The 70,975-nt window shown below is 44.3% G+C and overlaps 5 protein-coding genes across 8 annotated transcripts; 1 reads left to right on the forward strand and 4 right to left on the reverse strand.

Moving 5' to 3' along the window:
• Positions 1-8,223: 8,223 nt before the first annotated feature.
• LOC105565290 lies at positions 8,224-12,312 on the reverse strand. Its single transcript, XM_012018368.1, has 3 exons — positions 11,892-12,312; positions 10,836-11,132; positions 8,224-10,413 (listed from the first exon to the last, which is right to left on the reverse strand). Exons 1-3 carry the CDS (start codon positions 12,310-12,312, stop codon positions 10,334-10,336), a joined length of 798 nt encoding a protein of 265 aa, XP_011873758.1. The 3' UTR covers positions 8,224-10,333.
• A 15,290-nt stretch (positions 12,313-27,602) lies between these two features.
• On the reverse strand, positions 27,603-32,335 carry LOC105565313. The gene is made up of 4 exons (XM_012018398.1): positions 32,114-32,335; positions 31,876-32,014; positions 31,093-31,354; positions 27,603-28,129 (listed from the first exon to the last, which is right to left on the reverse strand). The coding sequence occupies exons 1-4, from the start codon at positions 32,333-32,335 to the stop codon at positions 27,673-27,675; spliced, it is 1,080 nt and encodes a 359-aa protein (XP_011873788.1). The 3' UTR covers positions 27,603-27,672.
• A 4,991-nt stretch (positions 32,336-37,326) lies between these two features.
• LOC105565291 (urea transporter 1-like) lies at positions 37,327-46,073 on the reverse strand. Of its 3 annotated transcripts, XR_001009186.1 has the most exons (11): positions 45,962-46,073; positions 45,371-45,493; positions 44,680-44,799; positions 44,195-44,346; positions 43,371-43,533; positions 41,596-41,682; positions 40,966-41,113; positions 40,029-40,213; positions 39,795-39,956; positions 39,527-39,695; positions 37,327-39,265 (listed from the first exon to the last, which is right to left on the reverse strand). XR_001009186.1 is itself a non-coding variant. In XM_012018370.1 (10 exons), exons 1-10 carry the CDS (start codon positions 45,998-46,000, stop codon positions 39,206-39,208), a joined length of 1,224 nt encoding a protein of 407 aa, XP_011873760.1. In that variant the 5' UTR covers positions 46,001-46,073; the 3' UTR covers positions 37,327-39,205. The 3 variants fall into 3 exon arrangements, 2 of the variants coding, with proteins under 2 accessions (XP_011873760.1, XP_011873759.1); XM_012018370.1 differs by lacking the exon at positions 39,527-39,695 and having other exon boundaries at positions 43,386-43,533; XM_012018369.1 differs by lacking the exon at positions 39,527-39,695.
• Positions 46,074-48,398: 2,325 nt separating this feature from the next.
• LOC105565292 (DNA replication licensing factor Mcm6) lies at positions 48,399-52,406 on the reverse strand. 2 transcript variants are annotated; one of them, XM_012018372.1, is made up of 12 exons: positions 52,172-52,406; positions 51,917-52,077; positions 51,525-51,668; positions 51,186-51,450; positions 50,913-51,115; positions 50,641-50,839; positions 50,019-50,546; positions 49,649-49,954; positions 49,240-49,573; positions 49,031-49,156; positions 48,814-48,953; positions 48,399-48,732 (listed from the first exon to the last, which is right to left on the reverse strand). In XM_012018372.1, exons 2-12 carry the CDS (start codon positions 52,006-52,008, stop codon positions 48,619-48,621), a joined length of 2,451 nt encoding a protein of 816 aa, XP_011873762.1. In that variant the 5' UTR covers positions 52,009-52,077; positions 52,172-52,406; the 3' UTR covers positions 48,399-48,618. The 2 variants fall into 2 exon arrangements, with proteins under 2 accessions (XP_011873762.1, XP_011873761.1); XM_012018371.1 differs by having other exon boundaries at positions 51,917-52,406.
• A 2,630-nt stretch (positions 52,407-55,036) lies between these two features.
• Positions 55,037-57,315, forward strand: LOC105565293. Its single transcript, XM_012018373.1, has 2 exons — positions 55,037-55,480; positions 56,660-57,315. The coding sequence occupies exons 1-2, from the start codon at positions 55,209-55,211 to the stop codon at positions 57,177-57,179; spliced, it is 792 nt and encodes a 263-aa protein (XP_011873763.1). The 5' UTR covers positions 55,037-55,208; the 3' UTR covers positions 57,180-57,315.
• Positions 57,316-70,975: the final 13,660 nt, after the last annotated feature.

A 70,975-nucleotide genomic window follows, 5' to 3' on the forward strand; every position in this document is an offset into this window, starting at 1 on the left:
GGATTTTAGCGTGTAAAACAGATGCGGAACCGGCAACAGTTGTCTGTTATCGCAGCACATTTTTTTATGTGTCAAAACAAATGTTTTCTTCAAGAGCCGGATCGGCCGTGTTCGCCGAGGCGCTTTCTGCTTTTGTAGCGATTGCGCGGAGGCGACTTTGCTGTAGCCTCGCAACGTCAACTCGATCGGCAAAAGTCTCGATACGGCGGAGAAATCTCTGGCCGAGAATAATGCGAATTTACAGTGTGTCCGGTGGTTTCCGAAGCATCGTTTCGGAGGAACCGCTTCTTCGGAAGCCACCGTGCATCCAACGTGCGTTAGCTAGGGCCCCCCAATACGGTAAGAGCAATCTTGCATGACCACCTTCTTATTCCCTTTTAGGCAGGGTTAAACTGAAGCTTGTGAGACTGATAGTTTTTAATTAATCGTAAAGTATTTATTTGTGCGCCCTGGCCGAGCACCGAACAGACAAAAGGTTTTCGCGGAGAATTTTGCGCGGGGAGAGTCGCATTTAATTCCCGCATGATGCATGCACCCAGAAAAAAGATTTAGATTAAACAAGTGAGATACGTTGAAATCAAGATACGTTGTTTCTTCGAATCTACTAAATTTTTATTTACTTCTACTGAAACATTTGCTAGATTTGAAGAAATAGATATGAATTCTCTAAAGCTAACCCTACCCTAGTAGCACAGTGCATTGAACAAGCATTGGTTAAACATTGGCCCAATATTTGGTTGTGTTGGGCCAACGTTTAGCCAATGCACTGTGCTACTAGGGTAGTAGCACAATATATTGGTGCAATATTGGGAAATAATGTAAATATAGTATTCCCAATATTGGTCCAATATTGTAAGATGGACGCCTTCTCTTGATTAGCCAATATGTCTATTGAGCAACATTGGTTTAATATTATATCAGTATTAGACCAGTATTCTTATTACATTGTTAAATATTGGCCAATGCATTTCCAATATAATTCTAATATTATATAATTATTATCGTGCAATATTTACATTTATTCCATGGCCAATATTGGCTTTACGTTAAACAATATCGACTAATGTATTTCCAGGGTTGGGAAGTAATTCGTTATCTGTAACGAAGTTACAGTTACAGTTACTTTTTTTTTGGTAACTCTAACTGTAACTTCGTTACTTTCTCCACATCTGTAACTGCTTACAGCAACTTAACTCAGTTACATTTTTTCGTTAACTAGTAACTAATTTAATAGTTACATTAATACTTTATATATATTTTTTAACTTCCACAGATCGCATTAGGCCTTGCATTTGCGCATAAACGCCTTTATCGACACTTTACAATTCAAATGCAGATTTGATATTTTTATTTTTATTGCAAGAAAGTGACTGTAAAGTAACGATTCGTTACTTTTTGAGTAACTGTAACGCGTTACTTTTCAGAATTGGTAACTAGCGAAAAAATTGTAACTGTAACTACATACTTTTACAAAGTAACTTTCCCAACCCTGTGCATTTCTAATATAACCAACATTGGACCAATGTTTAGCCAATGCACTGTGCTACTAGGGAAAATTCCATAGACGCGTTGAGCTGCGGCAACGCGTGCAGCAATGCGGGTCGACCAATCAAAAGCTTGCCGCAAGCTTCCTGCATTGAAATTGAAAGCTTTTGCTTTGTTGACGTGCGCGCTGTCGCAGCTTTAGAAATTCCAGTCCCAATCGAATAAAATGTTGGTTGAGGTAAAGAAATCGTTTCTTTAAAATTAAATAAAAGTCTATCAAGTTGGAAATTCAAACAAATTTGTTTGATTTCAAACTTTTCTCTGGGTGTATCTTCCGTGATAAGATACCCTTGGACAGTTTTGCACTTGAAGAATCTCCGGTAGAGAGCAAGAGGAATAATGAAGATACAGTAAAAAAAATGAAATAACGAAGCAAGTGCATAAAGAATCTCTAAAAAAGCAAAAGAAAGAGGAAGGAATCAGCAAAACTCTGTTTGGTGGGACACCAGGGCGATTAGGAACATCTTTTTTATCCCTTTAAGGCAGGGTGCAATACGACACATGATATAACGCTTACGATTAAACGTTATTGAAGAATAGCGCGTGTGAGCCGCGCGTATCTCGCAGCAGGTGCGCGCGCACGCCTATGGCCCTGATGCAAGGAGGATTTAGACGAGCACTGTGGCATGACTACTAACTTATATTTCCCTTTCAGGCAGGGTGAGAGACAATACGTACGTTATAAAAATTGCTGCGGCGTAGAATATAACTGGCCCGTTATTAGAGTTAAAGAAAACACGCGCGTCCCCGGCGTCGCGTTATAAGCCTGCCCGGAGTACCCGGGTGTTGCGTGCGCCCGCGCGTAAATGGTCGTCGACAACAGGCGGACGTCTGGCAGACGTGGAAAATCCCGAATTGCTCTCGTAATCGGCCTAACGGCACCCCCGCTCGCGGGAAGGGAGGAAAGGGAAAGGTTTAGCCTTGCTCCCTGCCGACGCGATCCACCTGTTACGTGGACCGAAGGACATAGAACCGTTTGTTTGACTAGCAAACAGTCGAAAGCTGGCGCGAATGGACATCGCGTTTGGTTTACAGAAATAATTCGCGGACAGTTCGAGGCCCACGGCTCGCCCCTTATCGTCGCCGGCCACGTTGCGCCGCGCGGCGCACGTTGTATTTGATATAAGCTACACCTTAACTCGAGTGTCAAGTATGTTCGCGCTATTGCACGACTCTCTACACGTCCCTTTTAAGCAGGGTTCAAACGCCGTTCGAACTTCACCTCGACCCCACAGATTTCTACAATGTAGAAGTTTGCAATACACGTTGACAAATAAAGAAACTCACCGTTTTGATCCGAGCAGCTGCGTCGAGTGTCAGCCCTCTCTTTCTCCCTCGCCGTCTCCGCGGCGGTCCTCGCGATTCCTCTCCTCTCAGACTGACTTTCAGGAGGCGGCACGCGCGACACGGTGAGAGGTCAGTAAAGAGACGCTCGCAAACCGGACAACTAGTATGTATATTTTTGCATTATAATAATCTCGTTATACATAAACGTTATTACAATATAGAAACATAAACTTCTTTTTTTTTATAATATCTCATCCATTGTAACATCTCACAACGCTTTGCTATGATACACACCTCGTGGTCGAGATTATTATATTACTGCTACAATCCCTGGCGTAAAATCTCGTCAGCGTGCCCGGAATACACCACTCGCGTGACTCTTTTCCTTGAATAAAACACGCGTGCCTCGCGTACGAGAGCGACAAGATGAAACTTGCACACACAGCTTTTTATCCCGCTTATTATTTAACGTTACGCACGTCGCCCAATTTTACCGAAAAGGGGGAAGACCGCGGATTCACCCGCGTGCATATTTAAAAGTTGTATGTTCAAACCGCAAAATCGTTTCTCTTCATTTAATATGCATTGTTTCATAGAGATTAATCGCTCGTGGTAAACAGAGAAAAATTAGAAAAATGATCGTTTCGAGACCTGTCTGGCGCATTTCCAGTGTTATATTTAATAACCGAAGGGTTTCGCCGTGATAGAGGGATAAAAAGTAAAGGCAGGTTCCTTGCTTCTCATTGTATGGAAAAGAATTACACGAATGCTTCTCGCATTCTGAACTTAGGCATCATACTCTACGCGAAGTTACATAGAAACATTTGGAAAAGATCCGCTCGAAGTAGACAGTCCGTTGAAATCTCGTTCTCGAAATTCGATAATATTGAGCTGTGTGCCTCTCTTAAGGCCTGCGTCCGCGATGCTAGAACTTGGCCCACGTTCTAGTTTCGAGAAATGTGTAGCCAATCAACTAGCAGCTGTTCCATAAACTCTCGGTCCAAGTTCTAGCATCGCGGACGCAGGCCTTTACAATCGCGAATCTCTTGTTTGCAGTACCGGTGGTACTTGTAACTGTAGACGAAGTTTGCAAGTTAAAATTTTGTACGTTTTATCGGTGCCTCATCGTTTTTTTTTATTGCGAACACATTTTTCCGTCGACGGACGCGCGCGGCTGCCGGCGCGATGTCGAAGCTACGAAGTAAGAAGCAATGTGAGAAGCATGAGAGTCATTTCTGCCTGGCGATCCCGAGCGATCAACCATAGGGTGTGTTCCCACTTCCTCTCGGTGCTACCGCCGGTACTGGACGCTATTACTGAATTCAGCTTCTGAGAAAGTCGTTTCCAAATGAAACTTCAGTATCCTTCGTAATAACATAGCAGTTATTCTTTTCGAAATGCGCACCAGTCACACCTTTTCTTTGATACCGAATGCCCGAGACTGTTAGGAGCACTGTCAGTAGAACTGATCGTGGGAGGGAATGGGAACACACCCATAGTATAACTAGCAGGTCCACTCTCTGTCGGCCCTTTGATTCTTTCGTCCCGATCACGTGGTATTCCGTTATTGCTTGGCTCAGCAATCCAACGATATGTGCGTACGTACCACGGTCGTATACACAGGTCTGGAAACGACATCGAACTGTCGGATGTCACCGTTAGCGAGTTAGGTTTTCGTTCGCGCTATCGTCACTGTGCGTTGCTGCTGTTGAGGAGTACCCAAGGAGAACAAAAAGTCGGGATGATGTCAATTTGGTCAATATGACATCAAATTGACATCATCCTGCTGACTTTTTGTTCTCCTTGGGTACGTGCAAGAAAAAAAGATGTACACTACTTCTGTCATTGTCTCGCACATGACATCCATTTACCACAGCGTACCTTGCGGCTGAGAATCGAAGTAAAAACAAGAATGTTGAGAGATACAACCACCGTCGTTTCCAGACCTGTATGACTACGTTTCCACCGAGGGTCAGAGTCGGGCCAGAGTCGGGTCAGAATCGGGTTGGGGTGAGCGCTCTTGCGGTGGAAACACCAAAACACCAAACCCCAACCCGATTCTGACCCGACTCTAGCCCGACTCTGACCCTCGGTGGAAACGTAGTCTACTGTAAGACCGTGGTGCGTACTTATCAAAGCTACACGTACAACTTTTCTCTTATTGGCTCGACCAAGATAATGGCGGATGCGCAGAAGGTATCGACGCAAAACCAAACAAACGACGGAGTGGACTAGTTATACTATGAATCAACGATCGGAGAACAATCCGCTCATTGCACTGCCGAGTGGAGCTTGTCGCTCGTGTAACGAGCCACGCCGCGCGTCGCCGCGACGCAGGAAATGCCCTCTTCTTCTCTCTCGTAAAAAGCGATCGTACTCGCATCGGCACTATGATTGTCAAAGGGAACTGGAGCGCGTGCCGTGCACGCACGCACTTGGTTTGGCACACGCGTCTCGTGCCTCGGGGACCTTAAATTTTAAGTACGGTGCGACCCCGACAAAGGGAGCGTTCGTCGTTAATCGTCACGCGCGACGCCAAGTCGACGCGATCGTATCGAATTCTCGGTGGTATCATAGTGTCGTAAGAAATAAAAACGCGACCAGCGCAAATATTTCTCTTTCTCTCCTTTTTATCTCTCCGTTTATCCTCGAGTTACTAACGTCCACTATATTGCGCGAACACCCGTCGCACTCGATTCGCCCTCGTGGGATCTCTTCGAGACTACCCGGGTAAAGCCACGAGCGCGCGAGTACTAAGCTATTTATTAGCTCGCTTATTAAATGGATCTCTCGCGTTTAGGCCAAGTGATCTCCAAGCGTAATGCAAAAAAGAAGACGGGAGCGAAGGCTCGTCGCGAGAGACAGGCTTAGCGAAAGGAGATCCTCGTACGCTATGTAACGTCTACCAAGTGGCCCTAGAAATCGGTAATTAATAGGTAAAAAAGGGAAAAATCTTTATAGAAAAGATTTTTACGCAACGTGTACGCGAATTATTGTGTCTCTCCGTGTCGCCGAGTCGATCGGTGATTCGAGAGCTATGGCCGAGGTACTTCCGGCCGTGAGCTGCTTTAAAAGACTACTTTTGACAAGCCTATCGGCGTAATCGGCGTAATCGGCTGCGCCGTCTCCGAACGTAGCGATCCCCGAACGCCGATCTTATCTAGAAAAAAAAAGAAGCCCGACGCGTATACGCCCGAAAAACCGATTATCGATTAACTTCTAGCTTATGCGATACACATCGCGAAAGATCGGCGGCTACGTTTGCCGACTGATTGTGCGACGCGAACGGTCAGCCCCGATCTCGTTTTCCTTCCGCAGCGATAAGTCGATCGTCCGATTGTGTGCGATCAGCGGACCGATCAAACCCGCATCGGCCCCGTGAATTCGTGCACGGAGGGAATTTTCTTTCAAAATTTACCCTGAAAATCATGTAATCGTGGGACAATATGGCATTTCCAACAACTTTGTGAGTCTTCTGAAAATTGCCCATACATTTCACTAGTAATTGTACTTGGCATACATTTTACTAATCAAATTCTTCGAAATACCGCGTTGTCCCACGATTACATTATTTTCAGGATAAATTTTAAAAGAACATTCTCCCCGTGTTGACAGAGCAAAGGATATCAAACGTGATCGCAGCAAAGTACAGTACAGTGTTTTTCTTTGCGGTGAAACATAATTCCTCAGGACGGTTATCCTTAGAATACACTGTAAAAAAGTTATATGTAAAATTACAATTATTATATGGGCAATATTGAGACCATCTATTAAAGGTGTATATTTACATACGTCAGTAAATTTACACCTTGTAGGTAAAATTATTACCTTGCGTAATAAGTAAACTGCTTGCGTTTAATTGTGTAAAATTGATAATTTTTTTTGTAAATTTCCATCAAGTATAAACAAGCAGTTACACAACAAAGAGTAAAAAAAGTTTTCGCGAAAGTACGTAAATTTATATATTTCCGTTATTAACAGTGTAATCGCTGCGCTTGTTATGAATGTAATTTTACACACTTTTCTCACAGTGTAGAGAGCGAAACGGAGCAAAGCGCGGACGCGTTAATTCGGCACGCGGGACAGAGAAATTTACGAGATGTAGAAAAGATTGGTCGAAGGACAAAGAAGATTCTTTTTGCCGCTCCTCATCGCGATCGATCTGTCGCGCGATCGTGACACTTGGAAGCTGTACGCGGATCCTACGTACGTCCGACGTATACGTGTGAGCCCGATAACAAGTAATCGTGAAAATTCTAAAATTCCCCCATGTTTTTCCTCCTTCTCCCCTTAACCGCGTCGCGTTAATTTTATTATTACTGCGCGGAAACAGCATCAGGGACTATAATATGTCATTATACGTATATGCGCGTGTAAACTCCGCGCATTTATAGACGTTATCGTACATTACCTCATTGTCAAATAGAAAAAGTCCTCCCGCGCTAGCGAACTCGCAGAAATTCGAAGCTGTGGCGGAGCCTCTTCTCGAAAAAACGATGCGCTTTAATTAAAATTAGCTCACGGGAAATATCACATTCGTTACTACATTTATGCGGAAAGACAAATAAAAATGGCGAGAACTGCGTTTACGTTTTAGTGCGCTTTGCGTTCGCAGAAAAAAAAACGTGATAAATGTCACGGCTCTAAAAAAAAAAATAATATCCGTATATCAATCTGAACGGTTCAATTTAGCCCGTATTCAACGCGCGAAAGGCTTTCATGAACGAGAGAGATTTTCACGAAATTCCTATAAATTTCTCTCAACCTTAGCAATATTGAGGTTCGACCCTGTTGTGTCACAGAGAACTTTTGTTGCCAAATATGACGGTTATTTTTCATATAAACCAGATCGTATCCATCGATACGTAAACGGCATCCATATGCACGGAGAGCTGACGTTTCACCCTATCGATATATCACCGATCCTGTCACGAGACCGCCATCTGTGTTTCAGCGACATCAGATTTGACCTGGCGTTTCAAATTAAAATAATTTCAATCACGAACGGAACGATAAAATTCAGCGATAAAAATTCAAAATGTTTTCATTGCGAGCAACGATAACGTATATGACTGTAATAGATGTTTCCCGTACCAAAATTGGAGTAAATTTATGAAGACGCGGAATATACATTTCGCGTATTTATATAAATTACGGATATCGTTTAGCTGCGAAGTAACGAGATTTGCAGAATCGAATTATGCTCGGCAAATATTTTCCATGCTCGTGGAGAATAGGATCGCGGAATAAACGTATCGGGAAAAGTTTCTGCTGAATCGCCATCGCCATAGCGAAAAATATCCGATAAAACTTTAAGCAATTAAGTCACAAAGCGCGATGGGGAAATTGCGGCGGAGCAGAGAGAAAATAAAAATATGTAAAATACTCGTGTTTCGTGCGAGGCGTCAATTGTATCCTTACTCGTGGAATAACGTACAGGTATACGTGCACATACATACGCGCGCGTACACGCAGGTACGTTTTAATAACCGTACGCCAATAGCGCTCCGTTTCTTCACCTCGCCTCTGTTTCGCGTGATCTCGGTGGGCTATTTTTCCCTTATGACAAGTTATCTTACAATTGACAACAACAAAATTTGGCCCTTATCTCGACTATCCTCGCGGTGTGCGTAACTACAAACGATTGTTAATAACGAACGTTCTTATGTACAGCTTTTCTACACGCGCGAAAACGTCCAAGGCCGTCGCCGGCGCGAGGAATCGGCGAGCCCCGAGAGCCCCCGTTCGTTGAGCTCGTGTCCTCTGTCGTCCTGGAAGACATGTAAAAAAGCACCGAGGAATCTACGCCCTACTTATGTCGGTTGTGTCTGAACGATTTCTCGCTTGGATCCGCTTGGAAAAGCCCGCGAAGGACTCGCGTATCCGCGCGACGACACTCACGCGGATCGATTCCTCGCGCGTGCCTAATTCCGTCCACGTACACTGGGAATCACCGATGCCTTCCCACATGAATTTGTGCACATATCAACATATTAATTATACATTTTGCATATACATACATGGAAAATGTATACGTGTTCTATCTGTGGCTAAATTCATGTGGGAAGGCATGAGTGATTACAAGTGTACGTCCTCTCACGTCCGAGAAAGCGAATAGACGAGAGGTCTCATGCACCCGCCGATTCTTCGCTGACGAACGGTCAGACGCCACACGTCTATGGGCACCGCGTCCTCTCGCGTGGCTTCTAAAGACCCGAACACACGAAAAATCTTAAGCAGTAAAATTTAAGACCTGGGCTGATGATAGAGAACGATTCATAAACGCTCAAGACCGTCTTAAGTTTTATGTCCACCATCCAAGAACTGTGTTCAAGTTCTAGTCCCAAGAAATGTATAGTCAATCAACTTGCAGCTATTCTATAAAAGCTGCAAGTTGATTGGCTACACAATTCTCGAAACTAGAACTTGGACCAAGGGCCTTAAGGTCGAAAAGAATACTCGACGTGATTGGCTAATTTCAATAGCCTTTCACGACTTCTCTGCCTTGCCTTACGACTAAGACAGTGTTAAAGCGATTTACTGATCGTTCTCTGCCATCGGTCTTCAGGGAAATGACTTGTCGAGAACGTAAACAGCCATTTTGAAACTTAAGCAATGCTGAAAATACCGATTGGTTGAAATTCTCAAGTTTTACTGCTCAAGTTTCTTCACGTGTTTCCAGCTTAACTCGTTCCTTCGTTGTTGACATTCGGTGTGCGACGTATCGTCGGAATAAACCTCGCAACAAAACTGCGCGAACTCTCGTCGAAGATCGTAATCGCGCTTCTGAAAAATTGCAGCTCGCCTCCACGCGGACCAGGCGCTCTTAATCGCTTCGCATTGTGACAACTGGCGAGCGAGATAAACGATGATTAATTACCGCGTTAGAATCGTCGAACTCGTTGTGAAATTTGCGTTTGTTCAACCCAATAAAAATTTCGCTATCAAGTTCAAGTGTTGAGCTTCAACGGTCAACTTGACTGAGCTTCGCGAATAATTCAGATTGTATTCTGCGTCTCTGATCGGAGCGAGCCCTTCTACTGAGGCAAAGTTCGCCGGAATTGAGGGCACCTAGTCTGCATCGATGCGAGTGTACATGTATACCAACGCGACGATTTCGAAGTCGCGCCGACAATACAATCGTCGATCGCGACTTCTCGCGAGCTCGTCGCAGCGTCACCCGCGACGTACACGTATGCAGGGACGCGTCTCTGGAGCATCGCGTTAAAATGCGTTAAAATTACATCTAAGTCAGCGTGCCGCTGATCCGAGACCTGTCGATCTTTTCCTCTCACCATCGTCTCGGAATTTCTCCCCTGAATCACCCGGGCGTCTCCGTAAAACGAAACGCATGGGCGACGCTGATTCCCGACTCGAGCGGCGTTGCCCGTCGTCGTGAAAAGTGTCCGCGCGGGGCGAGGACCTCGCGTCCGACGTGGCTGGAGCGAAACGAGATCGACGGACGAACGGTGCATTTCCGTCCGGAAGAATTCACCCCGTCTTAGGGAGGCGCCGTGACATTCTCGGGCACGGAAATGTCTCGGTTCAGGGAGTTGTACAGCTCCTCGTTCTCCTTCCGCACTGAAACGATAAGAATGCCGGTAAATCAAGTGATAAACTTATCTCCTCGGAGATATATGACGTAACACTAGCGTCAACGCGAGCGAGCGACGATCTATACGATTTATGTCGCCCTCTTCCCGCGTCGGGGTAGATCTCCCTCGACTTCGATGGCGAATTAGATCGCTTAATCGCTCGTGAATCAGAAGTGGCGCAAAACTTAAATTAGCCTTATCGAGCGTTGCTGCGAAACTACATTACAGAAGTTAAATCCACGAGCAAAGTAAATTCACCGGGAAGAAACGCCATTTGGCTGAAAACGACGGAGGAGGGTCGCAGTTAGTGACTTTGGATGGCGCTTGAGTTTCAATGATCGCGCTATTCTAGCGAAAAGGCTCGATCATTTGGAGTTAGTGTCCAGACTTGCAAATTTCATCATTTACGATTGCGCTCGGTCTGCTCTCTCAGGATGGATGCGGGACTCAGGTGGCTGCTTTGCGTCAAGGTGATCACCACCACCAGCACCGAGGCCGCCAGAAGGAAGATGAAGGTGCCGAGGACGATCATGGCGATCCGCCGATGACGCCTCGCTTGCTCGAGTTGCTGAGCGTCCTCCAGTGTCTTCGGCGTCTGCCTAACGTCCGTCTTCATTGGACGGACGGAATCCTTCCGAGGGAGAGTCGCGGTGCTTGCCCTTCGTGGCCTGCTTTTCCTGCTAACGCTGGCTCTTCTATCATCCCCTGAAGTTTCACGTCGTCGTCACGTATCAATGTTAAAGCGTTTTCCGTACGCCCACAGAAGTTGATCGATAGAAGCGATAATCCCTTTTGTGGACGCTTCGGAACAAAACGCGATGTGAGTCATATATCTATAATGTATTCGAGCTACGGCGTCACGCCAGGTTGAGAGAGTCAAGTGCTTTATCCGATTATATATCGATGTCCGAAAGGAGACGTGAAACGTCAACTGTGAGATATACACAGAAACAAATAAGTGTCAGATCAACTTTTACATACTCAAACTAACGCGTTTATTTCTTTTGTGTATACGCAACAATCTATAATCTTCTTGGAAGCATTTAATAATCTCCAAATACAATAGTACAAGAATATTCTTCAAGAGTACGCATAGTTATTTTGACAATACAATCATTGTAATAATTACAAGCTTCGATTTGAAAATGCGTTATTTTCTATCCAATATGGTTTTCTTTCCATTAAAGAAAATTATTCTTCAATAATAAGCATATATTTTTCTCGATTGAATTATACAAAATTGCTTCACTCAAGTTTTCTTCCTTTAACGCAATACAATCTCTTTTCAAGATTTTCGCGTTGAAACTAAACGTATTTTCAAAAGAAGAACATTCTTTTTCTCTATGTAAGCTCTACAACGGTAATATCCGAGTTTCCTCAAATTAATTAGATACATAGTTCATTATTTCTTCTTATTAAGTAGGCAAGGAATTTTCCCTCGGACGTCTTTTAATTATCCCCTACCTAGAGGAGTCGGTCTGCCGCAGCTGTTCGTCCTCGAGCGACTCGACTGCATGCTGGAGCGTCTGCTCGAACGCTGATCGACGTCTAAATTGCATCTCGAGCGTCTCGGGGTGCTCGTCTGAGAGCACAGATTAGGGGAGGGTGATCTATCGCCGGCGTCGAGGAGATAAAGGCCTGAACGATCGTCCAGCTGCAGGCCCAGACTGTCGAGAGCGGGTGGATACAGACTAGAGCGACGACTCATTCGCGCGCCATCCGGTTCGCCGGGCATCAACGCGTAAATATCCTTGTCACACTTGTAGAATCCCAACGACAGGTCCTGGCCGGTTGCCGCCGCGAAATCGTCCACGTAGAGAATTATCCTTTCGCACGACGCGCCGCTCAGCCGACGATTACGATCGTTCCGATTGTCAATGTCCATGGCGAGCAAATTTTAACGGCCTCGTGAAACTCAGAGCATTGTCTCTCATCGTCAAATCCTCGCCATCGATTGCTCCATGTCTATTTGACCGAGGGGCTTAGCTAAGGGATGAATTTTTCCGCGAGGGAATTGTAAGTCTGACACTTATAAAATGACCGATCCACAACCCGTCGTATTATCGATGATGCATATCGCGCCTTCGAGGGTCGCGTTATCCATCACCGCGTCCCCGTAGAATCGAACGCCCCGAGTAAGCGCCTGGTGTCGAGGAATAATTGTTTCTCAAAACAACGAACTGATCTCGCGCGGAAACTTTCGTCGCATCCTCGCCGTAGGGAGAGATTTTTATGGAGAGTAGGTGATAAATAACTAGAAAGCTATTTATATCGCGTCGTAAAGGGTGATTAAAGTGGATCGACCGCGCGGTTTTCACGGGTTTCCCATCTCCGCAGGATAGAACACTCTCCCTCTTGCGCGCACTTTCGCGTTTAATCGCCAACCGCGAGACGCCGCAAGCTTGAAGGGGGGGGGGGGGGGAAGGGGGCACATCGTCTTCCATGAACGTCAGCAGCGTGCGAATATTCTTGCAAGAATGCCGCATAAGTGCTTCCCGTGCACGAGACGTTTACAGAATGCCGCGCATAATTTGCCGGCGAATTGTTCGGCCTTATCTACGATCTTATCGGAGATCTAAAAGTACTCGACTGTCCGTACTCTCTAAAAGTCAATCCGTGCGTTATTACTGAAGACAGTTATAAGTATAGCAATGAATTATTCAGAGGAAGTCCCCTATTACGAGACAGACTTATAATGCGAGATAGGTTTTTAACGTCCAAATTCAATTACAAATCTTTTTTCGCACCGATTACACGATCTAACAACGAATTTTCCACTAAACGGATTTCACTTCAAGAGCAATAACTAACTTCATGGTGGAATCAATAGATAGTGTTTGTTAATTTAACAGAAATTCTGCTATCTCATATTAGGAACTTGTCTCATAATAGGGGATTTTCCTTTGTAACCGTGAAGCAGTGAATATTCACTGTCTTCAGTAATAATCCACTGATTGACTTTTAGAGAGTGGATTCGTCTACGATCGATTCTTCTGTGAAGTATTTCTTTACATCTCGCTTCGAAAGCATTTTCTGTTACGATTAATGATGCTTGTTACCGAGGCCGATGAAATTCGATACGGATATTAAAATTATAATTGTAAAACAACTCCAAGTTGGAAAATATCGAGAGTACTTGGAAATGTTTTCTAATGAGATGATTAAACTTTATATTGCGGATAACTGGAATAATGTTCTTGGCCTTGATACTCAAGGACTTTGAACCCGAGGACGCAATGCTACTAGCAATTATCTTCGACGTAGAGTCGTAGAGGAAAGTCCTCTATTATGAAATTGGACTCTAATATGAGACATTAGGTTTTTAACGTTCAAATTCAATCACAAATCTTTTCACGCAACGATTACACGGTCTGACGATCAATTTTCCACTAAACAGATTTCACTCCAAGGGCAATAAATTCATGGTGGAAGCAACAGATGATGCCTATTAATTGAGCAGAAACTCCGCTATCTCGTATTAGGGGACTTTCCTCTAATGTTACGTTGTGCAGGGTGGGTGTTGCGTCTTATTAGAATAAATCTGCCGGGAAGACAAACGTCGACTCAACGAATACGACTAACAATAAGGTTCGGTTTCACTAACGTTGTTTAACCTTAAACTTAGTTAATTCGTTCTTTATCTCTTTTCAGTTGTTACTTTTGGAAGAGATAAACATGAATTAAACTAAGATTAAAGTTAATCGACGTTAGATAAAACCAGGCCTAGGTCCAAATTATTATCGCTCCGATTAAACGTCCCAAGGATCTCGGACGGGGGAGAAATAAAGTCGGGAAAAAACTACTGAAGTAACTTACGAGCAAGCAAATATAACGTTATCGAAAACTTTTATTCCTCTCGTGCTTATTTTTACGCTCCGAGAGTATGGGCGTCGTTGATGAAATTATCTCGAGTTTACGACGGCGAGTAGTAACGTAAACACCGCGAAACGATAATCTAGAGAACGATAATTATAGAGGGGAAACAAAAGTTGTGAAAGAAGAGGAAGTATACGTAGAAGAAGAAGAAGAAGAAGAAGAAGCGGGACAGCTAAAAACGTCGTCGCCCCGCGTGGTGGACGTCACCCTTGAGTTTATTGCGACGCGTATTTTTAGCGACGCAGATTCAGCGGGCCGATCCGCTCGCGCTGCGTGTCTCTTTCCCCGCGGCCCCCGAAAATCCGCGTACGCAAGTCCCGCGTGTGCGACGCGCACGCACACGTATTTTCGCGTGCGCGCCGATAAATATACTCGGCCAAATATTTAGAGAACTCACCACCCACGGGTGGCGGCCGAAATTATTTCAATATCGTCGCGCTGGCGTGTAGAATGAAGATGACGATCGATTTCTTGCCCGTCCCTTGACAAAGGTCCCCCTTGGCAAGGTGAATTCGACGGACCCTCGAAGGGTTCGCCGCGCGAGATGGACGGGGCGTGAACGACGCCTCGATGGCCAGGCCGTCGATTTTTCTCCATCGCGGAGCGGAGAAGCCGCCGAGCGAGGCGCGCGCGTTCTCCACCCGGCCAAGCATGGTATTATATATAACCATAGTATAACTAGTAGGTTCACTCCGTCATTTGTTTCGTTTTGCGTCGATCCCTTCTGCGCATCCGACATTTTGTTGGTGCAGCCAACGAGAGAAAAGTTGTATGTGTGGTAGTATAGTTTTATGAGTACACACACATGCGTGTGTGTGTGCACCGCAGACTTCTACGGGGTGTTACGGATAAGGTATTCATCCGCTCGTGTACATGTAGAGCGGATTAAACTAAAAAGAAAAGTTATGTACCATTTTGCAAAATTCCCAATAGTTATCGAGTAATTAATTAAAATGTCTCAGCGAATGAGCGCAAGGAAAACGGTAGGTCGGACTGGGCAGACATTGAACGGCTTATTTTAGTCTCATAGCGGTGAGGAACGAGCAGTGAGCATCATCTGAAGCTCGCCGCTCGCTGCGTAACAACGTTTTTTTCCGGTGCGTCGCTCCACCTCCCGCTATCGGACGCCCACCGTTGCTACGAGACCAAGTAAATAAGGCTTTTAACTTGCTTGCCGAGTCCGGCCTACTGCTACTCGTTCGTTCATTCGCCCAGACGTTTTTATTTATCACTCGAAAACTATTGCGAATTTTACAAAATGGTACGAAACTTTCTTCTTCAGCTTAACCCGCCCTATCTGTATATGAGCGGAGGAACACCTTATCTGTAACACCCTGTATACTACTAGACTGCTACCTTCGAGCTGAAAAGTGAGGCAAGAGTTCCGCCATGTCTTGTTAGATAGCAATCTAGTAGTATATACAAGTCTGTGGTGTGTATGTACTGTAGTTGTACGTGTGGTAATATATCAAAGTCTCCGTACACAACTTCTCTCTCATTGGCTGGTTCAACAAAACGTTGGATGCGCAGAATGGATCGACTCAAAACGAAACAAATGACGGAGCAAACCTACTGGTCAAGCTGATGGTAGAGTTCGGCCTGGTCTGCAATGAGTTGTTATCCATCCAGAAAGGAAAAGGATCAACATATAGTTCCGACTTCTGACTAACGACTAACAACTCATTGTAGACCGGGCCTTAGTCGTAGACGTGAGGCAAGGCAGAGAAAAACTTAAGCCGCGAAAGTCTATTGTGCACAGATAGTCTTAAGCGTTTACGGATCGTTCTCTGCCATCAGCTTCATACCATGGGCCAAGTGCCCTTAATGATGACCACGGGCTTCGATTTACCGCGTTCCGATAGCCGCGCGCGATCATGGGATTGGGAAATTGGTATCCGGATACGGAAACTAAGAGTAATGGTATCGACGGATTCCTTTTGTTACGCCCGACGATCCTCGTGCCCGCACGGGCTTCTCGACCCGGCTCGATTAAGTGCATAATCGGATGAAAAATCTCGCGCACCGTAAGGCCGGACAATAATAGGGATTTATAGACATTTCGAGCCGAAAGACTTCTGCGGCGTGTGTGTGTGTGTGTGTGTGTGTGTATGACAAATTGCTCGGGCGATCACGTTCGAGACCGTAAATGCGATTTCACTCAATTCGCCGTATCCGGCGGTACTTTTCTCGTCGCCGCACGGCGCATTCGAGATTGGCTCGCCGGCATCTCGCGCGTTGAATTTCCCATTGATCCGTCGTCTCTTCGCGCAACGCCAGCCATCGGTAATCGATGGCGCTCTCGCGCTCTCGGTTACAGACGTTAGCACATAGCGAAATACTGAATGCTATGAAGGGCCTAATAACGCCCGGGATGTCGGAGAAGCGCGGAAGAGCGAATGACAGGCGTAACAGGTGATACAGGCACTTGCGTTGCGGCCGGAACTGCGGATGCTGCGCATCCGCGTAGATACTACCGGCAATGCTCCATTAATTTCCTAACTACACTCGCGTATCTATCGGTGTCAGATCTACGTAATTCACATAGAGAATATTCCAGAAATTTTTAATTATAGCAGCGCTGTTAAAACCAACATTTTTAAGAAGATTTGTAATACTAACGGCGAGTGTCAAAGAATTTAGAACCCTCTATAACTCCATTTCTTTCTCGTGTCTAAAAACAAAATTGTATAACGTGAAACCAGTAAACGTATAACTTCCGGATGAAACTAATAATTAATTTACCACTAAAACTTTTTTTTTACAAAGAAATGACTTGTAACGTGGCGTAAGACGCTAAGGTTGTGACAAATATAAAACAAGACGTAAAAAGACAGATGAATGCGTGACTTTAAAGTTACGTGGCGTTACAGAAGGCTGAATTTAATATTGATACACGTAAATGTACCATTGGAAAATTAATGATCCTGTGATCTTTTCTAAATTGGAACGACATACGAATAGTTTCTTGCATTAATGTGAAAAAAATGAGTTTTTTATGTAAATAAGATAAATTTAGTTTAGTTTTGTATGCTGATTTCAATGTCGCGAGTATCAAACCGCTGAGATGAATTTTGAATCCTCGATAATTTTGAACGGCAAAAATGCTGAATCAGTTTGAAAGAAGATGAATCGCGTAGAAATTACTTTCGTGGCGCTCTCCGGAATGCGACCATATATCAAGAATCATATATACATTAAGTTCTGGTAGATCTGTGATTAATTAATATGCGGTTTAGCTTTCGCGTAGTAAGTGAGGTTCGTAAGTTATTTCTTGAAATCATAACATGTTTTCATTACAGTTTTAACCGAGGGGGAAACCGCTGACCAAAATCTTGTACACACCAATGCCCACTAATGCCCAGTGGGCATTACGGTATCTTATTATCTTATTTTATTTTATTTATCTTGTTTTATCTTATTTTCTCTTTATAATGCCCCAGCAAAGCATAATGCCCAGTAATGCCGCAAATCTGTACACCACAATGCCCTCAGCGGTTTCCCCCTCGGTTTTAACGTAACAATAAAGAAATAATATTTTAAAGATTGTTTTAAAATATAAAAACATTTCTATCAATCTTTCTTATACGAATTAAGAATTAAACATGCAATATCAATTGCAAAATGACACACATTTCAATGTTCTTTCACAGCGCAATTGAAATTGTTTCATATTTATCGCAAAAATACGATATGTTTCAGACATGATATTCCTTAAACTCTTACAATTTCCGAATGAGAAACACACGAATAATCCGAGCTCAGCCCGGCTTTCTACCCGGCAATAACTGAGGGCTAATATTTGATGCTCGCGAATCGGAGCGAGAACACTCCGAAAGAAGTGATTCCTGTCCGAGTAAATGGGACTCGCGCGCATATTGCGATCCGACATTTCCCCGTGAGAAAAAATACCACGAGGAGAAATGCTTTTAAAAGTACGGATATTAAATGGGACGCGCGAAATGTTAAATCACCTGACCTATGTTATTCTGATCGTCGCTACAGCCGCGGCGCGTTTTAGCCTCTCTCCGTTCGCCACCCACGCGTAATTATCCCGAAAGAAAATGCCGTAGACAATGTTATGACAGCTCGTACGTTATGACACCATTAAAGAAAATAACCACCGCACTTTTTCTCGCGGGTAAATAAAGGATATAACGCGAGATGCGAAATTATCCCGCGCAGACGTGTTTATTTGTGCAAAGCGAGAATTCTGTCTTCCCAAAGATTCACTTTATTAGGCCATCCAGATATCGGCGCGTGTAAAACGCTTTCTCCGTGCATCTCAAAAGCGCAATCAGAAGCGACTCGAGGCTTTGACCGTAAACTTTGAAGTTTGAATAAACCACCGGCTACACACTGCCAAAGGAGGCATCTGTTTCAACACTGTCCGACGCTGTCCTGATTTTGTGCGAAGGGAAATATTATCCATCAACAACGACGGATACGCCGACGACCGAGGGGAAAACGTTTCTCTCGAGAGACTCTGAGTAAACTGAACGTTGTTACGGAACGATAGAACTTGCGATCAAACGAAGAGGTAGTAGCATCATCGGAGATGAGACTGCCCTGTCTCAATTTGAGGCGCGGATGAATGGAGATGAGAGCGCGAGTTGTCGAGTTTGTGGCCGCGTGAGAGAGTAGAGTGGATGAGAAATAGTGTACGCGCGTCGAACGTCAGCATTTCCATTCTAGGGGGCAGAAGGGGTAAGTCTAAAATTATCGAGTTTGACACGTGTACATACGTGTATCGTTAAAATTGGGAAAACAAGTTCTACAAGGCGCAATAAGTCGGCTTTCAAAACCAGAGCTGCGTGCCAGTAAAAGTCACGTCTCTTCTAAATTATTTAGATCGATCCATCCATCCGCAAGACACGTGTTATCTCTTCGAGATGATTAAATTCACCTTCTTACGCTTATTTTGGAACCATCGCGCTCGAGCACTGTTAAATTTCTAGCGTTAAACTGAACGAGTAGTCGCCACTGCTCCTGCTCAATATGTCGTTAATTTAATTAAACAATGGAGTTAAAAGAATCCACGAAACGGGTCGAATAACAGACGTAGCTGTTCTTTTAATTACAATTTGTGTTAAAGCAATAAATTCTACTACACGTGATAGTTCAAAGTAGCAAGATATCGAGCAGGAGCAGCGTCGACTACTCATTGAGTCAAATTTGACTCATTGAGCCACTACACGGAAAAAAATACTGTTGAATTAAAAAAGTAAAGTTGCTCGCACGGACTGCCTTAAACACAAATAATTTGCTCACCCGTACTTGCTACGGATTTTAATTTAATAAATATCCAGATTATTGAGACAACTATCTGATGTTTTGCATTCATTAACACTGATGTTGTTCCAACGATTTTATTTCAATTACACTGATCTAGTTGATGCAACATTTTCTTTCCGTGTACGAATTTAACGGCGAGAGAATAAATTTTCGCCTTCAAATCTGTTTCTCGACGACAGATTCGCGATATGCATGCCAATTGCTGTTCACTTTATTCGCCTGTTATGAAGAACGACATACCCTATCCAATCTAATTTCAGCGCGAGTTTCGACTTCGGTTCGGCTGTCGAAATTAACGAGAACCGCACGTAAATGCAATTCCGTAGGAGAGTGACCGTTTCGCCGTCACTTTGAAAATCGCGACTGTCATCGACGACTGGAGCGCGCGTCACCGTTGCCAGTAAAATTTTTCCCGCCGGCGATTTTACGATTATTAATCCAGCGACTCGAGGATAGGAAGTGAGGACTAACAAGGATCACCGGCGCGTTCTTTTACCGAAATTGCAGCGTAAGTGGCGGAAGCGGAAACGGTATATTCCGCTCCACCTCGCAGCGAATCTCGCAGATGACTCTCTGTTTCAGTTATCGCGGAGCGAGGAGAGTACAAAAGAGTATCCATCATGATGATATATCGCGTCTTCGCCTTCCGCGTCTGCGAGCGTCAAGTACAAGCAGCGCACACAGTGAGACAATGAGCTGTCGCGCTCCAATTTACCGCGTGGATCGATCATAAACTGGCAGAGGGCACCGTCTGGACGCTCCGAAACTTGTACGTTTGCTTAATGGACTACCCGTGTACAGTCCAGCAGCCACGACGACGGCTGCCAAAAGCGCAAGGAATCACTTGTTCCCCGTTTCCCACTTAATAACGAACGTGCGGAAAAATTGAGAGATCGACCGGCCTCGAAGAAATTGACCCTGTTTCGGCGCGGAGCCGTTCGCTTTGACGTCACCACGCACACCGGAGCGCTAAAACGCGAGCTAATGAGCGCGCGCGGATACGTGCGGGAAATTTCATTGCGTAAACGGGAAATTATACTACTTGTCGACACCGATCCAGCCAAGTGACGCGCACACACAAATCGCATTATTTTAATGGCGCCGCCGTAGCGCGAGATCCCGGCTGGTCTCGCGTAAATGAAATTTTCATACGCGCCGAGTGCACCTCTGCGGGGCTCGCGCGCGAGCAATTTAAAGAATCCGCGCGCCGAGGAAGGGCTGAAACACGAGAGCTTTCAAATTACGACGGGAGTATTTACGGCCCACCGCTTTTAATCCCCTGAAACGCGAAAGAAGTTAAATCCCTCTGCCAAAACCGCGTTTCGCGGATTTGCCTTCCGCGGCGCTCGGGCCGGGATATATCGAAAATGATGTAAGCCCATCGCCTCGGAAATTCTAATGCGCACCTGCGTAGTACGCGAGCCAAACATCGAGATCCGACACATAGAGGGCCAATCTGATCCCGCAAATATAATAATACGCGAATATGTACGCTCGTGTTAAATTTCACTCACCAAATGCAAATGGACTATCCCCGCATTACGTTATATTCTATACTACTTCGTTGCATGCGGAACTGGCATAATATCAAATTTCACATCCGTGAAATGAACGATCTCCTTTTTCAAGTCAGCGAATTACAACGTTTCCCTCTAATGTACAGCTTTGCTAAAATATTATAGATTACAATATTAAAAGAAACTTCTCCTTTCGCAAGAGAATAAAATAAATGAAAATGATACAAATACTTTAATTGAAAGATATTCTGGATAAGAATAATGGGACGATGGGAGTCGTCACCAGACAGTGAGTGAGAAAAATGATATGTTGTGTTATATCTAGAGGAAAGTCCCATATTATGAGATAGGATGCTAATATGGGATAGCGGGGCTTATGTAAAATTAGTAGGCACATTGGTTCTACCGTGAATTTATTGCTTTTGGAGCGAATCTGTTTAGTGGAAAATTCATTGTTCGATCGTGTAATCGTTGCGAAAAAAGATTTGTCATTGAATTTGGACGTTGAAAACCTGCTATCTCATATTAAAAATCTATCCCATAATAGAGGACTGTCCTCTATATTAACGAATATTTAGCAAGGTGTACGCAAAATGTTACACGTTTCGGTCAACGAAACTCTCATCGGTAATAATAAAATCAAAGGCGCAAAGTCATTAGTTGAAAAGCGACAAGTCGTCTCGGCATAAAATAGTGTGACGAATTACATAAGTTCGAAAGGAAGACAACTAAGAGGTTCCCACTAAACTCCATCGTGAATTCCAAAAAGCAAAGCGTCCACCCTTGGGAAAATATACCTTAGAAAACCTTAAAATTTTACTTTAGAAAAATAAGAAATATGAAAAGTAAATTTGAGCACTTTAAACTTGTATGTAAGGCAAACTAAAAACTTACTTTAAGAATTTACAAGAAAACTTTAAGAATTGTGAAAAATATGTGATATAATTCATAATACCGCGTGCGATTTTCTTTTTACGAGAAAGTGCTATGCCGCACGGCCCTCTAGCGGAAACTTGGATAGTCTTGGCTATCTAAAAATTACTTTAATAAGTGTCCAAAATTACTCTAAAATTTCTCGAGTAAACTGTTAACTTCTTTAAGTAAACTCTTAAATTTGAAAGATTACGTTTAAGAACTTTAATTTCATTTAAAGTAAATTTTCCCAGGGGCAGTCAGTCCGACTTCGCTAGGCACTTCGCTAGGCATCAAAAGAAGGGTATCTTCAAACTAAAACTGTATAAATATAAGAGATAATAGAAAGGTGTCAAAAGCAAGAAGACATTAAAGACTGTAAAAAAGATTTAGATTGAAAAGCAAAACGGCAAATAATCGTTAAAGAGAGATATTCTTGATTGCGCACTTTCGATCGAGTGAGTTCGAATCCCCGAAATACTCAGTGTCACGAGGGCGTAAATGATGATCGTTTCAGAGACGATGACAACGCGTCAATTCTCTCGAGACGCGCCGAATGCGGCTCATGTCCGCGACAACGTGGGTGTCATCTGCTCACGCGTGACGACGCAGCGGCCGCGGCCGTGCGAATTGTCGCGGCCCGTTATGCAAATACCGGACGCGTATAATTTGCACGGTAGATGTCATCTCCTAACTGCACAAGATCGATACGCATTGCTTTACGATACTGCCGAGGCGCACTGCGTGCAAGCATAATGGCCGGCGCGGCGGCCGTAACAGCTTTGCGGAAATAAGCAGCGGCGCGCCCTTTAAAAATTTTAACCCCATCCCCGCCGGTCTCCATTTCACCTGTCCCCCTTCCCCGCCCCGGCCCGCATGACAGCGAAATGAAAAATTCACGCACTTCGCAGTGCAATTTTGCGCCGGGGCACGATGTAAAAGCAATGCGGCATTAACGCTTCAGAGTCGCAACGCCACCGGGGCCGACTTTAATACGCGCGCGGTTTTCGCGCACGAGGAACAAAATGTAAAACTTTATTTGCCGTTTAATACATGCAAATTCCCGGTGGATGTTAAGAGAGCGGCGAATTCAGCGAGCGGATTTTCACAGCGAGTTCCGAGTGCGGAAAATGTACCAAGCGGAATTATGGGGCTCTGTTCGGGATTCGATTAACTCAAAGGATTTAGCATACAATTGGCAGGTGGAAGTAATTAAAGACCGCTAATTGATTGATCACTCGATCCAGTGCGCGCGAAACGCACGATTGACGAGGAAATGATCGTAATGAATCAACTGCAACAGTTGTGGGTGTAACCAAATGTCAGCAATGACGATCAGCTCTATATCCGTACCCTTTAATGACGTGCAACGTCAAAATCGAACGGTGGCGAAAATCGAGCGCGGTGTTCAGGCCTGACCTGATTTTCGCCGTGAGCGCGAAACGATGTAAACGCGATGCCGTAAAGTGCCGAAACGAGATGCCTTCCGTGAAATTTGCGTGCAGAAAGTCATCTTGCGAATTCAAGATCAATACGACGCCCGGTAATTTTGCCGATCGCGCGTTGCAACGATTACAGGCGGCCGGCAGCGATCTTCCGTTATTGCCTCAAATTCGCGGACGTCAGAGCTCGCTTGAAATTTGCCTTGAAACTCAGTTAACTCAACCCGCTCCCTTCTTACGAACGGAATAAATGTCTTTGCAGAATGCTCTAAAAAACGTAACGTGAAGCAAATACAGAAAAAAGTCCCCTGTTATGAGATAGGCTCTTAATATGAGATGGCGGAGCTGTTGATTCCATCATGAATTTATTGCCCTTGGAGGGAAATCTGTTTAGTGGATAATTGATTGTCAGATCGTCTTAATCGTGTAATCGCGACAAAAGACTTGTGATTGAATTTGGACGTTGAAAACCTGCTGTCTCATATTAGAAGCCTATCGCATAATGGAGAATTTCCTCTATTTATGTTAAGAGATGTGTAGCACGTTTTAAAAAACCTGAATATAAAATCAGGGACGTTAAAGTTAATAGTACACATTACTTAATATTCATCAAGGGAGAGCGTATCCCTTTTGCGAAAAAAACGTTAATCTTATAATTTCACTTAATCATGACGCGGTTGTACACTTGTTAAACGCCTGAACGTTGCTCTCGAAATTATGATAAATGTAAAGGCTATAAATCCGCGTGACGAGGAACATATATATTCAATTAAAACGTTGTGGATATTGACGTCGGCAGAGCAAACGCAAAGGAACGTCGTATCTGGCGCGAATCAATACGGCACCATTTTTGCAAACAATTCCGCGCTGGAGCGCGAGGCAACATCCGATACATCTAACTGTTGAAACCCGGTGTTTGGTAAAAATTCAATTATATGTAAAAATAATTAATCAATTTTATATACGTATACGTGTGTGAATACATGTGAGCGGCACTTATGCAGCGCGGATAATTGAAATCTACAGCAGATTTGATACAACGCACAAATGTCGCCGGGTGTTTACACAGCCAATTAATAATTTTCCCGTTTGCGACACGATCTCACGAAGATTAACATTTCTATGACATTTCGCGCGAGATTTAGAAACTTTGTTTAATAGCAACTCCCGTTCAAGAGAAATGTATCTGTAGACGTGGCGACAAGAAAATGAGTTTAAGCGGCACGAACTGTGCGAGCGAGTAGATAAAGAGGTACACAAAAATTAATTTCCCCACACTTTGCGCGATGCTTGAAAAATTAATTTCGCGCACGATTTGAAATCATTCCACCGCGGGCTTATTTCTGCGAGTTTATCAGCCGCGATGTTAAATATTATCAAACGCCTGTTGCGGGGATCATCAAACGAAAGATTAATAATCTCATCTCTCCCCAGATCAATAATACCGCAACGCTTCCGACCTACCGCACACGATGACATCCGCTTCCGCAAATCTCTCGGCGTAGAAACATCGTTTGAACCGTGTGTAAGTTTCAGTATCGACTCTGACTTGTTGATTTCGCGCGCGATGGTGTATTTATACAACGTCATCCGCACTTTGACGCTATCGGAATCGGATATCGCCGGTGGCTACTAGCAGTTGTAAAAAATGCAAATTTTAATATATTTCAACGGAATTGATGTAAATAGCCCGTAAAAGAAATCCAACAAGTATTACGGTAAATAAACATTATTATCGCGCTGAGGCGACAAGTGTTTGAAAAATATCGTCTGAATATCAAACTCCAGTCGCAGGCCGAAGTTTCCACGAATGCTCGACGATAATTAATCTCTACAATGGGACACCCTTTTTACCGGCGCATAAACGTTACTGGTGTCAGCGATTTAACGGCCGTTAGCGATCTTTAGAATCTCGAAGCGTTAAAATCGCGTTGCTCTTGCCGCCGGCGATTCCGGCGGTTTTATTTCTGCCTTACTGCTCCCGAGCACGGATGTCCAGGAAATTGTTTCCTCTCAAAGAGAGAAAGAGAGAGAGAGAGAGCGGGAGAGAGAAGGAGAGATACGAGAGTTAATTCCCGTAGAACCGCTCCAACAATTACACATCGCGGGAGGGAAACGCGGGCGCCGGAAATGTGGGAACTGGTCGAAACTTTAATTCCATTTCTCGCGCGGTGCACCCGATCACGGACCACGGGGAGGTCACCGATGGGGCTGTAATCGCGTTCGTCCGCGGGGGTAACATCCTGTATCCTGCGGCACACGGTCGCCGTTGCAGGATCAACGACACTACGGATCAGCGAGACACTTTGCCGGCGCCGTAAAGCAAAGACGACGCCCGCGCCCGTCGAAAACGACTCTCGGCGAGCTTTTTCCCCGTGGAACGACGAGTGCGAGCTTCAAGGTGGCTTAGCTGCGGAAATCCGACGGCTGACTGGAGGATTCGCAGACGCGCGCCTTTAATTTAGAAACGCGGAGCGCCCTCGACCTCGCACGCTGCACGCGGCTTATTTGTGCCAGTGGGAATTCGTGTATTGTACGCGTACGTGTGCACCCTGCACGCTTTACAGCTTACGTAGGCTCGAGGCGGAGAGAAGTACCTCCGTTGTCGGATGCAACATTCGCACAGGAGTGTCATCAGTCGCCGTAATGCCACCAACTAATTGACCTCCCCGTGCATCCCCTTTCCCTTCACGAGGGGGAACGGTTCGGAGAACCATCGACCGTTCGCATACCTAGTGTACGATGAAACGCGGTTTTGTGGCTTTCAGGAAGGAAAGCGTTCACCACCAAACCGCTAACGACGGCGACCGAACCGTTATCGCGTCGAAATTAACCTGGCAATTACCATGACCAAATTACCGAACGCTAGCTTTATGTCACTTCACACATTAGCGTGAACGTTAACTTCATCATAATTAGTCATGTAACACTGTAGGTACGGAGATTGTTACAGCGAAAATTGGAGAACTCAGACACATAGTTTAGACAGTTACGTGTATACCGCTTAAAATGATTAGAAAGACGTTTTATAATACACGGACAGAACTCTCTCCTAAAATTTACCCTGAAAATCATCTGATCGTGGCATTTTGAAGAATTTTATGAGACTTTTTGAAATTTTATCATACATTCTACTAGTACAATGTATACTAATCCTTGGGAAGATTTACTTTAAATGAAATTAAAGTTATTAAAAGTAATCTTTCAAATCTAAGAGTTTACTTAAGAAATTTTAGAGTAATTTTCGACACTTAAAGTAATTTTTAGATAGCCAAGCCCGTCGAAGTTCCCGCTAGAGTAAGTTTTAAGTGTACCTTAAATAAAAGTTTCAAGTGTCCAAATTTACCTTTCATATTTCTTATTTTTCTAAAGTAAAATTTTAAAGTTTTCTAAAGTATATTTCTCCAAGGGAAGTACAATCGCTAGTAAAATGTATGGTAAAATTTCAAAAACTCTCACAAAATTCTTCGAAAATGCCTTTTTTATATTTTAATTCTTTCATCAAACTATGCAATTACTCAAATTAATCTGTAATTGTTCTGAAAATATACCGTATACAAGTTATAAGAAATAATATAATAATGAGAAATTTTCTGCGAAGACAGTTAATGTCAATCTCAACGGGAAAGAAACTCTATGAAATTTCAAATGATAAGAGGATTAATCGAATCTGGATTCGCGAGAACTTGGCGATGCACCTAATCGGATCCGCTTGAACGACAATATCGTTTCTCCAGGTGCTACGGGATTGTATAATAAAGATGCATTAAATCATTAATGCTTTGCAACTTCATCCGGAGGTTGCCACCCTCGGGACCGTCTTACATATTTTAGCGCCGGTAATCCGGCATGATTTTCTCCCACGCTTTCTCAAACGTATAAATCCGCGCTACTATTTAGCTACTATTTTCGGACGCATCACGTCAACCACCGAACGGCTTTCCGCCCGTGAAAAGTTCGTAGTGCGTAATAAATCGCACGCTTTATCGCGTTCTAATAAAATCGTCGGGAAAACAGACGCGTTTTGTCGAGCGTGGAATCCCTTCTAAGAGACCTTCTCGAGTGCGCAGTCTTTTCCACAAATTTGAAAAAGAAGAAAAAGTTGGTCGCCAGCGCAACAAAGCGGACGATACAATAAAAATATATTATTGAGTCCCGGTTTCGCCGAACGTCTCTTAGCTTTAATCCTTATAGTTTAAATCGTGTTTATCTCTTTCTGAAGTAAACAGGTGGAAAGAGACAACGAATTGAGCTAAGCTCAAAGTTAAACGACGGGCCTAAATGCGACGAACGCGCAACGCTCGATTCTCGTTTGATCAGAGACGCGAGATTTGTCGTAGCAATCGACTCACCCATGTCGTCAATTATAGGCGCCATTCGTAGCGTAACACCGACCAGGAGCAAGGACATGGCGAGCAGAAGACAAGCGGTCGCGACGATCGTCCAGCGTGCGCGAGGCGGCAGCTCCTCCGGATCGACGAGTTCCTCGTCCGGATGATCGACGGGCTCGATCTTGCGTCGTTTACGTTTGCGCTTTCTTCGTGGTCGGTGATACCTTCCCTGAGACTCGTCCACCTTCTCCGGCCCGCTTAGAGTCTCCTCCTCCTCCAGCTCGTCGGCTACGTTCAACGCCACGTAGTCGTCGTCGTCGTAATGAATTTTTCTGGAAGAAGATGAGAGGATCAGCGAGGATTCTTCTCCGCTCGTATACAAGTTTACTTGGGAAGCGTCGAGTGAGCGACGACTCGCTTTGAAAAGTGCGCATGCAAAAACCGCACGAATAATATACCGAGCTATTGTTTCCGCGACGGCGGCTGTTACCGTTGTTCATCGAATCGTTACTCTCGATCAATACCGTTTGGGAAATGAAACGTGCCAGCACTCCGGCTGCGTCTGACATTTAATTTAAATTGAAAAATAACATTTTTCTTGCGCATCTCGCGCGGACACACGAGAACGGACTTTTTCTCCCGTTGATGAACTTGTCTGATAATAGAAAACAAATGTCGATATGAATTCGCGAATTGTTGAAAAAAACAAAACTCTCGAGAAACGAGAGTTCCAGTTTGTTTTTTAACAAGAGAGATTGTTTAATAGGAATCGACTAACTTTGTCTCTTCTCGGTCTGTCTGACAATGAGATTTCGTATTCAGTTTCTGAATAAGACGTCTCGGGCTATCGATACGCCGTCCTTAATTAAAATCTACATTCATTCACACTTCGTCCGCAATACGAAGAGCGGGGTACATTTCTGATTCCGGCGGCGATTGTAAAGGCTCGAAAAAGGGCGAGCGACGAATGAGTATCGATCATCGTGGTACCTGCATTGTTCGTGAATCTCGAGAAGTTGCTGTTTGCCGCACGCGGGTGGCGGTGACTGAAAGGCCGACGTTCATTGTTATGCACCGGGTACCCACAATCGAGACACAGAATTAGGAATTACTCTGTTTTTGATCGAGAAAAAAGTTGAATGGCGCGAGAGAAAAGAAAGCTTGAAAAAAACAGCCGCGCCTTCGTACGATGCTGAGTTAACTAACCGTCAATGTGCGAAAGTGAGCTACGTCTTCGCGTATACTTCGAAGCTGAAATTGAAATTCGAAGTCAAAACGTTTCGACATATGTTATTAGATATCATAAAAACGTAGGCTGCGAATATAAGTCTCCGTGATATTAAATATGGAAGGTATTGAGCAAAAATGATTAAAAATGCATTGATAAAAATAAAGCCAGCGCGTGATAGAGCTATGTATAGTTTTGCTGACGTATCAAAGGTAATATGGAGCATCGGACGAGGCTGCCTGATGAATTTGCGGTAAAACTCTTCAATTTGCTCCCTACTGCAGCATCGAAGCTCGGTAACGTACTACGGAAAAGCGGGCCAGCAATTCGATATACGTTCACAACAGCCAACGAGAGGCAGACCTCGATATCGAGCTGAACAAAGAACAATCGTTGCACTATCTACGTCACACACACGAAGGCCATCACGCGCTCTCTGAGTATAATTTTAGAAAATGCCGCTGGAATAGGACGGAAAAGTGGAAAAACGATAACCGAGGCGTCGGTGCATTGTGGAGGACTGGATGAAATTCCAAGTAGTGATAACAGCCGACGTGCGGTCGGACAATGGCGATTCAGGCCGATTCGAGCATTGTCGCCGTTTGCATTTTTCGCCGCGTCCGTTCAAGAGAAATTACGAATCTTTCGGGATACGAGACCACGTTTTTCGTTATTCCGCGGCGATAAAGTTAACTCCTGGACATTATAAATATATTATATCCAAAGTTCATCTATTAATAACGCTTATCGGGAGAAACGCGAAAAGCTTATAAATAGAAGCCTCTACCTACGGTGACAGGATATTCAATTAAGAGGAGATATTCGATAAAAAGAGAGAAAGGTAAATTGATATACTAGCGGATTTAATCGTATCGAGAAAGCACCGTATCAAGTAGTAAACGTCGATGTTGAATCAGTCTGGCAGCTATATTCCCGCGCAAAAAAATGTTTCAATTAATATCGCCTCCGCGATATATCGGACAGTTATTTGATAACTGTCAAGATATGTTATCCCACGATCTTGCATATGTACAATATATATATCTCTAGGGCGCTCTTGTCGTCACGTTACATTTAATCGAACAGTATGGACCGCGTACAATTTAATTTAATAATGCAATTAAAAAATTTTTTAAACGTTTCACTTTTGCAGCGATTTATTGCAATTTATATTAATTTCTGGAGCAATGTGTTACAATACCTGATCAATTAAATGTACTTTTATCCGCGATGCGAAAGGTATGTATATACCTTTTGGAATTTATTGATAAAAATTTCAGTACTGAAGCAATCAATACAAAACAGCTATGAGAGGTCTCTTTCCACGATCGTGTCGCGTACTTAAAAGTCGTCGAGTGCTCCGTGTAATTTTAGAAATCGTTTCGCCAAATAAAAAAAAAAGAAAAGGGAAGACGCGCTGGCGCGACGACACCTCTTCGTGATCGCTAATCGCCGCTGGCTATCTCCCCGGTTTCATTACACGCTCCAATGGCGCTCTCGTCCTTTGTCGCCCAGGTGGCTCAGCCGCCAAACCGTATTTGCCGAGAGCGGCATGTGACAGAGGCGCACAACCACGCACCGCGCTGACCCAGTTCCGCCGAGCACGCTGGCTCACCGAAACCGTGTCTTTCTCTCTCTCCTCGTGGTCGGCCGATCGAATATGAAAGAAGGACGAGGAGCCGCGGCAACACTCCCGGCGACCCGGTAAACGAGAGGACGGCGAGCGAGAGCTCGCGGTCACGGAGGAGGCTGCCGCTGCAGAGCTACGCGGCCTTACATGCGGAAACTATGCCAAAGTTGTACACGCGGAGATTCCCTGAGACGCCGCGAATTTCCGCGAGAGAAGCTAAGCCGGTGGAATTTAGAGTCGATTTGTTCCTAGCGAAGGCGTTTTTCTCGCGACGTCCTAATTCTCAGCGTTGAGAAAATACCTCGACAGCGTGACTCGGATGCGAGAAAAATCTTATTCCCTCTACGAAAATCCATTGAAAGCTTATCCTACCGGCACTGGCGCGCGCGCGCGCGCGCGCGTTATCTTCGCGTTCAACTTGTGCTTGAGGTACTCACAATTGAGCTGCGCTTTGAGAAAAGTAGCAGGCACTTCGGTGCAGCCGCGGATATTCGCAGGAGTCGCCGAGGACTTCTTTAGCCCTTTCGAAATTTATTAGCGCCACGTCTTGGTCGCCGTCAATGCCGAGCAGCTCGAAGCGCGAATCGAGGCCGGCGTGAACGTCTTGGACGACGCCTTGAAGAATATTTGGGCTCCTCGAATGCCTGCGCTTCTTTCGAGGGCTTCGAGGACTTTCGGAGGCTCTTCTCCGTCCCCTTCCTGGCAAACAGAGGGAGGACGGTTAGCGACTGCCGCTTAGCCTTCATTGGTGCTTAACGCTGCGAATGTTTTCGTTATTTTTCTGCGCCGACTCTATGTGCTACTATTTTTACTCATTACAATGTATTCATATTCAACTAAACGTAGAGGAAAATCCCGTATTATTAGATTGGATCCTAATATGGGATAGCGGGGTTTCTGTTAAATTAACTATCATCAGTTGATTCTCCACCATGGATTTATTGCTCTCGGAGGGAAATCTGCTTAGTGGAAAATTCATTGTTAGACCGTAGAACCCGCTATCTCACATTAGAAACCCATCTCTTATTCAGACTCGCGCGTGTAGTTGAATAAATCCAATATCTTCGTGTGCAAAGGACTCGCAAGTTTCCGTCAACGTTCAAGTTAAACACTACCAGTGAACATTAAGGCGTTCAAGTTGTTCGGGTTACATGTCTCACGTTGAAACAGTTCGGACTAATTATCGCCAATCGTACTGCGACCTATAACAACTCTCTTACCGTTAGACAACTTGTGTTGAGAATGATCCGTCGCGTTGTTGAGGTAGTCACTTCCGCAGGGCGCGGAGTCGTGACGTCTGCGACGATGGCGGTGGTGCTGATGATGCTGACCCTTCTTATTGTGCTGCTGCTGCTGCTGCTGTTGCTGCTGCTGTTGCTGCTGCTGCTGCTGCTGCGAATGATGATGGTGATGATGGTGGTGGTGATGGTGGTGGTGATGGTTCAATGAGGAGGAGGCCGTCGAGGTCGAGGTCAATCTAGGTCGACGCGGACTGGCGGGCGCGCTGCCGGATCGCCGGCTGAGCGTCGACGACGCCTTCATCGCCTCCACCTTCGTCTCCACCAGGGCGGCGAGGACGGCCTCGAGACGCGCCACCTCCATGCCGCCGCTGCCGCCGTCGTCCGTCGACACCGCCTTGTCGGCGACGTCGGAAGTCGACGGCGTCACCGTCACCGTCATCTCCTCGCCTGCCTTCGCCACCGCCGTCGCCGTCACATCGCCGGCCTCATCGGCGGCGATCGTGGCGATCGCCGCCGCGCTACCGCGATCGGCTGCGTCGCGGGACCGATCGGCCCGCTGCCGAAACGATCACAAGCCCTCCTCCTTCCGTTTCGCCGCGACGGCGCTCCTGTTGTCCGCTGACGACAGCTCCTGCAGGAAGCGCGACAGCATCAAGCCGCGTCGCCGATTGCAGCTGGACCGGAGACAGGGAGGAAACGCGGGAGTGCTGCGACGTTGTTTCCCTACCGGTTCCCTATCGCCGCGACGCCACTTCGCCGACCGCACCGTTCATTAATCTTCCGCGGGATTTCCGGGCGACGCTGCTAACGATCTTCTTCCCCGGTAACGATAGCAGCTACAAGCCGCGTAAAAGCTGGTAATCACCCTTGTTCCAATACGTCCGCATTAGCAGCCAGTGTTCCTCCTACCGTGTGCACACCGTGCGAGGGAGATCTCTCTCTCTCCCCTCGCGTGGCTTCTCCGCCGAGTCGGAAACGAGAGCGGGAGGGACGCCCGCCTCTATTTCTCTCGCGTGCCAAATGATATGCGCAATTTATGTAAATATCTCGATACCTCCGTGCATCTTCCTGACGGTGTCCGACTCAGTTTCGTTTGGTCCACTGACAAGCGAGCGGCGAGAAGGACAAACTATCGATGATTCTTTATTCGTTCCAGTTTCTCCTCATAGCTACCGCGGGTCCAGAGTCGCGTCGATTAAAGATCCCGCGGATACGATCGCACGAGCTCGCCCCGTCAGGAAGGAGTCTGGATTCGTTCTGTTGCCCGGAGCCAATCGATGTTCGGCGAGCCGTTCTCGGCTGCAACGGTCAGCTTCGCAAGGCGAGTCTTAGCCGGATTCGCGCTCCATTATCGGCGATGGCCGTGCATTATCTGATGGCAAATATCAGATGATTCGCCGTGCCCGATGAAACGGATGATTCCCCACGGTGGCCGTAAATTTCTTCCAGCGGCTCCGCCGGCGCTCGCGTTTCCATCATACGCGAGTATCTCTTCCACAAGTGTCCGCTTTACGGGATGATTAATCGGAGCCACTGTTCGCCGGGCAGGTATGCACGCGCGGATGTCGAAAGCACCCGGAGAACCCGCTTGCCGACGCTGTCTCGCGGATCTCTTCTTCGAAATCTCAGTGTCCCTCCGGTGGGTACAGTTTTAGCGCGGCGAAAGACAATCTTCCTCGATCGTCCATCGATTTTCCGCGATCAGCTGCGACACCCTCAGCCCTCCTCGAGAAACTTTAAGTCCTTCGGACTTTAAATCACCCGACACACACGCTTGAGTATCGTTTGGCGATACATCAGCCTCCGGTAGGTACTTTCGCGTGTTTCGCAAACACGAAGTCGCGGTTACCGAGATACCTGGCCGATCGGAACGATCTACGTTGAGACATTGCCGTCGGGCAAAGCCTTGAAGCGGCAACAGTGATGGATCGACCGGCCCCTCTCGAGACGAAATCAGAATCGCGCCGGTGGTCGTTTCTGCTCCGACGATTTCCCACGACCCATTCCGGCTATGCCCACGTACGTAGCTAATGACCCCGTTCCTCTGTACGACGCAATGCGAAGGACGGTCGAAACACGCGGCCCACGTCCGGCTAGAATGCGGGGGATCGCGAGGAAATCATCCCGAGAAACTGGGATTGGAAAATGTCCAATACTGAGATCTCTTATCGGCGAGATTCCAGGGGGTAATCGTTTACTGTTCAATCGGAGTCTTCCAGTTCCGTGAAATAAATTTCGAAAACGTTGGACCCTCCTAAAATATTGGAAATTAAAAATTATTTTACTATGTGTACAGCTACGTCGGAATTACTGAGCGATTCAACTATTATACCCGATAAGTTTTGGATTCTTGAATGCCTTGAATAGTCTCGAACAATACATGAGCACTGAATATTCTCTGCATATTGTTGAAGAGCGTTCCAGGAATGTTTACGAAGGGTCGATAAATAACCAAAATCCGTTTTATCGGCTCATTTGGAAAGATTGTCCTAATATGGATGATTTAGGTTTACTATACGTCATAGGCTTAACAAGATATTGCACACGAGCACAGTAATAAATGATAAATTATTCTTGAAGTTTCTAAATGTAATTTTACAAATTTAAAGAACGTTATCTTTCTAATCTCAGTTTCAACAAACTCGAAGGAGGATGCTTTAGAGAACTCTCTATTCGATTTAAACGTGGCGAGAGAAGGGTGAAATTCCTCTTCTCTTAAAAAGCGGTGAAGGATGGAACGCAAAAATTGCTGCACCGCAACGTTCTAGCAACGATCATAAATCATTCTTAAAGAAGTTCCTAAATATAATTTTATGAATTTAAAGAACGTTATCTTTCTAATCTCAGTTGCAACAAACTCGGAGGAGGATGCTTTAGAGAACACTCTTTTCGATTCAAACGTGGCGAGAGAAGAGTGAAATTGCTCTTCTCTTGGAAAGCGGTGAATGATGGAACGCAAAAATTGTTTTGGCAACGAATATAGTTAACGTAAATAACGAATATATTTAAGTATTCCCGTTCCATACCCTCCCCTCCACCCTGGACACTATTATTCGGTCAAGGTGTATAAATAACGTGAAGAATTATTTAACGCCAGTAATTGATTAACCTTTAATTAGAATTTGCCAGCCAAGCGTCGTCAAGCAATTTTCTACATTGGTTAATCAATTACTGGCGTTAAATAATTCTTCATATAATTTTATAAATTTAAAAAACGTTATCTTTCTAATCTTAATTTTAACAAAATTGGAGGAGGATGCTTTAGAGAATTTGCTTTTCGATTCAAACGTGGTGAGAGAAGAGTGAAATTCCTCTTCTCTTCAAAAGCGGTGAANNNCGATTGAACGCAAAAATTGCTGCACCGCAACGTTTTAGCAACGAATATAAATTATTCTTGAAGAAGTTCCTAAATATCGTTTTGTAAATTTCAAGAACGTTATCTTTCTAATCTCATTTTCAACAAACTCGGAGGAGGATGCTTTAGAGAACTCTCTCTTCGATTCAAACGTGGCGAGAGAAGAGTGAAATTCCTCTCGTCATAAAAAGCGGTGAACGATGGAGCGAGTGAAGTGGCTCGTTGGCAAGCATCATCGCTCTAGCCTCTAACGTCAAAGCGAGTCTGAAGGACTCGGTCGGCTAGCGCAACCGATAGACATCAATAGGCTTTGGCGGCCGATTGACCATAAAGCCACCCCGATACTACGTGAATATGCTGGTCTATGTGGGGACTTTCCCGCGCTTTGAACTATCCAACGATCCCGCGATCTCGTCCGTATCACCAGCGGGATCTGCGAACACGGGAAAACGCGAGGGCAGACCTCGGAGCTTCAAATTGCCCCTTGGCTATCTCCGAGCATCGTCCTAATTTATTCGCCAGGTCCACCGTGACGTAATACCCAATCTGCTCACGTCGCTCCCAATTTTTCCAAGCAATCCTTCTTCCGCGGACCCCGAGCACCTTCCCAAACCAACCGTTTTTGCGATTCCGCCAGGGAAAAAGGGAGAAGTTATCTCGAGGATACACGTGATATTTCGTAAGCGGTAAAAGGCGCCGAAACAAAGCGTACACGAGGGGGTAGTTGAACAAAAAAAGCGACAGGCAGATGATGTATTAGAAAATGAGACATCGCGAAAACAGATGCCGTCGTTTCCTGTCATTCCCGAAATACTTTTTCTTGCCAATCAACTTTCAGAAACCTGTCCGAAGAAAGGATTATGGTTAAAGCGGTGAGATGCGGAATCTCGGATCCCGCGGCGAGGACGTCACGAGTGTGATCGTCAAAATTTTGTTCCTCGTAAAGAAAGAGGTAGACTCTGTTGAAAATGCGAGAGACATATCCGTGACGAATAGAGAAAGGGGACGAGACAAAGAGGCAGAGACTTGAAGCAGAGTGTAACAAATCTCTCGAGCGAGCGCGAGTGCTTGTTGTTACACGCAAACACGGACACTGTTACTCGCCGCCCTAAGACAATACTCGCTCATGTGTATTACTCACTACTCCCGACTCTTCCGTACACATTTACTACTGCGACGCTACATTCTACCCCTATCTCGCGGATGCTGACCAGAGAGGCCCGCGGCTAGCTCCTCTCGTGCGCCTAGTACAAGAGGTCGTGACGCTTCTAGGCACCCCGTGACCCTCGCGCGGCACGGGCGGCGAGGGTTGATCGAGCTATTAGCGTGCCACGCGGGGTGGCTACGTCACGCCGCTGGCTGCACCACGTTGGTGGCTGCCACTGCGATCGGCAGCACCCTCAGCGAGCACGCACGCACGCACACACATACATAGAGACACTCCGTGGCGCGCACCCCCGACGGAGGGATGTCGCGTGCGCGGGTGCTAGCGATCGCCCGAGTACTGGGGTAGCGTCGCGGAACGGACAGGGTTGGCGGCAGGCAGGTAGCCGATCTGGCAGGGATGCGTTCAGCCCTACCCCTTCCTGCCGCCGCCGCCGCCGCCGCCGCTGCCGCTGCCGCCGCCGCCACCACCACCACCAGCACCACCGACGTCGGCGCCGTCGTTGCCGCCGACGGTCGACTCTCTTCTCCCTTCTCTTTCAGCTGGAGCTGGACTCTAAGGGTGCCAACGAACTGAGATGTTTATCCTTTAAAGTCCTCACTGCCTTACTCGCACGCGCTTTTTACCCCGCACGCGAACGCGCGCCAGTTCCAGCGGCTTCGAAATGTAGGTTCGCGTGCTAATTAATCCGATGGTGGGGCATATCGTGTACGCTCCGTAAATTGCGCAGTCTCTTTTTCTCTCCGGATTAGAGATATTCAAAGCCGAACTAAAAAGGACGGCGGCTCTTAAAATATCCAAGAATCAATAGCTTTCGCTGTGTAAAAAGCTCCCGAGTACCGCGAAAACTTTTCAAATATTATACATTTCGATAATGCAAAGAGATTACATGTGCGATTAATAATATTAATTTGACTTCACATAAATTTTATAATTTAGTTAAACTTTAATTCGCAGCGCTTATATTATCAATATATAACGTACTCACTGTCCTGCTATTAGTGAGTAGTTGATGTACCAAATGAAAATTATTGGCCTTTAATTACTCCCGAAATGGCAAACTGCGTGTGTCGGCAAACCGCAAATTACCAGCATTAATTTTAACATACTATCGTACAATTATCGGACGCGAGACTGTCCGCTACACGGGTCTCGCAGAGGAAAAGCCGACTTTGCGGAGGCATCTGGGCCCTGTATTAAACCGGGCTTATCGAGGTATAAATCATTTTATTACTTGCAACGGCACAGTTGCGTTATAAAGATAGATCATGGTACTCGCAATGTACCAGACGAAGAGGAAATTCTACGTTTTAACAACGTCGTAACATGTTACAGCGATTCTTAATATTAATAATCGAGATCGGATAAATCTCGAGTTACAAATCATAACTAGAAAAAAAATGCTGCCAAAGTAACAATCGCGTTAGAAGTAACGTTCGTGCGGGCAACCAGAAATCTCGCTCTACTTTTCTTCATTAGCTCCCCTTTCTTGAACAACGAGGGCGAGTTGCGGCAGTCGTACCCGCACGAACGGCAAGGCGTTCTTTTCGCTAGTTTGATTAGGTCGAGGAAGGCCCCGAGGGCCAACCTTGTCTTTGTTAACACTTGTTCTCGGGACAAATTTCCTTCGCAGATTGCCCGTCGCCATCCGTTCGCCTTGGAAGAGTTCCAATCGGGTTCTCTTCTTCATGCGCGGAATTTCGTCGGTCTCATATTTCGCGGCAGTTCGCCTTCGCATGAATGTGAGGAATCGAAGTCTAGAATCGAAATCTAGTAGCAATAAGCAGTTGAGCTCCACGTACGGCTCCCCTGACACAACTTGGCTTCTGCAGCAAATTTAGCAATCGAATTTATAGCCCGTGACGACCAAGCGTTGAAATAAATTCCATCGATCGACCTGTAGCTTCTCGTGGCTCGGTAAAGGCGCCCCGCCGAAAAAATTCCCTTTTCCCACCCGAAGAAGCCTCTATATATCATCTTCCCGCCCGTGTCCTGGATCGCCCACGCGAGATAAGGCGATTAGCACGTACGCCATTATCTGGAAACGCGGCGAGGAATCTTGGTGGAATCAGAAATGTGTCTGGGACGTTAGCGCAAGAACTGCATACAAAAAGACGAGCGTACGTGCACAGCTTGAAAAATTAGATCCTTTTTTTTAAATACAATTATTCCAGCACATTAACATTATATTGCATCTGTTTTGTAACTTTTGAATTTTTTACCGTCAGTACAATGTATAACTTTTCATGTATTCATTTATCTTCGTAAATTTTCCATCTTGTACTTTTCGAGGGTTTCAACATATTACCTTTGTTGTTGGTCTACAAGAAATATCGTGCGGTACAAGAAAGTACAATAGAGTAGTTAATGTATCTCTCCAGCTATTTTATCGATATAATACACAACTTCCTATTAGCATAAATTCCTATTAGCATTCACTGATGCTTAAAGTATACATTCGCAAGTTTCGCAAGAATAACTTTATCTATTCCGCATGAGCGAATCGACGAAAAGGATACCCTTTCCTACTCGAGAAGATACAAATGATAAACTCGGCTATTGGATTGACGTTACTTAAATTGAAGGCCGTCGTCGGAAATGCGCGGCGAATTCAATCAAGCGAAATGATCGACTTTCAGTCAGGCATAAATTACACTTGTATAAATGTTTAAAAATGGTAGATTATTTCGAACGATTAAGACGATATGAGAAACGTTCAAAATCATCGCCTACGTAATACTAAATTGTAATTATATATCACTCGGGAGAGGGATGAGCCATTAATTATCTCACGGGATTGGCCTCCTTTCGTTCCGGGCGACGAGCTCAAGTTCTTCCGCAGTATCTTCCTACAACAATGTACAAATTTAAACAGCGCACTCTAAGTTCATACACACTCAATCTAATTTGTCATAATTTGCAACAAAAATAACAACCATGTTATCTAGTGTTTAATTTTAGTAATTAATTTTTTAATCTGTCTTTTTCACTTTTTCAACTGGCTCATTTATTACAGCGTAGATTCGAGCGTCGATAATTTTATTTCTTCCTATTTCTTTCTTTTTCTTTTTAGTCCACGGTTTGCCGGGCAGACAGTTCGACCTACGCACAAGCTGAGAGTAGGGCAGGAATCAATTTCCGTCCTTCTTGTAGGGCGTGGTTTTGATGGGTCCTGAGAGCCATCTTATCGCGGGAAAAGTTTCAGTCGCAAATCAGGTTTGGGCAGGATGGAATTCGATATAAGCCGTGATGATAAAGCGGCTCCGCTTATCCCGATCTCTATCATCGCGAATATAAAATTTTATGTCTAGGGTCTAGACCATGGAAACAGCCCGGCAACGGGAGAGCATATGAAATCGGGAGAGACGGTATACGTACCTCTCGAAATGCCGCGCGCCGGGCGAGATAATGATGACGCTCTTTCTCGGGAAAGGTGATCGATACGGGCCCTGGAAATATTAGATCCTCCTTGCCGTCACTTAATTTTAGAAACAACGAAGTCGCTATCACGAACGGTAGCGTCAGCACCGGCAGCTGCAACTGAAAAATTAATAAAGCGTTAAAAGTTTGCGGGACACTGCGAATTAATCGAGCGGAAAGAGAGTTATATACCTTTACAAATATCGATTCTAAGGTGTACTGCAGGAGCGGAGTGTAAATAATCGCCAGGATAGCGGCGACGGCCGTCTGACCGTTCAGTACCAGCAGATTTCCTCCCAGTCCAGCCCCGGTCAGCAGACTGTTGTATCCCCACATGCCGCTGTAAGCTTTGTGTCTGTCCGCTCCGAGCTCCAAGCCTGGCCAGGGAAAATTTATGACGACGATCGTTTATACACTTGACGCTTTTACCTCGAAACAAACGCTCTTGCCTTCAGCCCTCGCGAGAGAACTCACGCCGGTGAGTTCTTGAGCTTAATCACCCCCGTACGCCCCGTTAAACGTACGTTTGTTAATCGAGATCAACGATTCTCTTATCTCGTCTTGTATCTTTTCCTCTCTCTCCCTTTTCCCAGTGAGAACACTAACGTCGAATCGACGTCGACGGGGTCGAAATCGCGTGCCACCCGTCAGTTTTCGAAAATAATTAAGTTTCGCAACTTTATTTTTTAAATTAAACTACTACGTTCAACGTTCTGAATACCTTTAACACCTTAGTGGAGAGAACTGCCAAGTTAACTTATTTAATACAAAATTTAATACAAAAAATTAACTTCCAAAACTTTTAATTATTTTCGAAAACTGACGGTTTCGACCCCATTGACGTCGATTCGACGTTGATTGGACGTCAGTGTTCTCAGTGTAAATATCGAGGGGTAAAAGGCTGAGGGCATTGTGGTGTACAGATTTGCGGCATTACTGGGTATTACTAGGCACTTCTGGGGCATTAGTTTGGGCATTAGGCCTTGCTGGGGCATTATAAAGATAAAATAAGATAAAGTAAGATAATAAGATCAAGTAATGCCCACTGGACATTAGTGCGGCATTGGTGTACAAGATTTTGGTCAGCGGTTTCCCCCTCGGTAGATATTATATAAAATTATTTAAATACCTGCGAAGGTTCCGCAGAGAGCGCCAAAGTACCCAAACGCGGTGGTTATAGGCGAGTATATTAACATTGCCAGGTACATGACGGATCCAAGGATCACGCTGTCGACTCCGAACAGCTGCGACGCGGAGGCAACGCTGCCATGTACAACCTGAAACACGATTTAACTTCGAGCGCAAGCAAATAGATTGATATCTCCATTTATATACGGCATTTCCCTCGAGCAACAGAAGCACGGCTATATTTATTTCCATTTTACTTTTATATACGCTTCGCGTATAACACACAGTTATTTCCGTGCGACCGCGAAAGAGATATTCCGTTTCAACAAACGTCGCCTGATATTGTTGCAATATTCAATAAATTTAAATTCAAGAGCATTTCTGTTTAGTAAAATCGTATCAATAGAACGAAGAACTCAATGTAGCAAAGTGCAAACGATAAAAAATTCAAAAGTTTGTTAAAATGCTTCGTGCAATAAAATTTGCAATTGTAAAAAAGTAATCGCGGATTCGGAGCACGAAACTGCGTAACTAATGAAGCCTCGTGGCACTTGCCGAGACCCCGGAGATGCTAATATATGCGAAGTCAAGAATATAAAGTTCGAAAAAGTGGAACATGAGTAAACTCTACCATTCCCCAGTCGACGTAAACGCCGGTCGCATTCTGCCCGTAGAAACCGGCGCCGTCCGTTGTCGTCGTCTCACTTGTTGCATTGTGCTGAAAACAATGAGAGAGTCTTGCACAATAAGCCGCGCATGATGGAGAAATGCAGCACGGCAGTCACTCGACGAGCCTAGAGAAGGCTCAAACTATTTTACGAAACACGCCTCGCGGAGGAATAATTTATGTTCCGCGGTGCGCATCGAGTTCGGCCGTAAATTTTTGTAACACGAGGTAGAAACTTTCCGCAGCTGGGAAAGAAGCATTTTTGCAAATCTCCCCCCCCCCCCCCCGCCCTCCTGTTTAGACATTAACCCCGCGTGTGGGGCTCGCGAGGTTCGACTTGAAGTACGAACTTTAGATGCAAAAGTTAATTTTTCGCGTTATCGCGAGAACCCAGGCGGCTAGCAGAAATAATGGCGTGCACGCACGGCCATGCAGACGAGTTAATATATTTACATATACGCGAAGGGAGCCACCCAACTGAGCAATATTTTCAAATATTCCACTGTTGTAGCGCTGTTTGCCAACGGGAAACAGTCTGCGAAAAAGAGAAACGCGGAGGGAGCGAGAACTTGCCCAATATTTAACTGAAACAAACAACCGGCGACTAGTTAGGGTGAAATAAATCCGAGCCGAGGTAAGTTATCGTCGACGGAGTTGTTCGTGCTGGAGTTTGATCAATACGGAGAAAAGCCGTGCTCCTACCCACGGAGGATAGCATTCTCCCTCGTGAAGGCACGTCAAATATGTATGGTCTGAATACTGAGGGCGCTTTTCCAAGCGAATTTTATTCCGCGTCGAAGCCTCCGCCCTATTCTCGTCAAATTTACTCTCGTCCGGGACCAACGCTCTAAAATTGTCATTCTATCCCCGTCGCTCATTTCCCGTTGTCTCAAACGACCGTGGTATTCGTCAAATAAAACACCTCTGACGTATTTCACAAAACCCTTCTTTATACCCTCTCGTTAAATTATAATTATATTTGAAAAGATTGCCGTTATTAAACGAGTTTTGTTATTAGCCCTGACTCCTTTGATCAGGACAGTGTCTTTGCCGACAAGTTGCAAAGCTGAAACATCTCGGAACATTTATTTCTCCTATTCCACCTAAGTTTATTAAATTATATTTATTATATCTGTGAGAGAGGGAAGTCCAGGTTCATATCCTCGTATTATTTTTCGTAATAGATTTAAAATTAAAGATTATTGAGACACTAACTTCCTGGCTTGACTCTTGCTCTTTTATTACTTCGTATTTGTGTTTTCACATTAGAGCCTTATGAAGTTTATTAATCGTTTTATTGCGTGTCTTGATCTCGTGTTATTTTTATATTGAAATTCGTGTTGTCTCTATGCAATGACGTATGTTTTGTGGGTTGGGACAAACAGAGTTGGGAAAGTCACTTTATAAAAGTATCTACTTACAGTTACAGTTTCTTCGCTGAAAATATAACTAGTTACAGTTACTCAAGAAGTAACAAATCGTTACTTCGCAGTTACTTTCTTGCGACGGAAATAAAAATATCAAATCTGCAGTTGAATTGTAAGGCGTTTATGCGCAAATGCAAGGCCTAATGCGATCTGTGGAGGTCTAAAAATATATATAAAGTATTAATGTAACTGAGTTAAGTTACAGTTACAGACTGAGAGAAAGTAACCAAGTTAAGTTGGAGTAACCAAAAAAAAAGTAACTGCAGCTGTAACTTCGTTACTTCCCAACCCTGAAAAATATCATATACGTACGTCAAGTGGACTTACCACTTCGAGCGCCAGTTCCGCAGGCTTGGCCAGCATGCCCGCGCCATTCTGCGTCATGAGAGCCCAAATCAACGTGAACTCCACCAAGTTAAATGGCCACGTTGTGCACGGAAATTTATCGCTTCTCAGGGACCGCGAGAGATAAACACTGGAAAACATTAACCAGGAGCTGCTGAAATTCGCCGTCAACGTTACCGCTCAGCCACCGCAGCGCGGATGACGGGTGAACTCCGGCTAACTCCGGTAATCCGGTTTGCCGCATAATCTACCAGTCGCGAATTACTCCAGATATCTTGCGCGAATCTCAAGCCGAGGGACTGTCACGATGCGTTTCGCGCTAGTTTCCACACGTACGGAGCTTCGAGTTGTCTAAACTCATAATGTTATCCGTTAATGCTGAATTCATCAAGTTCTGGCTTAAGGCGTTATTTCCCCACTGTGCAACGGCGCAAAACCGCGCCCTTCTCCCCGACAATGTGGCATAATTATCAACGTCGATTTACATTAATTTGCATGTATATTTCGGCTTAATTAAACGTCATCAAGATGTTATTTATAAATAAATAATTTGTTTATCCGCGGGATTATTTTACGCGTATATCGATATCAGCGTCACACGTTTATCCGCGCGCGTTTATTCCCGGAAACGTATTCGTACCGTTTATCATTTCCGCGTAGCTGTGTTGTACCCGGAGTCTCATTTTATTGTACAATTTACGACAATCCAAGTATTCGCGGTTTATTACCCGCGCCGTGTGTAATATTTTCCAGATATACCGCGCGAGAACGCGAGACAATTGGACGCGTACCTGAGTATCGTAGCCAGGAGCAGGAGTAGGGAGCTGAAGGAATCGAAGCCTCCGTAAATTTGCGGGATCAGATCGTACGACACCGCTCCGACCAGCAGGGGATTGTAGACGCTTAACCCGTTCTCGACGATAGCGTCGGGTTCCCGTATCAGCTGCAAAGGAACGGCGGGAGTTCTTAAGCGTCGCCCTCGAAAGAGCGCGAATTCCGGAAGCCTCCTCGGGTCGCGCGCTGCCGGGCGACTTGCGGTGCCGCATTGCGGCGATTTTTCCCCGTATGCGGCACGCAAACGGTCCATTAAGTCCGAAAGAGATGAAAAAGAGATACAGCGCGCGCTCGTCGCGGTGCACCGTCGCGTATGAATAGCGACGGCGGAGAGCGACGGGTAGCGTCCGTCTCTCGAGCGCAATGCGGCAAAAAGTGTATCGCTATCTTTTCGGCAACAACAGACCGCTTGACACCGCGGCTAATAATTAATAAAACGTACCACGGACAGTAGGAGGCCAAGGCCGGCGGTGGTCGCGGACAACGCCAGTGTACCTGGCGTCACCGCAGCCAAGGTGACTATTATCAGCAGCCCGCTGAGAGGATTGTTCGCAAAAACGATCTGTAACGTTAATTAGAGACAATTGACGTTAATTAAAGGTGTGCCCGGCGGCAGTTTCGGCGTGACGTTACAATACGAAACCCGATCTTGCTGCCGCAGCGAACGTCGCATTCCCTTCAAATTCGCGAAGGACCATCTTCGGCGCAACTTTTCGTCCGAACGTTCCTCAATGATGGTGAATTAATGAAGTGAATTTTAAATACGATATATGATGCAACTTCTTCATTTTTTTACTAATGAGTAAGGACTTTGCTCGTTTCTGCAGGTGTAAAACTATGCACGGACGCTGCGAGGAAGATAACGATCTGTGCAGGAAACAAGGCCAAATCACGAGTAAAACTGGTTTAGTTGAGAAAAACGCGCTTATTATCGAATATTATTCATAATTGCGCAACCAGCTTTGCTCGCGATTTAGCCTCGTGTTTCCTTTCCATGTACTTTTACTAGCGGTTTTATTATCTTATTTATGTAACTATATCTCTTCAATTCTCCCGCAAAGATGGCTACCAATTATGCGACTCGCAATGTCGTGTCGAGTATCGTGTGCAATATGTCAGAGTTGATCACTCACCTGTCCGAATCCACGCAGAAGAGCGTCAAATAATTGCACCGCGTGCCACGCTCGCCGTCTCTTCTGCGCGAAGAAATCCTTCAAAAGCGCAAAGTCGCCTACGAAAGGTACCCATGTTTTATCCTGTCGGAGATTAATTTTATCTCTTAAATACACTTTTCGTGCGCATCTTTCAAAAAACGTAAAATAAAATTCTTTCCGAGGGAAACTTTAATAAAGAAAGTCACGTCGTGACGTTCCTCTTTTTCACCACGAGATTCAAGGTTCTGAGTCGACCATCGAAAGATTTGAATCGCAAAAGGAGACGTCAAAAATGACATACAATTTAAGTGCGTGCAAGTGTTCAAATAACAGGAGCTACTAGTTTATATCAAAAGATAAATAAATTCGCGGTGAAGACAGCAATGTTTCGCGAATACGTTCCGCGTGACGGAAGTCGTATCACTGAGGACATTAATAAGCTATCAGAACAGATGTACGATAATCTAGGTGGCTATTATACGGAACCTCGCGTCGATAATTTCGCACTTGACACTAAAATATAACTTATACAATCGCTCATAAGTGTGTTAAATTTCGAACCACGCTCACCCGTCGTAATTCTGCTATCGGCAGCTCTTTCGCGGACATCGCGTATCGACAAATAATATTAAAATCGTATAGCAAAGTGACGTTCTTGATTACTGCACAGAACACCCCCACCATACACAGTTAACACACTTGTAGCGTAGTTTGTGTACATTTAAGCAGCAATAAAAGCACGTGCTATATCCCCATCGCATTAAAACTGCAAACACTGATAAATGTACAGAAGTAACACAGCCTGCCGATTGTATACGCGCGTCAATCTCTAAATAAACAATTAAACTTGAAATACAAATTCAAAAGCAGATATGTCAACGCCAGTTGAGAAATCAAGAAATGTATAGTTAAGTGTGGAGTCGACTTTACTGGCAAACTCTTTATTCAGAGGTAGTTTTACAACGTTTCGGCCAGTAATACTGGTCCTCTTCAGGTGACGAATTTACATAAATGCCCGCAAATGTCTACAGGGACAAATGAAACTTCGTATAAGCTAATGTGTACGGTTAGCAATTTATTCACTAACTGGTATCATAAACCCACATTCTCTGGGAGATATATTAACTTCTTTTCTAGCCACCCTTTAAAATATAAAATAAATACTATTCTAAATCTGGTAGACCATGCGATCCTCCTGTCTGCACCAAAATTCCATAATTCAAATATCAAACTTGTAAAAAACATCCTACAGAACAATTCCTACCCTCTTCCTCTAATTAACAAACACATCAATAAACGAATAATAACCCTGAGACAAAACAAGGAACCTCTTAATAAAACCAAAGATAAGAACAACCACACTTTCAACAATACAACTGATAACAATAGCAACCAGAAAAAATTCATAATTCTACCGTACATAAAAAAGATTAGTGAATCAATCAGTAATGTCTTACAGGACCTAAACTTTAAAGTTCTATACACCGTCCCAAAAAAGCTAGACACCATCATAAGGAAAGGTAAAGACAAAATTGACTATGGCAAACAAACAGAACTAGTATATGAAATCGACTGCAACCATTGCGACTCAATATACATTGGACAGACAAAGAGACATGTAGAGACACGCATAAAAGAACATAGGAGAGACATTTCGAAACCAAGTTCCTCTCAATCAGTTATCAGCAAACATCGCACTGAATATAATCACGATTTCGATTAGAACAGACCATCAATTTTACATAAAGAACCACACTTCAGAGAGAGATTGCCGAGATGTTCTTCATATAAAAAAACATCTAGACAACACCATCAACTTACAAAGAGACACGGACAATCTCAACTCAATATACGATAGGATCATTAGAATAACTTAATATATCTACACCCCTACCTATATTTATTTACTGGTTTCACCTATGACTTTCGCGCTTCTCTCTTGTCACTTGCTGTCTATATTCTGTGCTCTGACTCCGATGACTAAAAACAATGTACAACGACGATTTTTAATCTTTGACATTATTTCACATCTTTTATCTCGACGAACCTTGTAAGTTTTCTTCGTTTCTTTTTATCTCTACGTTTTTTGGTTTAATTTATTATATATACATGAAGAACTTTTTAACGCTAACCGTACATAAATTGCTAACCATACACATTAGCTTATACGAAATTTCTTTTGTCCCTGTAGACATTTGCGGGTACTTATGTAAATTCGTCACCTGAAGAGGACCAGTATTACTGGCCGAAACGTTGTAAAACTACCTCTGAATAAAGAGTTTGCCAGTAAAGTCGACTCCACACTTAACTATACATTTCTTGAAATACAAACTATTGCGAATCATGTGACAAGGTTTTAAAGATTATAATTTAAGGATTTCCATTAACAGATCACGCGAACGTCTTTGTAGCAAAAGTATAATTTTTGAAGCGTAAAAATTCGTTGCATTTATTAGGTTTAAACTGAACTAAGCGTTTATATAAATATCTCTTTTAATATCGCAGATGCAGTTGAAACGGTCCAAGCCTACTGAAACTACTAAAGCTATTGTTAATTTTAACATTCGATCTAGAACAGATGGCTTCACTTTCTAACAGGTGCATTGAAATGCGTGTTAATTAGCGCACCATGGTAAGCCATGGTACGCTAATTATCATGACTTGCACCATGTTAATTAGCGCACTCTTGAAATAGGTACGAGTCGAGATTATGCGCGCTATGATCCATGAGAATAGAGAGCACGCTATGTTTGAACGAGTAATAGCTGTATTTATTATTTTAATCTTTGCACCCTTGGCCTTGTGAAAAGTAGGAAATGAAATACTAAGAAATAGATATTAACGAAGATATTGCTCATATCTCGACACATGTCACGATCAGATTGATTTATTCATTCATTTCATGTATGAGCAATGTTAAATACGTGAGGTCATAGCAAACAAGTGGTTTATACCCCCCATGTTGAGATGCTTAAGCGAAGTATAAGGAATGAATGAATGCTTTAACGATGCTATAAAAAATGCGTTTATATCGTCGTCACCGTAGTTAAAAGAATTCCATAAAGTTTATAACATTTACAGAATTCGGGTAAAAAAATATGACATTAATACTAAGATTAAATGACGTTAATATTTGGATAAAAGAATATTTTTTTAATACGAATTTTTTAAATAAAATAATCAATTGTTTCTTCCTTTTGTGTCTTAAGGCACTTCGATTCGTAAAATTATATATCCATGACATAATTGGGATGAACAACGAGTAAGGGATCCTCCTCTTCTTCGTCTTCTTTGTCTCTGCTTCTCAAGCTGGTTGTTGTTAGAGGTATTATAATTTGATCCTAAAAGTATAAAATTGTGCAAAAAATCACTCCAAGATGTAAACGTGCCAGTTATAAATATACGAGACCGCTAATACATACGTGGTACGTCAATCTATCAATAATCTTCTCAATAAAGTTTTTCCGCTCTAGTAACTCCACTTCTGAATCTAATTGATCTTGTATTTGATCAAGGTACCACGCAATTAATTCGGATTTCCGTATACCACCCTTATTGTCGTCTATTAACAAATATCAATTTAACAGATAAAGTAAAAACATTTTTCTATTTCTATCATCAATATAGTAATAAAAGTACCTTCACTCTCGACACGATTTTCCTCGCTTCTCATATAAAGGACTAACATATTCGACAGATTCTTATACTCCTCAAAGGACAGGGTTAATTTTTTCTTCGGCGGTTCGCACGACGTTTCGTTAGGCGCTAAACAATCGATGTACATATTCAAATAAGCATGTATATTAAGACAATAAGATATGTAACAAAAGAAATATGTAGACATATACGTGTCGAAGGTGGTGCATTGTCGTTGCCTTCAGCGTTAAATGCTGCCATGAGCGGTGGCGGCTCATCGATGTCCATTCCTAAGTTTGCGTCGTTCATGCCTTCTTCGAGGTCGACGTCAGGCTGTTCTACTGTAATTATACTCTTCTGCAACAATCGTTTCGCCTCTTTGACGTGCTTCACCGTCACCTCGTCCATGCATTCTATTTTCGCTAATGCTTCGGACAATCTAATCATGCTTTCTAATTGCCTCACGGTGACCCTCCACTTGCCGCTTCCACTACCTGTTCTTTGTCTGAGAACCGTGTAATTTTCAACTAAAAGCTCAGCAGCTTCCTGCAAAAATAAGATAAAGTTAATCAATGTAATTTTTCATGTAGCTAAAAAAAAATGTATTCCGATGTAGCTTACCTGACTTAAAATGGGTTTAAACTGCTTAGCAAAATTGATATATCTAATGATCTCATCTTGTTGGTATATCACCTGAAGATCGTTCAAGTTGTCGCAATGTAAATCTATGATTCTCTTGGCAATCGCGTTATCGACGATCTCGTTACATTCGTCCAACACTACAAAGAACAAATCAAATCTCGACATAATAGGCGCGGTTAACTGCACATTTTGCTGCAATGATTTCCTTCTGTCGTATCGTCCACCGATGGGATTCGCCGCCGCCAGTATAGAAGTTCGAGCATTTAAGGTCGCTCTTACGCCGGCCTGGAAAACGCATGTGGATGAGTGCAAAAGTTCTCAGTGCACTATAGGTTTAAAAATTAAATACCTTAGTTATCGAAATGGTCTGCTGTTCCATAGCTTCGTGAATCGCAACCTGATCCTTCGGATCCATCTTGTCGAATTCATCGATGCAGCAGATGCCGTGATCGGCGAGCATCAACGCTCCCGCCTCTATGACGAAGTCCGAGGATTCTTCGTCTCGTACAACCGCAGCCGTCAAACCAGCCGCGGTCGATGCCTTTCCGGACGTGTAAACTGCTCTGGGCGACAGATCGGCTACGCATTTGAGAAACTGCGACTTCGCGGTGCTGGGATCACCGACGATGCAGACGTTGACGTCTCCTCTCAGCGACGTGCCCTCCTCCGTAGTTTTAGCCACACCGCCGAAGTACATCAACGTGATCCCCTTCTTAATCTCATCGTTGCCGTGTATAGCGGGAAACAAACTGGAAACTATATTCGTGTACAGATTTTTGTCCCGACTCATCTCGTAGATGCGATTCCATTCCGCTTCCGTCATTCGTTTCTTCATCGCTTCTTGCGAAATTTCCTCCATTGCATCCGTTCCTCCGAACTGTAACGCGATACAAAATAAGTCAAATATTTTTTTTTCTTAAGAGATAAACGCGTATGTATTTTACTTCATCTACTTGATGGACTTTGCCTACCCTTGCGCTCGTATTGGTGACGCTGCAGGCAAGAAATGCCATTTTATACGTCAGTTCCCTGACACCGAGTGCCTTGAGGCCGGATACACCTTCCCTCTGATCATTGTTTCTATTTTTCGGCCCCATCTCTGTCTTTGCACTCGGTAAAGTTAACGCCCCTACGTCCGGCACTACTATAAGAGTTCCCGTGAAGTCGTATCTGTAAAAATAAGAAGGGATTTATTCAAGTTCACAATTTCAATCGTCAACACGTCTGAACCGTTTGAACCCACCTGTCGCCGGCTTGTACCATCTCCACTATCTCAGATCTCAGAATGATTTCGACAGAGCGAGGGATAGAGCCTCGAGGGAGCTCAGCTTGCGTCTCTTGAATTCTCACCTTTTGGAAGTCGACAAACACCGAATTATCCACGTCCAACAGGAAGCGGCGTCTGTTGCTGCACACCGGATTGGAACAGATCGTGGGATTCGTAAACTGAAAACGACGGAAGCTAAAGACAACTGAATCCAAGTTAATCAGTGGCCACCGTTTATATTATGTATACCTTAAACTGCTGTTCCACATTTTTGATATATGCGTTACAGTCCATACAAATAAACGTGCCAAGGACCAGTTCCGGATGAACAGGATGCGTCCGCACTACTTGTCCAGATATACGAGTCAGAGTGCCCAACAGCGACGTATTCAGTTCTCGCAGTTTATGCCTGATAGGTACCTCGGTAAAGCTGACGTAGCACTCTTTATCCTTTGACAAATTTCCCACGTCTTTAACGAAGTTGCTCACTGCTTGACACAAGAACGGATATACCCTGGAAGAAGAACAATCTTTGCTTTTGCTTCTCTCGAGTGAAAAAAAAAAGATAGCGATTACTGATCGCACAACCTGTAGTATTCTTCGATTATGGTAGTGGCGAGCATTTGATTGTATGCTTCCGTATCGTCAAAGAACACCTCCAGCGTGCAGCGTTCTGGACTGGCAAGTTCCTTGGCTGGTTCCAGATACTTAACAACCTCGAATTCCTTAAATCTGCGATAGAAAGAGTCAACGGAGGAAACGATATCATTAAGTTTCAGCTGTAGTCCGAATAAAATGGACCAGGGGGTCAATTCTGTATTTTACACTATAGTGAAAGTGCTAAAAGTGAGCGGCTTTGTCTCTTTCTAAGGGGACGGTTAAAGAGAGACTTTTAGCATTTTCACTATAGTGTAAGATACAGAATTGACCCCCAGGTCGAATGACGGAACGTTGAAGATATTCAACCTATAGAAAGTTACCTCTCCAGGAAATCCTGAAACAACTTTTGACACTTGACCCCGACCTCATCTCGTACACGTGCTCGAACAGCTTGTAGAGGCGCAGCATCCATTTTTTGTTTTCAATAAATTATAAGACACGCTATGTACTTAGTAAAAGTACGGATAAATCGAAGCTGAGGCTGTAAACAAGCGTGACGGAAATTTGGCGGGAAGACGAGCTTCAACTGGCACCACAAGCGCATTCTCAACAGACGTTCTCGTCAAGGCGAATACCTATGTCGTTGTCCGCGCTAGAACTTTGCGACTGGAACGACTGGAACTAAACTTGGAACCAGCAATTTCAGAGCCAATAACGACACGCGGATTCAGATCCCCTAGAACTTTGCGTCTCACTCACTGGCGCCACGAACCATGTTCCTTGAACTACGTGGCCAGGTAATCAATATTTCCGACGGGTAACATAGTTACCTCGATTTCCACAGCACCCTGAAAAAGGATTTGTTATCAAGAACCAAAAATTAAAGAACAAAATATTTGCGAGACATTTAAACCGTTGCGGTGTTGAAATAGTGAGCCCTTTATAAAATAATTTACGTATAAAAATGAAGAAAGAAAAGGACCAAAAATTAAAAGAATAAAATATTTATGAGACATCCGTCCTGGACTTGAAACAGTTAGCCCTTTATAAAATAATTTACGCATAGAAGTGAAGAAAGAAACTATCGATTTTACAACAAAAACGACAAAAATACTATTTATTTTTCACAAATAAAGCTCTCGCCTATAAACGCGAATATTCCTATTTGATACAAAAATTTTACAATTTTGTATGAAAAATTTTTACATGTGAAAAACTGCTTATTTGTAATTACATAGTATAATTGTATAGAGAGAGAGAATTGTACAAAGTTTATATGTAATTATAAATAATTTTTTTCGCTTTTAAAAAGTTTTTATATAAAAGCATGTATAAATCTATAAAATTATATATGTGTCGAATTATATAAAATTATATAGAAATATACGATGTAAAAATATATGTATGGACATATTTGATGTATATTTTTATATAATTCTATACATATGTATATGTATTTATTCATGCTCATGCATGAAAAATTGTTTACCGGGGTCCGTTTTAGATAGACTCCGTTTACTCTAATCTACTCGCAGGTCTCTCTAAATCATGTATGTATAATGTATGTACACTGTAAAAAAATTATTATGGTGGGTAATGTTGAGACCATATTAAAGGTGCATATTTACATAGGTCAGTAAATTTACACCTTGTAGATAAAATTATGACCTTACGTAATAAGTAAACTGCTTGCTTTTGATTGTGTAAATTTTACAATTTTTTTGTAATTTTTCATCAAGTATAAACAAGTATTTACACAACAAAGAATAAAAAAAATTTTTTGGTAAAAGTACATACATTTATATATTGCCGTTATTACTGTGTATAAATCGTTACACTTATCATGTGTAATTTTACATATTTTTTTACAAAATACCAACAGTCGATCAAAGAAATTACGAGGAATCGCATATTTTCCAAGAGCTTCTCGATCCTTCATTCATTGCGTGTTCGCGAGAAAATGTCGACTGTAACGTTGTGCACTCTGGAGGAAGAATACGAAACAAAATAGGACCATCGAACGAGTCACCATTTTGTCGGTTCTATTTATCATTCAAAAGAGATAGAAATTAACATGTTTACAATTATTTTTTACTCATCGCGCAATGATTGTAAAAGTATATGGATAAATCATTCGCCGATCGAGTAATGTAATTTTTCTCGCAACAAAATATTCCGTCCTGTTGACTTTCTCGATTAAAACCAGCGTTTATTTAATTAACAATCATTAATGGCTGGTCAATGATTTTAATTTTAGTTTGCTTCTTCCGCGTAAAAAAACGTATTCCTCCAAGAGATGAGAGTTATTTTCGACTCTAAATTCGAAAGTGCATCCGCGCAACCCGCAGAAAAGTTCGCCGTTTCGACAGCATAAAGAGGAGCGACGAAAGAAATTTAAATGAAGCAGAAGTTATTCGTCACGCAGAATTCGTCTCGCGACTGTCTTCTCGGAAACAAAAGGAAAGTTCCTAATAACGCTTCGCAATTCGCGTGAATGGCGCGTATACCGGTCTCGACACAGGAAAAGGGGGGAAAGTGTAGAAATCTCCGTGTAAAGAACAGAGACGGGAGTAACATCGCTCTACGCATTTCCTGGCCAGGACAAGACTTGGCTTTTAAGCAGACGCGACGGCACGCTGTATAAATGGCACGCGGAGTGCGTGCCGCCGTTTTAGTCCTTTTTACGAAATAGAAGGAGGATGGCGGTTGCCAAGAAAATCGGCATTGTCTGTCTGGTAACGAGAGTTCCGAGTTATCGCGTCTCGCGACGCGTACAATTCACGAAACTGCGTGTGGTGATAATACACAAGAGTAAATACATCGTCCTAAATAAAACGACGATGTGTGCGCCGTGAGAGACATTGTGAAGTATGCGGAGTTGAGCGTGTGAAGTTGAACAGCGAATGAAAATTATTTGTATTTACAATTTATAGTATTATCTCCAAGTAGAAGGTCGGATAATCTTGAAATCTGCTATCGGTGCCGTGAACTTGGCTCGGGGGTTGTCTAGGTGCATCGACCCTGGTCCTAAAATGAATCTGGCGTTGTGCCGCTGTAATAGCGGAGCGGCACGACGGGAATGCGATTTCGAAAGACAGATGCGAACAAAGGCCCGAATACACGAGAAAAACTGAAGTAGTAAAACTTAAGGCCTTACTTAACTTGGGGGGAAATAACCAACTTTCTAAAAATCAATCGGTCGATTATCACCGAAAACAGTGAATAGTCACTGAATTGCAGTTATAAGTATACCACTGAAAATTGCAGTGGTAAATCAGTGACTTTAATATTCACTGAATTGCAGTAATAAGTACACTACTGAAAATTGCAGTGGTAAATAAGTGACTATTCACTGTTTTCGGTGATACTCCACTGATTGACTTTTAGAGAGTTAGTCATTTCCCTCCACTGAAAAAAAAATTTGGTTGAATTAATTAGAAATCTCGTAGATTCAACCTGTCGTCTGTTAGAAAATGGACGAATGATAATTCCTTTAGGGTTTACTAGATGTGTGTAGTGAATCTAGAAATTCTGTTTGATTTAACCAAAATACGTTCTATCATACACGTCTTGTTGATACAATCATAGCATTTTTCTCAGTGTCCAAGTCTTAAGTTTTACTACTTGAGTTTTTTCGTGTGTTCGGGCCTTGATAGACATACTTTTGCCTGAATGCAGGTGACGCATGTCTGCCTGACGAATGCCATACTGGTGAGCAAGGCATCTTTGGACCCGGCCAACGTGCCGCGGCACAGTTATCTGCCGGTCACGAGCTCTCCATTTCCGAAGCATCCTAATCATCGATACGATGCTCTTCGAGCAGTCGACAGCGATCCGGGGAAGCCTACGTTCTCCAGAGATCTACGGACGGAGCGTCCAGCGGGACTTCAGTCCGCGTCAATTTCGAGTAATCGCGTGCAGAAATTGCAAACGGGTCCTCAGAGGTATTGAACTTTCGCTTCTTAAATTAAGCAAATGTGTGAAAACGGCAAGAGACGAGCATATTCGTGTACACTTGTAACTTATATAGGTATGGCAATTTGAAAATCTCGCGCAAAACTTGAAAATTCTTTCAACGCTCTATCGTCGATTCTTTCTCCGTAGAAAAGTCGAAGATTACTTATCGCGAACCTCCAATTTTCAGCAATGAGTCTCTTGGGGAGGAAACCTCAAGTAAAATTTTTAAGTTTGAACACCACGCCGTGCGCGCATACTGAAAGATACAACTAAACATTATTCCAATCTTAAAACATCTACGGAGATTTTAAAATATCTACTCTCTAAAAGTTACTCAGTGCATTGTTACTGAAATCAGTGAATAGTTACTGATTCGCAGTTATAAATATACCACTGAAAATTGCAGTGGTATACTGCACGGAGAGAATTTCCTCTTAAAATTTATCCTGAAAATTATGCGATTGTAGAACAACGTGACCTTTTGAAGAATTTATGAGAGTTTTTTGAAACTTTACCATACATTTCACTAGTAATTATACTTAGTATACATTTTACTAATAAAATGTATGGTAAAATTTCAAAAAACTCTCATAAAGTTCTTCAAAATGTCACGTTGTCCTGCGATCACATAATTTTCAGGATAAATTTCAAGAGAAAATTCTCTCCGTGTGTAAATCAGTGACTACATAGAAAAAAAAGAATATTCTTCTTTTGAAAATATGTCTGATGTCTCGTTTCAGACTTAAAGAAGTAACGAATTGTTATTTTTTAAGCAACGGTAACGATAACGAGTTACTTTCGAAAATCAGTAACTGTAACGGTAACTAGTTACTTTTGAAAAGTAACTTTCCTATCCCTGTGTATTCTTGAAGTAATAATTGTAGCACTTAAATAAGACTGTAACATTGTTGGAATGTGAGATTATTAAATGCTTCTAAGAGGATTACAGATTTTTGCATATATACAAAACGATGACGCGTTAATTTGAATATATAAAAGTTGGCCTGACACTTATTCTTTTTCTGTGTATTCACTGTTTACGGCGATAATCCACTGATTGTCTTTTAGATAGTATCGATTATCCTTTTGAGACGAAAACCCTCGTGGCACCTCTCTCGCAAAAAATGCGCATAATCATATTATATCTTCTTCCTCGGTACTCGAAGGTTCCCTGCGGAAATTCACCAGGACGACGTTTCGCTTTCGGCGAAAGTGCCGAACGCATCTCTGGCTCCTCCGTCGCAACCGTCGACGACGAGGACGGCGTTATCGGGAGATATCCGGGAATATCATCGTCACGTACCTCGATTCGCGTATCAGGATGTCGAAGTGCACGACGGATACCTGACGGACGAGCTGGATGGCGATCAACTGCCGTATCGTGGAAAAGTTGAAACGGCGACGTATTACCCCCGTCGAGGGCCGCAAGACCTAACGGCGGTCATCAAGGCCCTCGATCGCTTCCTGAGCCGTACTCTAAACGACGATAGCTACAATAGCAAGGTACATCCGCCGCCCAATCCCGTTCTAGCCCTCATTCTGTCCCGATACGGGCGTTACGTGCCTGGGCCGCGAAACCCTCGCGTATACGCGTATTTGGCGGCGAACAATATCCACAATCATCAACCCTTCGGCAAGTACAAATACGAGTTCGACGAGGAGCCGATTTACCCGACGAGAAGATAGCGGGCGTGACAACTGTTATGAACTTACACTTGGAAACGTGCTAATGTCGCAATCAAATGTACAGAAATAAAGTGACGATGATTTGTATGCTTCATCTGGAAAACTTCACTCTCGGAGCGTTCGTGAGGGTCTATCAGAAAGTATCCAGCGAGATGATTGACAGGCGAGCGAAATGTTTCTCACAACGAATTGTCGCTCTCCGAGATTTTGGAATACGAGAATCTCGCGTAGCTCGCTCGTGGTGAAATATTAGATGATATCTAGTCCAAGATATTGCTATTGCCTTCAGGCTATCGCACCTAATTCATAACATTCCCGACTTCCGACTTTATCTCGGGCCGTATAAATCTGATGCTATCCCAGTTCCTTCGCGGGGAAAAACAAAGTGCATGTCCTTAAAGAGGAAGAACCCATTCTAATTGCGACGGACGAACGAACGGTCGCATCTGCCGAAGTTGCGAAAGGTACAGTCTTATTCATTAATGCCTGGACCTCAGTTTTACTGCACTGAGAAAAATTTTCATTGGATAAACCTATTAAATAGTGTTCCCGGTGGTTAATTTTTCCGATTACGTGTTTCCGATTAAATTATGGATACATCCGATGAAATTTATCCGATGAAATGCAGTTACCGATGAAATTTGACTGAAAAACCGATTATATTTTTCATCGGTTATACAATTTAATTGGATATATCCGTTTGTTATTATGTAATTGGATTATCCGATTATATTTAATCGGACATTTTTCTCAGTGTGAGAAAAATGATGATAAAAATGCAGGTCCAGGCATTAACGAATAAGACCGTACTCTCTAAAAGTCAACCAGCGCGTCATAGCCGTGAATCAGCGAATATTCACTGTTTTCAGTGATGAACCACCGATTGACCTCTAGAGAGTACGACGGATACGCGCGAGAGAGAAAGCGCAATCGATGCAACGACGATTCCGAATGCCCGCGCCTGCCAGGCGTGGGTCGGCGTCCAGGCCTTTGTTTTTCTCCTCAGTTAAGAGCTCCAACTCATAAAAATATCCCCCGCGCCTATTCCCCGTGCCGCCCACAATGTAATTTGTCTCATAGCCATTCACAGAGGCATAACGACGCCCATCAAGGCCCTCGGCCGCTTCCTGCGCGGGACCCTGAACGACCGTAGCGGTTCTCTCCGCAGCGCAAACTGCGTCCCGTCGGCCAATCTCGCATTAAACGTTTGCTGACCGTGCTTAAACACGAACGGCGCGTATCCGTACGTTACATTTTACTCGCTCGTGATCGGCGGAATCGACGATCCTCGCGGCAAGTCGAATTTAAACCACCGGCGGGGAAAGCGGCCCCGCACGTTGGCGTTACAATTGTTCCCCCCGTCTACGGCGGCCGCGCCGTAATTAACGGACTTGCGTCTTTGGGAAGGCACTATTAAACGGATCCTTAACTCACCGTCGCGATCTGACACGGCTAGACGGTTAATCGATATCGCACCGAATTTATCCTCGAACCTATTCACAATCGGATTTTACGGCGGGTTAATTGGAGTAGTTGGAGAATCCGCTCGAGGAACTCCGATTGAGCAGTAAACTACTCTCGTTATACCTTTCTGTCTCAGCGCCGGGTCTCAAAACGCTCCTCCGTTCGGCTTCATTTGTCTAAACCGCGCACAGTGCGGATCGTGCAGCTCCCACCTCGGCGAGGCAGGCTCTCAATTATAAAACAATCGTCGATTATCCCCGATTCGATAACTCGTCGGATACATCTCGTCGGCTGGTAACGAGATGATCGCCGGAGCGACCTTCGCTCCAAAATAACGCGCGAGCGAAATTCACAGGCATATGGGGATAAACAGATGACCTCGCGCGGACCTCACAACCCGCACGTCAAATTTCACCCTTGACGCCGGCGTAACTGTGCAAACTCGGCTAAAACACACATCGCAATTAATATTCTAGACCTATTGTATATAAATATTCAAATATACATTACGCCCGGATACGTATCTATCCGTTTCCACAAGATTATCCTATGAATAAATTTTGAATTAGACCGTGAATATAACATACACGCGCGGACATACGTTATCCGGATGTATGTGAGACTCCATTTGCATTGGCCAGTTTTAGTCAATAAATATAAATACATATATTGTGCGACGCGTATTATGTGTACGTACACGTACGCGCATGTATGCGCGTGCAGTCGTACTACACGTACATACGTCTTCATTTGCATTGCTGATACAGGTAATAAATTCGGATGCGGGGATACGCGGGACGCGCCCGACTGTAGCGCGTTCGACAAGCGCTGTAAACGAACGTGTAACGAAATTACGAAACGCGTTTCGAAGGAGACATGATCTGCGACGCGAATTTGGCGGCGGTGGCCCGGGTCTTCCCACAGATCGTTCAATCTCGCCGACGGTGGGGCTCGCCGCGAGATCGTAAGACGGGACGATCGCGCCCTTAAGGGGACGCTGGGGTGATTCTGCACCTCTCGCACTTTTTGAATCTGAAACTGTCGATTCGTGAAAGCATTTGTGTAATATACAAATTATGTGGCTTTTGTGTGCAGACCGACAGTGTCCCACTATTCAGATCGAGTGAAAGAACAGCATGGTATCATTGAAATTAAGTGTAGAAGCCTAACAAAAAATCTATTCACTCGAATAAGTTATAGGTTAGGTAACCTATAATTTCAATGATACCATGTTCTCTTTTATTTAGTCCGAATAATGGTCACTGTCGGTTCGTACACAAAAGCCACATAATTTGTATATTACACAAATGCTTTCACGAATCGACAATTTTAGATTCAAAAAGTGCGAGAGGTGCAGAATCACTCCAGCATCCCCTTAACAGACGCTTGATTGCCTCCCGTCCGCCCGGAAGAGCATATTGTCGGGAAAATTGTGTTTTCCGCGTCCCGTCATCCGTTTCTTCGAGATTCACGGCGGCGAGATCGAAAAGCGGGCCTTGATAACTTTGGCCGGATACCGGTGCACACACGGCCGCTCGGAGATTAGCCGGTACACGGACCTTCCTCTGTGATACCTTTCCATTCTCTTCTCGGGGGTGGCTTGCATCCGTATTGGATTATCCGTCCGTTATCGATTCGATGCCTGCCGCAAAAGAGACCAGACGAGGTCGTCGAACCCCGAAGAAAGTGTCGTTAGTGAGAACAGACGTTGCACGAAAAAAATTCTCTTACAAATCTGTACTTCCATGCGAGTGACTCGAGCGAGCGAGAGAGAGAGGGGGGGGGGGGAGGGCGAGACGCAACCTCGCGCTCTCGAGGCTTGCCTTCGCCGCAAACGTCCTTGCATTATTTAAATCGTACGGCGACGATGAATATTTTATGCCGAAAGTCAGCAACAACACGCGGCAGACACGCGCGGAATCCCAAACGAAAATGGAGGGCGGCCTCGTCACGTTCGCCGCCGTTGAATTTCGCGCGTCCCTTTTCTTTTAATAGTCGGAACGATATCTGAGAGTAGAATGGATAAAGCGGCTCATTCATCATTCCGGGCGGGAGACGCGCAAAATTTCCTCGCGTTTCTTTTCCCTTCCCGATAATTCTCGTGCTCTCCTTTAAGCGCCCACCGCGCTAGAACAGCTGCGGGCTATGTGCGTGCCTCCCGCCCGCAACTTCGGCGGGGGGGAGCAGGTTCAAATCAAACCGTGATGAAAAAAGGCGACGGTAAGAAGCAGCGGGAATAAGGTATGAGAAATACGTTTCCTCGAGGCGATACGATTCATTTTACCAATCCTGTCTTGCTTTCGCGCGGCTGCGAGGAAGAAAACGAAACGAGTTGCGAGAAAGGAGAAAGAGGCTTGAGGAGAGGCGTGTAGTATTAACCCGTCACGTTAAATTCTCTTTTTGTTCTCTCAAACTTTCTCCCCTTTAGATCTATCTAATTCTCTCAGCGCTACATTAAATCACATCAAGTCGTAATACCATTAATGTTTAACGTTGTAACGTCTATGGGCTTTTATACGATGCCTTTCAAATTAGATATTACAGTGTTGCTCGTTGCCCGACCACGTATTGTGAAAAAATAATAACACGATAAACTTCTTGGATAAAACAATGCATCTTAGGTAAGATGTAATATGCATTTGTTTTAACGTCGTACATAACGTACCTCAGTGGTCGAATTGGTGAGACGCCCGCCTAGAGTGTAGGGAAGTCCAGGTTCAAACCCTGGCTGAGGTATTTTTCGCGATAAATTTTCTGTATTATTAAAAATGCCAGATATGTTGAAGAAAATACTGAAGTTGTTGTACAGTAACTTGAAGGAGAAAGAGGCCTGAGAAGAGGCTCTCTTTTTGTTCTCTCAAACTTTCTCCCCTTTAGATCTATCTAATTCTCTCAAGCGCTACATTAAATTACACCCAATCGTAAGACCATTAATGTTGTAACGTCTATGGGCTTTTATATGATGCTTTTCAAATTAGATATTACTGTGTTACTCGTTGCCCGACCACGTATTATACCGTAAAAAATGTTAACATTTTTCACGTGTCCCAAAAAGTCCATTCTGCATTTTAAATTAAAATAGCATTCATCGTGTGTGTTACTTTTTGACAAATTATAAATGTTAATTGGTTAACACTACACTTCACATTTATGTTCGTTTAACCTCAAGTGATGTATAAAAGCAGACGGGATAAGTAAACTGTACGAACAGTGACAAATTAGAATATTAGTTAAAATAATTTTTAAGAAAGGTCGATGTTGCATATTTTGGTTGATTTTGTGAAATAGTTGTGTTAAAAGAACTCAAAATGATATTTAACTTTTAAATGACGTACATACATAGAGTGCGCCAAGTTATCATGTTAACGTAGATATAACTATAAATTAAATCTTGGTAGCACAAGAAAATTTTAACATTTGAACACACGATTTAAATGCAAAAATGATAACACGATAAACTTTTTAGATAAAAATGCATCTTAGATAAGATGTAACTTGCATTTTTTTAACGTTGTACAGTAACTTGACTTTATTTTATCGCCTAACCTCGGTCTCTCCTTATCTCGCGATCCTTTAACGGTGAACTCTTGAGCGCGGGCTGTGTTCCGGGGTATCACCATCGCGTTGGCGCCTTATCAAATTCTCATACGGAGCTCCGGGCAACGGCGAGGAATGACGGAGCCCGAAAGAGCCGAACGAGATACACTGTACGTACCCTTGTCCTACTTGCTGGCCGATACCAATCAATTCCGCATCGACTTGCCTTCCCATCCCCTAATTCTCTCATTCGCAGGACGGTGACCATTGAAATTTCGATCGAGATACTTCGATACGTGCCCGCTGGCTTTTCCACGTCCGTGGGGATTGACGTCCGATTTGTCTCCGGGTCGCGCATTTCATTCCTCTCGTTTGCCACGCCGGTTACCGTGCACGAATGTGATGCGACTGCATCGCGTGTCCATCTGCGAGTTCGATCGGTCCGGCAGAGCCGATTTAAGACCACCTCCATCACCGCAAAGAATCGCGGACAAACGGGGTCGGGGGGACGCGAAGAAGTTTAGCCGGTCAAAATTTTACATGCGATCATTCTTCCACGTTCTTCTTGTTACTATCTACGCGTGTAATTTGTCTATTATATCTCAAAGTTTCCTGGCAAACGGAAATTAAATCTCTCTTTGACGATGTCTTACTCTGAGAAACAAAAGACAGTTAGCAACCCACTTTGGGGCCCACAATTAGTAATCGAATTATTTGGATTGTTCGTAACTCTAATCTTTTACGAATTTTACGCCGCGTAACTACAAATCGCAATTAGCCGTTCTATCTATATCCAAGATTTGAAAGTAATGCCAACCAACTCTCTCAATTAGTTCTGTCGATATTCAGTAACGCAAAGATAATTTTCACTTAAGAGGCACTAACCGAAATGTTAAGTTGCTCAACTACAAAAAAAACGGCCAAAACTTTTCCCAGAGTAGAGTCACGAACAATCCAAATAATTCGATTACTAATTGTGGGCCCCAAAATGGGTTGCTGTCTTTTTTTCCCCAGAGTACGACTAGATACAATTTTCGTAAATCATTTTTAATGAGATTAAAGGAAAGTCAATCTAAAGAAGAATGAGTTACCTTTTCTCGAGCTTTCTCTATCTCTAAGACCCGGTTTCATCAAACGTCGCTTAACTTTAATCTCGGTTTATTTCATGTGTTTGTCTCTTTCTGAAGTAACAGTTTGAAAGAGGCAAAGAACGAAATAGGCTAAGTTTAAAGTTAAACAACGTTGGTGTGAAACCGGGCCTAAACCGTTTACAACTCGGAGACATTTATTGCCTCGATATTTCTCAAAGAAGGTCGAACTTGAAATTGACAACGAATGTAATAGTAATTTGTAGATAGCTCTGGGGGGACATGTGTCCGCGCGGAGATTCTCCAAGTCTTGTTTTAAGGACACCAAAATGATGCCGATTCATTCCCGATGTGCTTATCAGTCTCCGTTGGGGAACGGAAGTGAGCAGTAAATGCGCGAGAGACAAAAAGCGACTCGAATGAACCGACGATTTTCAACATTGATCGTCCACGCACGGGCTTCTGATCGACAATTCGCATCGGCTTACTAGACGCATTGACGTGCAGCCAATCGGTGCAACGAGAATAACAGATCTGTCTAAACAGCGCGACGATGTTCGCTTTTCCCGATGAAACACAGTCGAAACGCTCGTTGTTTTTTCCACAGAATTTTTCGACTGTCCATTTGTCGATATTGCGGCTGTCTTTCGAACTGAAGGGCTTCAAGTGTGTTAAGTAGAGCTGTGCGAAATGGCATTCGATTCTAAAATAGCAATCGGACGTGAAACGTACGCTGTCTCGAGTTTCTTTTATGTCGAGATGGTTTTTCGTCGATTTCCAATCGTCGCACAGAAATAATTCAGCTTCGAAATAAGTTTTAAAACTATAAAACCCATCAATTATAACGCGCCCGTTAATACTGCAATTGCTTTTCAGAGTAAAGTACAATAAAACGGGCATTACTTCATAATGTAATGGTACATAGTTATTGCATGCTCTGAAATGTATTCCCTCAAGCGCGAGACAATATACATATAATTACGCAAATTATCATTAAACCGTAAATATAATGCGCCGCGCGCGATATGAAGTACACAAATATGACTGACGCAATGCGCGGCTGCGTGCCAACGGTAATTGCAATAAAGAAATTATGGAATCCCGACGCTAAAAATTGCCTTCGCGGCGTCTCGTCAAATCAACAGGAATAAACCCAGTATGGAAAATTCTCTGAAAATTGAGAAACGTCCATTCCTTTGCCGACAGGAATTAAAGTCTTAAAAATTAGCAACATTTAAGTGATACTGAAATTAAATTGTACATAAATTTAGAAAACCCAATTTTTTATAATCCATGCTAATTTTCGGTATGTTAATATATTTTATAGACGCCGCACTCAAGAATAAAATCGCTCGTTCGAAGCATAAAAAAATGGTTGACATCCTCGCTCGCCTCTGTGCGTTAATAATTTACTGTTACTATGTTACTAGTTTCAAGATTACCGAATTTACAACTTAATATTCATCTTCGTCAATATCTTCCTCGCATTCCTGGCAGAATATAGTAGATATTTAATAGAAGTATTTACCACGAGGGGGAAACCGCTGACCAAAATCTTGTACACCAATGCCCACTAATGCCCAGTGGGCACTACTTTATCGTATTATCCTATTTTATCTTGTTTTATCTTATTTTATCTTATTTTATCTTTATAATGCCCCAGCAAGGCCTAATGTCCAAAAAATGCCTAGTAGTGCCTCAAATCTGTACACCACAGTGCCCTCAGCGGTTTACCCCTCGATTTACCATAAGGCTGCGTTCGTAAACGTAAACTGTATTGCGATCGTGACGTAATCGCAACGAGCGGCAGATTCATTTGCCCCCTCGCATCCGCGACGCAATATAATTGCGTTGCGGTGGTCGCGCGGCCCGCGTTAAAGTTTAACGCGCTCGATCGCCATCGCGGACTCTTCCTCGCGGGACGCGACGCCAGAGCGCGCACAATGGCCGACGCGTAAAGAGAGGGTGGAAATAAACCCTCGAGATTCCACGCGTGATGCGGCCGAGAAGCCACTCGGTTTTAGCGCGGACACGTTCGTGCGCGCCGGCTCAATTGCGAGGGTGGTGAAAAGTACTCCGCTGCGAGAGGGTAGGTGTTCGGGGCTCGCTAGCAGCAGCGGTGAAGAGCACCGTCGACTTCTTCAGCGGTTGCGGTCACGACAACCGAGTCGTGGTTCACCGAGAGAGAAAGCAAAAGAGCCAGCGAACGAAAGCGAGAGCGAGAGAGAGAGAGAGAGAGGGGGGGGGGCGCACACGCACCCCGAGCTCTCGGTAATTGCTACCGTGTTTATAATTGTTGCGCTCTCCCTCTTCGCTCCTTTGTGAGGAACGGCTCTCAAGGTTCGCCGCTCCTTCTTCCGGCCGCTCTCACACGCCGCGCCGACCGCCACTCCGCCAGCGCGGCTGAAAACCACCCCTTGAGCTATACGTGTCCGCGGAGCGAGACGGAAAATTAGTCCGCGGATACAGTAAACGGCGGCCCGCACCCGCGGGGTGGTTTAGCGCCGACGAAAAAGTCAGCCCCGAGGGAGAGGTGCAGCGCACCGGCGCACTTTATTCCCTTCTTGCGGTATTCCGTGCCTTTTAAGGCGGTCTTTCTTGCGTCGCGCCGCGGATCCATTATGCCCGTATTTTAATCACTTCTCCTCGCGAGCTCGACGAGTTCGCGCTTGGATTTAAAGGCCTGTGTTCACGATGCTAGGACTTGGTCCACGTTCTAGTTCCGAAAAACGTGTAGCCAATCAACCTGCAGCTTTCATGAAACAACTGCAAGTTGATGGACCAAGTTCTAGCATCGTGGACACAGGCCTTAAGAGTCCTACTAACTGATCCATAAGATTGTCACAAGTAGAAACGTTTCGTCGACGATTGTGAAACAACAACGAACGTTAATTAGATATTAATAAGAGTGTATGAAATTATTCCTTTCTAAAAGATAACAAATTAATTGAGACGACAGTCGCAGACGAACGCCCACAATAAATGTAGTTCAATAAAAGCTACAGGCGTAAAATATCTCGCAGCCGCTTCTCGGATCTGCCGGGGACTTAACGGCGCTTCCGTGGAATTTGCGACGAGCGCGAATTTATCTGTCTCGACGCGCGCGACGCAGTGAGTTACATCAAGATTTATAAGGCCGCCGTGCCGGGGGACTTTCGAAGACGTCGGACGTCGACGCCTATTTATTCGGCAAGGTCGGCGACGCCTCGTTGCCGTTCACCTCGAGTTTCCTGTTCCGTCGCGATTCGATCAAGTCGGCCTGCGTCACGGCCGGGACCGGCCGCAGAAACCACTTATATTCGTGTTTATTACATCGAGATGTGACGTCATTTCCTGAGGGAGGGAGGACGGAATAACTTCATCACCGTATCCGACACAGACGCGCGGCGGTCGGCGATGATGGCGGTGAATCCCCCTCCTCTTTTGAATAGAGCCGAGTGGATCCGCGCGTTGGTTCTCTTCCTCACTTCCTCTCTCTCCCAGCCTTCCGCCGCTTCCTCCTCAGCCTCATCCTCCTCCCCTGCCCTCTCTTTTCGCTGCTCGTAAAGCTCTATCCTCCGCTTTGCGCGCGGCTTCGAAAATTCACTCCGAGAGCCTCGATACCGACCTGCCTTTGACTACGAGTGCCATAGGAAGAAGAGCGGCCGCGCTCAAAAGAAAGTGGACGAAAGTCGACGTCGCCGAATGAAAAAAGGCTGACTTCCGCGACCGGACGAGAAAATGTACAGAGAGGAGCAGAGGGGCGGAACCGCAGATGGCGAGCTGCAAATTCGTCGCTCGACTCGCACTTTGCATAAGAACGATCGGCCGCTCCCCTCGCCGGGTTCTTCCATCGCCTTCTTCCGCTTCTGTCGTAACTTCTTGTGCTTTCATTTTGTCCGACTGGGAACATCTTTCTCGAAACGCCCGATAACTTCCATCGTGTTGCGATTCAGTGAGAGACGGGCGCTGTCGAAGCACGTGACGTTACACAGAATACCTATTTCTGACGCATTAAAATATATTGCAATCTTTCTCAAACGTACCTTCTTATATACTTGACGTCAAGAGAAAATTAATAGAGGAACTGTTGACTCACATTTGCATATTTCTCTCTTTCTGCAAATCTGTATCTAATAAAGTAAAATATAAAAATTCTGTTCAAATCGAACCTCCGTAGCGTTCGGATGTGCTTTTATCTTTTATCTTTCGACTCTATCTCACGGATGACGATGACTCGCTTGTCTACGAATTTTTCTTATTTTCTTATTTCTATTGTTACTTGAAAAGAACCTGAAGTAAGGTCGAAACGTTGTAACCGAGGGGAAAACCGCTGACCAAAATCTTGTAAATCAATGCCCACTAATTACTTTATCTTATTGTTTTATTTTATCTTAGTATATCTTTATAATGCCCCAACAAGGCCTAATGCCCAAAACATGCCTAGTGATGCCCAGTACTGCCGCAAATCTGTACACCACAATGCCCTCAGCGGTTTCCCCCTCGGTTGTAACGTATTGAATAAACAATTTTGTCAGTTGGGTTGACAATAAGCTCACGGTTTTAAAACAAAAAAGATGCAATATCAGAGAGAGAGAGAGAGAAATATTGCAAAATGCTCCTCCACGCTCCCGTTTCCTTCGTAATGCTAAGTCTAATATAAATCTTTCATCGAAATTCGAAAACTCGATTGCAGCGTCGCTCGATATCTCTCTACTAGTATAACGTCAAAGGCTCTCGCAGTAATACGTAAAGGCGACTTCTTTATGGATATACGGCAACGCGGGCGTGAAACGGCATCGCACGGTCTTGGTAATCTACCGCTTCGCTGGTCCCAGCGCGGTCCCGCCTCCTTCTTTCAGATGTAAATGCATTGCCAAGAGAGATCGAATCGCGCGGATTCGTAAAAAGGAAAATAGCAAAGTCGCGCCATCATCGTTTCCCGTCACGACGCGCAGTCTGCTCGTCTCGCTGCAGCGCGCGTCCAGAGTAAGTATTTCAGAGCTGACTGGCGCCGTCACAAGACAATCGTTCGCGGCCGCACGTATTCAAGATCGTCGCGCACGCCGGGGGTCGGCGAGAAGGTCCCCCGAGATAAAACCGTTTTACTATCGTAGAAATTAGACGGTTGTCTGCGCGCGAGCGCACGCAGACGCCTCGCCCAAATTGATAATTAGATAATCTCCCCGGCATCTGGCAAATGTAAAGATCTCTCGTACGAGGGCCTCGCGTAGACCGCTCATTTTCGAATTAGACGACCGCCCAGTGCCTCCCGTGGCGCGACGAGAGAGTCTCGTGGAAGGATCCGAGAGGTGCTTCCCGGCTAAATCATGGTCTCCATTTTACTTCCGGGGCGAGCAGCTCGCGCACTTGTAATAGCTTCTCATATAACAGCCTCGCCAGACCCGCTAGCATCGCGCCACGGGGACTCGGCATAATTTCCACCTAAGGCGTGGCTAGGATTGTCCAGATCCGCGGCGGTCACGCCGCGCTCGCATAATAATGGCTGTGTTAACAACGGTTGAATGAGGCTGCGAGCCAGAAGCGTACTGCAAAACTCAAAAATGCTATACGGCGGAATCGTTTGCAGCTTCATTAAACCGATTCATCGCGACAAAGGCTATCGAGTCGTTTTTCGCTGCTTCTATGCTGAAAAAAGTGGCTATGATATTCCAAGCTTAATGTTACTTAAATCTACGGTGAAATAGTCTCAACTAAACGCGTAGGTGATTACGATATAAATTGGTTAAAGTTGAAACATTGCAGAATTTTATTGGCTCAACTAAATGCAAAATTTACTCTTTCAAAATGTTCATGATTATCACCAAACGTTTCACTATTATTATCAAATTCAGTAGAGAAAAGTCCCCCCCCCCCCATTATGAGATGAGCTCCTAATATTAGATGACGGGATTTCTGCTAAATTAATAGGCATCACCTGTTAATTTATTTAATTTTTAATAATTAATTAAATATTGGTTTATTGCCCTTGGAGTGCAAAAGTCATTTTTGTTGGATGGTGTAATCGTCGCGACAAGATTTGTGATTGAATTTGGACGTTGAAAAACTGCTGCTTCATAAGCAGGAAAGTGTCATAATTATTAGAAGCCTGTCTCGTAATAGGGGACCTTCCTCTAATAATGACGAAATTTATCACAAAATGTATTACTATATTACTCACAAGTTTACCTAGAATTTTTGTTCGGTGCAAAAATTCTTGCCTCCCAAATGAGAACGACGGGTTCCTCCCCGATGTCGCGTTGCGTACGCGGTACCAGGCTCGCTTTCGCTCACTTCTCTGTTAATTATTTCCGTAGTGACTCTCTTAGTAAGCCGGAAAGTGTCATAATTATTCTCACGCCCGGTTACTATACTTCCTAAGGGACGGGAGAGATTTTAACTTCCATCACCGATTCACCCTCGAGTACCCTGGTCCCCCGTCGTATTCGACTCCTGGACCCAACGATAATGCTATTTAACATGCCGTACCGTCGCGAGTGCAAAGTGTCGTACCATTACAGAGCGCGGACGCGCCGCTCCATTAAGCAACGCATACGCTCCTCGCTCACGTATACGCTGCTTCGAGATAGGAGCAACGGGAGCGGAGTCGGCGATACAGGGGCTCGGGTGACTGGGGTGGTCGACGGCGGTCGCAACATTTGGCGAACTATGCCTTTAATTAAACCGAAAGAGCGACGTGTATTGTCATTCCGCGCGTCGGCTATGGCGATGGCATTGCATTGTGCAAAAGCCGCGTGGTCGGCCAGTTATACCAGTTACCGAGGAGGGAGAGAGATAGAGGGAGAGAGCACGACCTCGTGGAACGTGCTATCGCGAGGAAATTCGCGCCCGTTCCGCTCCATTCGCACGCGCGAGACTCGGCCCAGCCTGTTCTGCTGCTGCAAAAACGGGCGAAGCCGACATAACGAGATCTTCCGCTCGGATTGCACTCGGCAGGAACGAGACTCCGCTCTCCCCCTTTCTCGCTGTCGTCCTCCTCGGCTTCCTCTCGGCCTCCCGACGTTCCGACGTTCCGCTCGCGTCCGTCGCGTCCTTTTGCCTCAAATCCCCGGACCCCCGCGCTATTAATTGACAGTCGTCGGTTTAATCGCTACTTAATTACTTCGCAGCCGGGTAGAAGCGTCTAATTATCGGACGCCTGTTCCCGTCTTATCCCTCGGCTCGTTTAGATGAGGCGGCGACGCCTTATAGGTGCGACGTTTAAGCGTAATTCTCTGTCCGCTGGTACACGCTTCTTGCCGAGAATGTGAAATTAGTGTCGCGCTCGTAACGCGCTGTGGACAATGTAGGAAAGACTAATACGCTCAAGCAGCAAAAAAGCCACTCTGACAGAATAGTAAAAGAGTTAAATGTAAAGAAGTATATTTCTCTGGGAGCTCAAATGTTAATATCTTAACGTTTCAACCACGATAAAAGGGACCGCGCTTTTCCTCCGCGGAGTCGTCAGAGAAAATTTTACCATTTTTTCTACTTTAAATATGTACATACCTCTCTCTTCGCGTTTATGTTGACGAGGATATGCGTTCTGCAGATCTCAATCTTAATCGTAAAATTATTTATTAAAATGTCGCGATATACGGATCTTTTGACAAATTCCATGGGGGGGACATTCAGTACCAAGTTTGTCAAAGAACATGTCATTATAATTAGGGTTGAGTCTCTTGGATAGGGTGACCAACCGTCCCGAATTTTTCGGGACAACCCGAT

The sequence above is a fragment of the Vollenhovia emeryi genome, unplaced genomic scaffold (assembly GCF_000949405.1).
Source record: "Vollenhovia emeryi isolate VEMERY1.0 unplaced genomic scaffold, V.emery_V1.0 DF939154.1, whole genome shotgun sequence".
In the NCBI taxonomy this organism is placed as follows: Eukaryota; Metazoa; Arthropoda; class Insecta; order Hymenoptera; family Formicidae; genus Vollenhovia; species Vollenhovia emeryi.

Coding starts and splice junctions, on each gene's coding strand:
- LOC105565290 (XM_012018368.1), bottom strand. CDS start 12,312: ATGGACATTGACAATCGGAACGATCGTAATCGTCGGCTGAGCGGCGCG. Junction 11,133..11,891: donor CGGCAGACCGACTCCTCTAG/GTAGGGGATAAT, acceptor GTGAAACTTCAG/GGGATGATAGAAGAGCCAGC. Junction 10,414..10,835: donor AGAGCAGACCGAGCGCAATC/GTAAATGATGAA, acceptor TTATCGTTTCAG/TGCGGAAGGAGAACGAGGAG.
- LOC105565313 (XM_012018398.1), bottom strand. CDS start 32,335: ATGACGGTGACGGTGACGCCGTCGACTTCCGACGTCGCCGACAAGGCG. Junction 32,015..32,113: donor GATTGACCTCGACCTCGACG/GCCTCCTCCTCA, acceptor CAGCAGCAACAG/CAGCAGCAGCAGCAGCACAA. Junction 31,355..31,875: donor TCAACACAAGTTGTCTAACG/GTAAGAGAGTTG, acceptor TCTGTTTGCCAG/GAAGGGGACGGAGAAGAGCC.
- LOC105565291 (XM_012018369.1), bottom strand. CDS start 46,000: ATGTCCGCGAAAGAGCTGCCGATAGCAGAATTACGACGG. Junction 40,214..40,965: donor TCTCTGCGGAACCTTCGCAG/GTATTTAAATAA, acceptor TTCCCTGGCCAG/GCTTGGAGCTCGGAGCGGAC. Junction 39,957..40,028: donor TAGAATCGATATTTGTAAAG/GTATATAACTCT, acceptor TTAATTTTTCAG/TTGCAGCTGCCGGTGCTGAC.
- LOC105565292 (XM_012018372.1), bottom strand. CDS start 52,008: ATGGATGCTGCGCCTCTACAAGCTGTTCGAGCACGTGTACGAGATGAG. Junction 51,116..51,185: donor ATGTGGAACAGCAGTTTAAG/GTATACATAATA, acceptor CGTCGTTTTCAG/TTTACGAATCCCACGATCTG. Junction 48,733..48,813: donor TTGATAGATTGACGTACCAC/GTATGTATTAGC, acceptor TTATACTTTTAG/GATCAAATTATAATACCTCT.
- LOC105565293 (XM_012018373.1), top strand. CDS start 55,209: ATGCAGGTGACGCATGTCTGCCTGACGAATGCCATACTGGTGAGCAAG. Junction 55,481..56,659: donor TTGCAAACGGGTCCTCAGAG/GTATTGAACTTT, acceptor CGGTACTCGAAG/GTTCCCTGCGGAAATTCACC.